The sequence below is a fragment of the Petromyzon marinus genome, chromosome 33 (assembly GCF_048934315.1).
Source record: "Petromyzon marinus isolate PM22_M1 ecotype Great Lakes invasive population chromosome 33, UKy_Petmar_22M1.pri1.0, whole genome shotgun sequence".
Taxonomy (NCBI): domain Eukaryota; kingdom Metazoa; phylum Chordata; class Hyperoartia; order Petromyzontiformes; family Petromyzontidae; genus Petromyzon; species Petromyzon marinus.
Window position 1 is genome coordinate 11,453,116 of NC_133699.1, and position 55,160 is coordinate 11,508,275.

Genomic DNA, 55,160 nt, shown 5'->3' on the forward strand with positions numbered 1-55,160 from the left:
CACCGTCAAACATGGAGGTGGAAACATTATGCTTTGGGGGTGTTTTTCTGCTAAGGGGACAGGACAACTTCACCGCATCAAAGGGACGATGGACGGGGCTGTGTACCGTCAAACCTTGGGTGATAACCTCCTTCCCTCATCCAGGGCATTGAAAATGGGTCGTGGATGGATATTCCAGCATGACAATGACCCAAAATACACGGCCAAGGCAACAAAGGAGTGGCTCGAGAAGAAGCACATTAAGGTCCTGGAGTGGCCTAGCCAGTCTCCAGACCTTAATCCCATCGAAAATCTGTGGAGGGAGCTGAAGGTTCGAGTTGCCAAACGTCAGCCTCGAAACCTTAATGACTTGGTGAAGATCTGCAAAGCGGCGTGGGACAAAATCCCTCCTGAGATGTGTGCAAACCTGGTGGCCAACTACAAGAAACGCCTGACATCTGTGATTGCCAACAAGGGTTTTGCCACCAAGTACTAAGTCATGTTTTGCAGAGGGGTCAAATACTTATTTCCCTCATTTAAATGCAAATCAATTTATTTTCTGCATTTTGTTGTTGTTATTCTGTCTCTCACTGTTCAAATAAACCGACCATTAAAATTATTGACTGATCATTTCTTTGTCAGTGGGCAAACGTACAAAATCAGCAGGGGATCAAATACTTTTTTCCCTCACTGTATAGTGTGAGGGTACACTAAGAGTGAGGACGTATCCTCTAGGCTATCGGGTGGGAGAGGCCGTTACCTCTCTGTGTTAGCGACGTTCTGTCGTTAGAGTAAATAAACGGTGTTGCCTACAAAGAGAAGACTGCCTACTTTGTCAACACTACACACGTTTGAAAAGTAGAGGGCGCTGTCGTGAAAGGATGTTTAAACTTTAAATTCACACTGCTGCAAACACCCCCAGGCTGGCGGGGAGTAGAATTCTATGCATCAAGTGCCTCAAAATATTGTTTATCCCACACCACTTTCGAGCTTGCTCAATCTTCGTGGCACACCAAGCCAACATATCACCGTGGGCCCTTCTTCCAGCAGTGGATTGATCATGGCCTACGATGGTGTGCGCGTATGTTGCTATTTCTCAAGTGGTACTCCATCTATGAACTTGGCCTCGCCATAGAAACGTGTAATTCTCCAAATAGCGTGTCGCACTCTACAGACCTTTAGCAGACTCGGTTAGAACCGCAAACGCGCGAGGCTCAGGTATGGGGGGCTGGATTTCTAACGGTGTTCATTTCAACACCAACTTGTTTCACGTTGGCGCGTGTTGGCGTTTGCTATATTATTGATCAATTTGAAAATACCGCAGCACACCTGGTTGACTCTTGCTGCTGTTTCGGCACAACGGTTGCATAGTGGCAAAAAAAAATCTGTTCTTGTGGCACGGCTTTCCAGGCAGGCAGCACAAATCCACGTGGTATGCATACGTAAAAGTAATTTAAAAAAAAAAACTCGCAATTATCACAAAAATACAAAATCAAAGAATGTCAACTTTATCTCTTTATTGTATTTAAAAGGAAGAATTTCGTATGCACATGCAATTTGTTTACAATACATTACATGAAAACCAATAAATGTTGTTATTGCATATGTCTGAGAAAAGACTGAGCTAGCGCATGTATTTCATACAATATTAAACACACTCCGATTACTGCATGTAGGTAGAGCTCAAAAGAATGTACAAAGCCCTTAACGAAGTCATTATCTCCTCGAGTAAAGCTTATGCTCGTACGCATAATTGCACCAATTGTTTGACCAAGTCACTTTCAAACAGTATAAAACTGGCCGTGTTGGAACGACCCCCAGTCAAGGGCACGGGAGACCATCCGAGTGGGATTAACACATCCCTTGCAATTTCAAAAAATACTTCACGATCAGTTATCATCTACAGTCATCACCATTTTCACAAGTGAGCGACGGCATGATATGCTGACATGGCTACGTGTCTTCGTAGGCTTGAGGCTTTTTTTCCGAAATACGTTTTATTTATTCATTCACTTTGGGGGGGGGGGGGGGTGGTGGGCTGTGTTGGGTTGGGAGTGAATTTGAATGCGGAGGGGAGGGAAAGGGGAGGCACGCTTGTGAACATTCTCATTAAAATACAAGAATGAGGCCAAAATGAGTGTGCCCAGTCAACACGGGCCGTGGAGTATGGATGGCTTTGGCAAGGGTGGGGGGCACGGCGAGGAGGCGCCCTCTTCCTCCTCCACCTCCTCTTCCTCCTCCTCCCCCTCGCTATTCGTCGGCCGCACGGTCGCACCCCTCGGCGTCGCGGCTCTGCCCGTCGCCGGTCCCTCGCGGCTGCTCCTCTGCAGAGTCGGCTCCCCTCGTCTCCAGCTGCCTCAACTGCAGCGCCAACGTTCACGGTTGGCGGCGGCGGCGGCGGGCACGAGAGACGGCGAAACGTGCGAGCGACACGGACGCAGGATGATGCACGCCACCGGCACAAAACACACACGTGACAACACAAAATCGTGACCGAGATGAACATCCATCACCGGGCAGAATTCAAAAACCACACACACACACACACGACCAACGCAAATGTGTGATCAACTACTTAAAACGCATGAGGAACGCAAACGCATGACCAACAGAAGCACAGCCACGGCAAAAACACCACCAACGCACAAAGCATCAGTCTGTCCTGGAGTACGTCTCATGAGGTTAGCATTGCAGAGTTTGTATTCGTACATCTATAGTCTATGCCTGAATAAATTGTGCAAAAGTGGAGCAACAAATTCCATTTTAATGACCATTGGCTGCTCGGTTCTGTTTGAATTGCACCGTGAAATATCACCAATGTGGCAAAGTACGACACAAATACCAAAGAGACTAAATATTTCTAAATAATGGGGGACGTTGTTATGTGCGGGTGTGGCGCTGGGCAGCAGACAGCAGTGCAGCAAAATCCACTTTTGTTGCTTCTAAACCGCTAGGCTCCCTGCCTTCACAAAACCGAACGGTGAAGAATGCACAGATAACCCCCCATAACCTGAATGGCCTGCATCCAGCAGTGAATTGACAAGAGGCCTCAGTGTACATATACGGTGGAGAACGAATCTAAACCTTTCGAAAATATATTAACCTAGATTTGTTTTTTTTTATATATATCAGAATCTCTATTTAGACTGAAGGAATCCGATGAGTTATGAAGCTCATTTTCACAGAGGTCCAGTAGGGGTGGGTCAGCAAGTTATAACAAAAAAAACAATACAAAAACCTACAAAATCGAGAAAAAGTTAAAATGAATAACAATAAGCATGATATGGTGATATTGTGCAAAATGGACGATACAATTACCATGGATATTGGAAAGACAATGAGAAACGATAAATCGCCGAATTGCCATACTGCGGCAATCCTCATGATGCCGCAAAGGGGCATTGTTAGGATTAATAATTACGCTGTGATATCGATTGGTTCATTGCACAAAGCCAATGTGACCAGTGTACTTGCCCCCGGGGTCTGCCGTGCAGTCACTTACGCTTCACTCACTTTCGTCTGAAGATTCTTGACGTCGGTCTCGAGGCGGCCGACGGTAGCCCGCAGCGCGCCCTGCTCGTCCCTCAACTCCTGCACCTCAGCGGCGAGGCGTGGATCGAACAGCGACGCCGGCGACGCCGACGCCGCCGACGCCGACGCCGCCGACGCCGCCGCCGCCTGCAGGTTGGCGACCTCGGCCCGCAGGCTCCGCACCTCGCCGCCCGCGGACGGCACTCGCAGCCGCGCCACCTCGGAGCGCAGGGCGTGCACCTCCTCGCGAAGCTGCCCGCTTTCTGCGCGTGCCTTCTGCGCCTCGGCCAGCAGCTGCCGCACCGTGTCGCGCAGGTGCGCCACCTCCCCGGCCGGCGCCGCCGCCGCCGCCGCCGCCGCCGCCGCCGCCGCCTCGGCGCCCGCGCCACCGGCGCCGCCGCCGCCGCCGCCGAGGCCCTGGGAGACACGACGCGCCGGGGCGGCAGCGGCGTACGAGGTACGGCGATCATGCGCACCGCCCCGCTCCTGCGAAGGGGATGCAGGAAACCGGAGGGGACGTGTGGATTTAAGAATAATACGTTTTGTTTTATGCAGTCATTCGTGTAAATCGAATTTGAACAACAACAAAAAACCACTGTGGAATGCGTAACGCGCGCACTTTTCGAAGGCACAGTCAAGCGAGAAGCTGCAGAATAGCGGGGAAGGCAGCTGGAACGGACGCTGACAAATTCCTGAAGCTCTGTGGTTACGTTGGGCTGTTTGGCCAACTCCATAAACGAGCGTTTACACATGTAGGAGAAAACAGGAGCACCCGGAGAAAACCCGCGAATGCAATCCCCGTACAGATGGAAATTAACCCACTTGCTGTATTCCGATTAGCACTGTTGGCTATGTACAGTGCAAAATAAGTTCAACATACATATATACCGCTATCATACTCTGGCAAGCTAGGAGATGACAACCTCCACGCCCACCAGGTACGGAGGGAGAATTTCACAAATGTGTGCGATCCCTCAACCTCCCCCTGCCACCACAGTGCTGCACTGTGGGCATGCAAAGGCACTAGCGATTAGCCCTGGGGACATTAACTGTGCTAGTCACACCACTTAAATACACCGCGGGTTCTAATATCTGCTCCTTGCTCATTGTGGGGACTTGACAGTGCCCACGTGACCATAAACATGAGAAAGAAAACTGTTTACTTTAAGACACAAAAAGAGATCGTGTTCTTCACCGCCATTACTTCTACGTAGGCAATAAGTAAAAGTTTCCCACCCAATTTACATGCTTTGCATCATGTGTTTTGATTTAATCAAGCCATCCTTTATGTTGAATTAAAACTTTCGTGACTGCAGGAATTCATATTCTATGGTTCTTTAGGTAAAGTCACGTAGATAGAAAAAATAATAACAATAAAATAATACAAATACAAATAAAGTGAATACAATTATTTTAAAAACATCACAATGTTTCCATCGCAACACAAGCAATCGTCATCAGGAGAAAAAAAGAGGGGGAAAGCTGCTGAGGCAGGCTGTTTATAAAGGTTTAGAGATGGGCGGGGCAGCTCATGTTAATGTAGGAGAGGTTTCGACACCGGCAGTAGGTCTACACTAATCAAAGAGTTGTTTATAAAGGTTTAGAGATGGGCGGGGCAGCTAATGTTAATGTAGGAGAGGGCCCCGACACCAGCAGTAGGTCTCCATCAATCAAAGCATTGCACCTCGCTCCACACACCCACACTGCTGACGGTGGAGGTGGACAAGAAAACACAAATCAAGTCATGACCCAAAGTGGTTGATGACATCGTTCCAATGATTGCCGGGTTTAAAACCGTCGTCTCGGTTGAAAGTGGGTCTGTATATATGGATGGCTTCGTGAACGAATCTTTGTTGATAGCCAGTCGGCTTGTAAAGTACCATCGTCTTAGAGAAATCAATTTCACGTGAGCAAGCCGCATTAAAGTAATGATCAGTCACGGCAGAAGTAATGGTCCTGCCGTGTTTCAGATCTGCCTTATGTTCACGAAGACAGTCCGAGACACGTCGTTTGGTTTCCCCAATGTAACTGCTGCCGCAGATACAGCTTAGTTTGTAGGCGTCGGGATATTGCATGTCAGGAATCTTGTCCTTCACAGATGGGATCAGGTCACAAATTTTATGCCCTGTGTTTAATCAAACCTGGATCTTGTGTTTGTTCAAGATTTTTAAAATATTTTGGTGACCCCTGCTATGTAAGGTACGGTGATGGTTTTGATTGGATCTTCAGATGGTTCCTTCCTCACGGTTGGGGTGATGGCTTTGCGGATTGTGTAGTCAGAATATCCATTCGCCTTGAGAGCCTGGTGTACGTGTTTGAGTTCACTGGTCAGGTGTTCATGGTCGCAAATACATTGCCCTCTATGGTGTAGAGTTTTGATGAGGGAATTCTTCTGGGATGGTGGTGGGAATCAGGTTTTAGGTAGGCGTCAGTATGGGTTACTTTCCTGTAGACAGAGTGGCTCATTAAGCCATCTGGTCTCTTTTTGATTAGGACATCCAAGAAGGGTGGCGGCATGCCATCCTTTTCTACCTCCATGGTGAATTTGATTGCTGGGTGTATGGAATTGATGTGGTTGAGGAATTGGTTTAGAGCCGGTCGGCCATGTGGCCAGATGACAAACGTATCATCCACGTACCTCTTCCACAAGGACGGGTGTAGAGTGGATGCCTGGATGGCGTCCGTCTCGAATTTTTTCCAGGAAAATGTTGGCCACAACCAGAGATAAGGGAGAACCCATTGGGGTTCAATTTGTTTGTAGAATGTTCCATTGCAAGTGAAGGCAGTGTCTCACCAGGGCTGGTACATCAGAATTCAGTCCTTGTTGGACCAAATCTTCAATTATTGCAAAGGTATCAGGCACAGGACTTTGGTGAACAGAGAAACTACATCAAAACAAATGAGCAAATCACCTGGGGACAGTGAGATGTCTTTAATTGACGATACCAGGTGAGCTGAGTTAAGAACAGAGAGGTGGTCTTACCAGTGAATGGCTGCAAGGACTCAGATAGATATTGGGCCAGTTTGTAGGTGGGCAAGCCAATAGTGGAGACGATGGGACAAAGGGGTGTACATTCTTTATGGATTTTTGGTAAGCCATATTAGTCTGGGTGGTCTAGCAGCAGAAAGTTGTAAGGAAAACCGTTTGGTCTGGTCAATTAATGAAGCTAAATCAGTGATGATACTGTTCGTTTTTGTAACAAGCCAGTTGGTGAGATCTCTTTTAATTTGTGTGTAGCTGCCATCATTAAGTAGCTCCTGAATTTTGTTATTGTACACGTTTTTGTCCATGATGACCGTGGCATTGCCCTTGTCGGCTGAGAGTATGACAATATGTTCATCCCTTATTATTGACAATAGAGCCGACTAGTTACGTTATCTTGTTATCTAAAAACTTCTAGCGATACACGACTGGGTCATCTATTTACAAGCAAGATAATACAACTGCCAGACACGCCGCATAACTACATCATATCTATTTTACGCATATAGCTATAGACTGACGGATATGGAGTGCACATTACAGACGGACGAGAGCCCTTGATTTTAACTTCCCAGTCTCTTCAGCGGCCGTCAACTCAAAAACGCCCAATGTGACCGATGCGTCTTAAGTGCCATGTTCCTTACCATGCCCCCCGAGTCTCCCAGCGATCCGAGCTCCAGGCTGGGCACTTTGGGGACCCCGGCGAGGGAAGGGGGCACGTTGGGCGGCAGACCCCGGCGAGACGCGCTGCCCTGCGACTCCCCAGCCATTGGGATGAATTCTGCTTCTTCCAGTTCCTGACGGCATCACAAGCAATAATCATCACTAAATCGCCCCGTGCAGGAACAAATATAAACACAGTGCACCTCAACCTTTGTGTTATGGTGGCCCTCCAAATCATGACCACCGATTCCCCAAGCCCACCTCCCTCCCCACCATACACAACTAAACTTATGACTAACATGCAACCAAAGCTAAAGCTAGAAAAAGGCCACGCATCAGAAAGCTCACATGTCCATGCCTCTAGTCAACGCCATGGTCGTAAGTCATATGCTGTGTATGTTTTTCTGGTTTTGCCACAACGTGGCACCGAATTTCCCCATGCACATTCAACATTACTCCAGTAAGGTATACATGCCACAGCCTGCAGCCCGCGTAAAAGCATTTCAGAGGGGGGCACGGCCAATGGGCCGAGATCCACGGGCGTAAGACTAAGTGGGACATCCAAGGACATAAATCAACTTCAGAAGCGCATTACTTACAACACCGCCTAGAGGAGGTAGCATTATTGCATAGACGTATACTTTGACACTTAAGACTAACATCGCGATTAAAACTAAAACTGGGAAACGCCCTCGTGAATTCAAACGAGTCTCGAGACAGAGCGGGAAAAAGAGCTCTCACCCTTCGCAACCACTCGGGACAGGAGCTGCCAGCCGTGCTGCTTTCAGACTCCTCGTAAGTGGGAGGGTCGAATTGGCTCTTGGCGCTGTCCTCATCGTACCCGGACTCATCCTCCGTCTCGCCCAGGGAACTCCGTGGGACTGCACGCAGAGGGGACAAACGCGGCGCGGCTCATTGAACGTGCGGTCAGGAAGACGGGTGACATTCATTGCACAAATGAGACATTTTCCCAGTATTAAAGTATTAAAAAATAAGAATGTTTTACCCTTTCTGGCAATAGAACAGGTGTTAAAGATGTTCAAACACCGAATAGAAACCTTTTTGCAAGCAATCAAGTACTGTATTAACCACACGTACTTGTGGTGAACATGCAAACAAACACGCTCTGATAATATATGATGCATTGTCTTTGAAACTGATTGGTCTACACCAGAGAGTCTTCTTTAGGGCCTAGTCACACCAGTGTCAAACCAGAGAACGCTAAAAGGAATAAGTACAAAGACAATGCCACTATCGGAGCACTTATAGCCCCGGGTGAGCAGCTACAAAATGTTTTATTGTTAGAAAGGATAAAACCTATTCTGATGTTCATTACGTTGTAGAACGCGTGTCGCTGCAAATTCACGCTTCTCTTGGTGAACTCACTTGATCTGGCTGAAAAGTTCCCCCCTGATCGGATGGTCTTCGAAGTCAACACTTTTTCTGGAATACAAAGTGTAAATGTAATTAGCAACAACATTGCAACAAAAAAAAACAAATGATAAATCAATGTAAAAGTATTTATTTTCATGTATTGACAACAAGATGCAGAGTTTTCATTTAACTACAACAAAAACTAACAAAACATGCCAATATTTTTTTCCAAGCCATGACTTAACTGCATTCTCAATAAAAAATAATAATCAGACATCCCTCCACCTCTCCACGTAAATAATTAAAGTATTTCTTACGCAATCCATCAGCCAAATTGGATTTTCTAGGAGTTCATAATTTCAGCAGCATTGTTTCAAGACAAGCAAACTCTGGACCTGTTTCGACATAGTGATTTGGTGTCCTGCTGACTCTACATGCAGGGACCCTCTCTTAACGATACGGGGTCCTAGTTCAACGCAAAATGATATAATACACGACTCCAACTCATCTTTAGCATAATTGTGGAGAATATAAATACCAAAATAAATAAGCAGTTGCGTAGGATTTTTTTTTTTTACTTTTCATGTGGAGAAAGGCACATGAAAGACTTTTTCAATCTACTTATTTTTTTTTCCCCGCACTAAATTGGATGAGTTATGGCCCTCGGCAACAATAGATCAACGGCGTGGTTGCCCCAGGATGTAGCACTGCACAACATTACAGCACAGGCTGCCCGGCTGCCGAGGCACAGCGAGTGATGTAGGGATTTCGATTTAAAGCTTTCGTGACTGCAATGATTCATCTTCTTTGGTTCTTTCGGTAAAGTCACGTAGAATGAGAATAAAATAATAAATTGATAAAATAAAATAACACAATAATATTCTCACGACGTTTCGGCCACAACACAAGCGGCCTTCATCAGGTGAAGGGGGCGAGACTGTCTGGTAGGACAGCGCTGGAGTGAGAGAGCCACGTTCAGATCACGGCTTTTAAGCTGTGCGAGAGGAACAAAAAGCCGTGATCTGAACGTGGCTCTCTCACTCCAGCGCTGTCCTACCAGACAGTCTCGCCCCCTTCACCTGATGAAGGCCGCTTGTGTTGTGGCCGAAACGTCGTGAGAATATTATTGTGTTATTTTATTTTATCAATTTATTATTTTATTCTCATTCTACATGACTTTACCGAAAGAACCAAAGAAGATGATGTAGGGATGTCAGCGAGCTAGCCGGGTGGCCGTGCTTGTCCCATCACCGCCCATCCAAGTGGCAAAGGTGACACAACTTCCTTCCCATCTATTTTCGCGTTGTCCAATTGGTCCAGTAAACGAGCCGACGATCGGTCAAGTCGTCGATTCGGAAATAATGAATCTCCCAGCCGTGCCCGTGAGCGTGCTGCCCTGCTCGCACCTGCGATGAGGATGGTGTGCCACCCGCGGCACGACAGGTCGGAGACGACGTGCAGCGAGCCGAAGATGGGCCGTGGCAATGCCAGCGGGCTGTTCCCTGGCTTCTCCGAGGGCATCACCCCCAGCCGGCCGTTGTCCGTGTTTCCCCACGCGTAGATGTGGTTGTCTGCTCAGAGGAAACGTACAAAGCAGGTGCACGTTTTGTCAATCCATTGTTTGGATTAGCGCCTCCATCAGGCCGTGCGGGCGGTATGAGGTTTATTTGGTCATGCTGCACATTGATCACTGCGGAATTTGTAACAAGGTGGGGGAGCAGAGTAGTCCAAAATACAACAATAGATTTTTTTTTTCCCGCACTGCCATCTGTGGCCCACCGTGTCATCCTGCGGCCGACAAATGTTCGTTTGTACATGACACCATCCAGACTCAACCCTGCTTAGCCTCGGAGATTTGACAATTTCAGCCACATTCGAGGTTTGGGTCATAATATCGGAGAAACAGTGGAATTAAGTAATGTACGAGATCACCAATTCGACTACACTTAATCTTTGTACATGGGAGACACCGTAAAAAAAGTACTTAAAAGTCTGTCCATGAGCTACATTATAAATATGAAACAAGATGTGGCACAACACAAACACCATCCGACAGAACATATTAGAATTCCATCTGGGTCATTCAATAATCATATCAAACCCAAGGCCAATGTAATCGTAACCAATGGGTGGCACGATGAGGCATTGCTTTGGGATTTCTGCGGCACAGATAGCCAGCTCTCAGAGTGATTTTCATACAAGCATTGTGAACACGTGGACAAACATTAAAAAGAGGGTATGGTTACATGGGCTCCCCTGATGCAGGGCCTGCAATGAGCGAACAAGATGAGAAGGCCTGGGGGACAGGGACCGCTGGAACGGGATAATCAGACCCTCGGGGCCTCAACGGGAGTGATAGACGGCCTTATAGCAGGGAAACTTGGTCGAGCACCAGCCGCACTTGTGTTTTGTTGATTATGGGCAGACCCCTGGCTTACTCTTTACCTCCCTCCCCCATCACTTCCTCTGCCATACAAGCCGGGGACAACCCACCAGTATGTTAAACATCCCCCCCCCCACCTTTTCCCTTTTACTTTCTTATATACACCCCCCCCCCTCCCCTATGTTCTACCAGCACGATTTTTCCATGTAAATGAGACAATATTTTTTTTTCCCCCCCTCCGCTCCTTCCCGGGGTTGTCTGCTCCCACCCTCCCCGTCAACCAGGACACGTCGAGTACATGGACCTGGTGGATAATCGCGTGTAGGTTTGTTTTTTTTTGTCGCCGAACGTTCTGCAGCGGGCCTTTGTACTTGCGTACAACAAAAATCCAAAGAAATATATTTTTAAAAAGGGGGCATGGTGAAGCGCTCGGGGATCGAGGGGGTACTGGGTTTAAGGTTAGAGCTATTGCTGGTGGCAAAGCCCCATAAGCCGATGGAGAAAATATGTTTTACCTTGTTAATCATAAGTGTGCAGGTACAAGGTGGACTGTCACACGATTGTGACAAGTGGAAGTGGCTTAGAGTGGCCTTCATCCAGCAGTGAGTTGACGATGGCTGATGTTGAACTCGATTTGTATGGTTTAGAGCAGTGGCTTGACTATTGATCAAGCAGGTAGTGCAACTACACCGGAGGCCTACAGGGCAGAGGGGGCCAAAGGCGCTGGGCCACAACGTGGGAGGAAATTGTACAGGCGGTCTCCCCCCCATTCAATCCTCGCACCAGGGGGCCCATACCGACAACATTCTGCCACCGGGTTAGAGATTGGGAGTTCGTTTGGTTGACTTGCGTGCTTCACCACCTAACAAACTGCCTTCTCCTGCCACACTGCCAAGACCCCATTTTTCACTTTCTTCTTTGCTTTTCTGGCTTTTCCCCCGTACAGCCCCGACTGGCCCGAGGGACCCACCTTCCGTGGCGGCAATTGTGAAGCCATCCCCGCAGGACACCATGGTGATGAGCTTGCCGACGAGGGGCCCCTTGTGCAGAACGATGCCCAGGTGCTTCTTGAAGTCGCCCGTGCCCAGCTGCCCGTGCTTATTGTGCCCGAACGTAAGCAGACGTCCGCACACTGGCGGGACAGCACACAACAGCGGCTCGTCACACTGGCCACGTGGGGGCGCCACGGTAACACAACGGCAATGGGCAGCGCCCACATTTTAACTTGTAATACTTGTTCCATCGCAAAGACGACTCGGATGAAAGCCTCCCCGAGCCGTTATTTCTCAATCAGTGGAACGATAATGCCCGATTATGACGACGATGGTTGTTTATCAGTCAATGTGCAAAGAAACAATTCACCGCCATCAAAAGGCTGCACGGTGTGGTGTGTGCACACGCATGGGTGTGCAGGCACTGTATTCGTACGGTTAAGGTGGGCTCACATTTATCACATCCTAATTATTGGATAACACCAAGGTGCGCGTGTTAGTGTGTTTGCTCACTTAACAAAAAAGTATTCGAGAGTCCTATTCAGCTCCCTTTAGGGAAAATATTCCCTGCCCCTGATTGAGTGGGTAATGATTGCAGCTGGCACCTTTCCTACTGCCATTACAAGAGCGGGTAAAATCATGCCAAGGCTGCTGTGCCCACACACCGTCAATAACGGCGCTGTGCGTCTTGCCGCCGGAGATGCTACGGATCTTGTAGATAGACAGCTGCTTCACCAGTGTTGGCATCAACTTCATTATCACCTCGTGGAAGACCTGTGGAGGCAGTGCAGTAAATCTTGTCAACATTAAAACTCGGCTGTCCAACAAGGTGACATAAAGGGAATTAATGTTACAAACCCCCACTTAATTTAACCAATTAGAAGTAATGTATTGGCACAAAGGGACACGTGATCACCTCAATAGTTCAGTTGGTTCAATGGCTCCCAATCCAGTCCCAGATCAATTTCAAGTTCACCGTCACCTACTGTACTCCTCCAATCCACATTTTCTATCCTCCAGCAACAAAGGCTTTCTGTTGAAGGTCCAAGAACAACCCATAATCTCTGCAGAAGGTCGCTTACTACCCCCCCCCCCCCTCTGCTGCCCCCATAATTTGGAACACCATTATTGCCAGCCATCTGTGTATCTCCCCATTCCTGCACCCTCTGATCAAGCATACATGGCCTCCCAAAAACCCCCGAGACAAGCGCCACTCAGTGGTAGGTTGCACCTTTTCCACTGCTGCCTACACTGTCTGGAAATCCCTCCCCTTGTCATCTCCGTTCCCCTGTTCAGGCCCAGACTTGAGGCCTTCCTCTTCTCCTTTGTCTATAATTGGCCTTTCTATCAATCCTGGTACCTTTGTCATTCATGGCACAGAAGTGTTCTTTCCTCATATGATCATGTCCCTAAACCTCATTCTTCAATAAAAAAACGAAATCCTCACAATCTTATCACACACACACACACGCCTTCCTTCCGAATGACGTCCACAATTTGGTGCTTTATAAATCTGCACTGGGGTGGAGCAGTGGCACAGTGTTCAGAGCAATGTACCAGGATCCCAGTGACCGGAATTTAATTCCCGGCCACGGTGAACGTCAGCAGCGACCAAATTATATCCAACTGGTCCTGGGCTGCCCATCTCCCTTGTCGACAGATTCACTAACTCGCACCGACGAGTGTGGTAAAGTAGGGTCAATCAACCCCCAGGGGGACTGACAGCGGTGCAGGCGAAACATTCATGCACCCGGTTGATGGACAATCGTAATAAAGCTACATGGCACTGCAATGTAATCGTGTTATAGATATACTGCTGCGAAGCTCCCGAGGAGCTGCCGCGCGGCGCCGACCAACTCACGGAGGTCTCGCGGTTGCGAAGGCCCGACGTGCACTGGTTGAGGCCCAGCTTGTTAAACTCGTTGTTGCCGCACGCCAACACCTTGCCCTGCGCTGTCAGGAAGAACGTGCCATCCGTGCCGCAGCACACCTCCGTGATCTTCCACCGGTTCGACAGCGGCACCTGCCAAGGGAGGCACGAGCAAACGCGCAAGCACGGTGAATTGGAGGCGAGGATTTAAATCACAGATGTAGACAATTGAGAATTTGTTCCATCTTTACTCATACCATTACCCTAACGAAGCGGTTCTCAAACCGCGAGGGCGCACACCCCTAAAAGCATTTCAGGGAGGAACAGGCTGCAAATGGATACTGTGCAGATAGAAATGCAATGCCAGTGGAGACCCTTAGCACCATGTTGCGGAGAAAATATTTTTGGTTACAATGAATTGCTAAATCATTACAAGCCTATTCAAATATACAGCTCACCATATCATGGACTTACTCGTTTAGGGTAGAACTCCGTGGCATCAGTCTCCAATCCCAATCGGCCTAAAACAGAAGCAAATCAAACAGATCTGCGGTGAGACAACTCACGCCACAAGCGTCTGCTCACCAAATTGCGTTATCAGTGTCATGACATAAGATGTATAATCCATCCAGATCTCCCAGAGAGCAGTGCAAAGCAGATGGAGCTCCCTCCGAGCTCCCTTCACGTGATGTCTGGTCAACAAAGTAAGTGGCAACACTTCCCCACCCGCCCTGCCACAGGAAGTAATGTTTGTCGCATGACGTACAAACAAAACGTACAATTCTCAGGCGCTAGAATCTTGCCAAATTAAGCACCGTCAAAATGTAACACGATGGGTTTTTTTTTCTCATGTATCGTCGTCGTTGGCTGCCCAAACTCAAACTAAAGGCTGCCGACGCTCTCCGCCACAGCTGGGCCAAGCCTCACCATACTCGCCGCAGCCCCACGCGTAAACGGCGCCCGACCGCGTGAGCGCCATGACGTGGCAGTCTCCACACGAGATCTGCGTCACAGGGTTGATGTTGAAGAACTGCACGGGCATCGGCTCGAGCACCTCCACACCCAGCTCCCCGTTGCAGCCCATGCAGCCGTAGTAGTCGGAGCCGAAGCTGAACACTTCGCCCTGCTCTGTACGACAGACACAAGACATACACGCACGACAAATCCTGTGTATAAGCAATACACACTGGTCAGGTGAGTGCTGTTAAGCGAGCGCCCATTAATAAAGGATGGCATGGAAAATGACACATTCCAAAATAAACACGCAGGCAACACAGACACCAAGACCTCCTGCAAACAATACAGACTGTCGTGGGAAACGCTGTCCCGCTGATGTTAGCCATGGCCAGGATTCAAACCAACGTCGCCGGGTTCTTAGCGCAATGCGCTAACCATCACACACACACACAAACACAGGTGACTACGTTAAAAGCAGTGTCCTAACCGCTGCATGTGAACATGCATGCACACAAGAGCCAGTGACATTCTTGCAGACAAGCGTGACACTGACTGCGAGTAGCACATTCACGAACGATTTATTTTATCTTCAGACACCGACTTTGTAATTACATTTACCAGCGTAGCGAACGTGTGAGCACTACATTACGTTGCTGGGTTTACATCTCTTGTTGAGATTTACTTCACATATTTTGTTTAACTAAAATCAATAGTGTATTTGGATCAGAATATATTGTATTAGACTATAGTAATTGAACACAATCACCAACATTACATTCAAATAGAATATTTAATTTAGTAGTAATTTATTTCACTTCTAATTGTCTAACACGTGGGTATAAAGGCTACGCTTATTTCACCCAACTATTCTCATGCTGTGTAACAGTCGAGCAATCGAACCGATAACCAGTCGAGCAATCAAAATTGAGCAAGTCCTCATTTAACGTGGAAGGAGTTCCTGAAAAGCGCTGTGGAGCGAAAAAACACATTACGCAAAAACAATTTTCCAATAAATAATGTAACGATAAAAGTGTGGCAAGATACGACGCAGGCACACGATGTACAAACACACAGTAAAGATGGCGGGACGAATAACCGAGGGTACGCCGCAGCATGAATTGTATCATTCTGCGTACGTTATTGTACCGCTTCGCCACGCAGCTCAAGAAGTTCGTCGTCGACCGCTCAGAAACTGCATCATAACGGTGCACGTTACACATTGCGCGAAAAGTGTTACCTCGTGGTAGAACCGTGTTGCAGTGAAAACGCTTTTTGGGAACACGCATTAAGCGAGGACTTAGCATGTTTCATTAATCAGTGACATCAGCTCCATATGCAAGTGTTTGCAAGAGGGCGGGAGAGCAGTACCTGTGAGACAGACTGTGAATTCATCCCCGCACGCCACCTGTCGCACAGCGAGGCCCAACAGCTTGTCGACGCGCTTGGGCTGCCGGTACGATGCCTTGTCCTTGTGTCCCAGCTGCCCCACCATCTTGGTGCCGCCCTGCACATTCTGCCAAGGGCGAAGGGACCCAAAACAAATTATATAAAGCAAATGACTCGCCGCCCTCTCTGGCTCTTCACAACTCGTCCCGCGATCACGCAAGCTCTTGTTTTTACATTGCTGCAGCTCTTGTTTTTACATTTTATCCGAATTGTACCATCAGCGTACATATTTACAAGATGAAAAACTCCATTAGGATCTCACCAAGATATACAAAACACACCCCAAGATAGAGAATGGCCCATGGAAGAGAATATTACAGAGCTAGGTCTGAGATCCCTTCGAGTGCAGCCACATACACATTCTGACGGAGCTCTGTTCCGTACAAAAATGTATCCTTCACATATCCATCTCTGCACGTAAAAAATAAAAATATTTCTTTCACAACCAATCAGCTGGGAGAGCATAAGTTCAGCAGCACTGTTTCAAAACACGTAAACTCTGGATCGGTTTCAACATAGAGTCTCATCAGCAGTTAGGTTTGCATCAATCAACGCTGGTGAACTGCCAGCGTAAGAAGCATGTACCCTCCCCTTAGAATATGGGGTCCCAGTTCCAGGATGAAGCACTTTCCCACCTGCTCTACCATTGGGGAATAATTTTTGGTACTCAGTCAAACCACTTTTTTCTCAGACCAGGATATTAGACAAATTAAGGACCAAACTAAATGTAATACAAAAAATGTGTAATAATTGGCAACCAGGCTGAGACTATCACTTTACTATATTTGAGAATCTGATTTAATCATATATACCACTCCACAGGAACACACACAGACACACACTCCACAAGAACACACACACATAGCACTCTAAAGACAAAAACCCCCCCAACCATATAGCCTTAACAGACTGTTGGAGCAAGTGGTTTTAGAGCATCTATAAAGGTCGGCACAGCACACGACGGTGGTGGGTTGCCAGCAACACGCTCGGCCACCTTTGTATCACTGCACCAGCTAGTGGAGGCCCAGGTCTAGTCCAGATAATTGTCACCGATGTATGGCCACGAGCGGGAATCGAATAATCGGATCGCCGCTTTTGTAGCGCAGTGCCCCAACTACTACACTACCCATAATATTGGTCGCGAAAGCCTACGTGTTAAACTACGACACCACCATTCCCCACAAAGACAAACACCACGCCACACACCACCACCACCACCACTGCAGACGAAGGAGAGGCAGTGACAGACATACCGCCCAGGTGTACAGCTCCTTCTCAACGGTGACTGCTGCAAAGTGGGTGTTGCTGGCGCACACCCGCAGTGCGCTGTACCCGCCACGAAACTGGTCCAGCATCTGCGGCGTGCGCTTGCCACCGCCCCAGTAGTAGACATCGCTCGACCGAGCAGTCACCACCGGCACCGCCTCCGCATTATCGCTCCTGGCTCACGCACTCCGGCTCGTTAGCGTGCGCACCTTCACGCTTCCCGTGCCCATGGGGTCCTCACAAAGTGACGTGCACGCACGGGCCACCCCTCGCCCCGTTGTAGGGATTTTTTTTTCCGCGTCCTTAAATGCCAGTGATGGTAGTCTGTCCTAGTATAGCATGTAATCACATGCATTAATTTTAGAAGGATTAACGAGTTAAATTTGACATGTAGGCTTTAGCGAGCAATAGAATCCATGCTGGTTTTTTTTGGGTTAGATCGCGTAAATACATACGTGTCGTTAAACCCGCCACCACCCAACACAGCCAATTGATAAGGTTTGTCACGTAAACAGAACATTGCCAATTTCTAACTAGTGTGTTGGAGAGCCAAGCCATGGGTTTAACGACAAATGTATACATGTAAGTAATCTAACCCAAAAAAAACTGTATTATGGCGTTACATTTTGTGCAATTAATTTAATGAATAGAAATGAAGTATGGTTTACAATTCTTGTTCAGGATTTATTGGGCACTGCCCACTCCTACCCCCCTCCCTTGGACTCATTTTTGGATTTTTCCCCAGGTCACTCGTCCCAGCAATTGGGCCAAATCACCTCATCCATCCAGCACAGTTCATTCCATATTACACTTACAACGGCCCACCACATGACACAAGCCCTATTTAGAAGTCATTTAATAGACAGGCATAACCCACACTTCCCACTACTTCATTAATATGTAGTGTAGATGTGCTTAGAATATAGTGTACTCATCTGACCTTATGCAGCAGTGTTAAATACAGTTGCCATTGCATAGTGTGCTCTTTCATGACACAAATTAATATGTTTATGCAAAGGGCAGAGAATAATACCATGAGGAATCTTCAGCTGTAGAATGCAGCGATTGCTGACGATTTATGCTCCAACACTATTAATAATGACAGAGAAAAAAACCTAGCCATTTGAATGCATCACGTTAACACCTCACTCTTCACCGATGAAAAGGAATGCAAGCGATTCAAGTCAAGCTCATTTAAAACATGACTGAGTAGCTATCCGTACCAAATTTTTTTGTTTTAATTAATCAGAGTGCGTTTGCACTCAAGTGGATGTGTCGACACTGATAATTACCTTATGCGTCTTGCAGGCTCGTTTAGCCGCCAAACATTTTTCTCCATTTCCCTGGTGGTGGAATGGACAGGGAGTTGAGCATCAGGTATCAATGAAAAACAACAACAGCTACACCTCACCATATCACAGACCATCGGGTAATTTCTTAAGCGTTAAGTTTTACTTAAATTAATTTATTTCGTAATACATCTTTTGAAAGCCAGTGTATGTGCACAGCGCCGTATTAATAAATCAAGAGCTTTAGAGAATTAGAACAAGAGTGTTAGATGGTTAAGTGTGGCTTGGCTGGGACTTCAGCATTGTTAGATATAAACATGAATAAAAGTCATTATACTTTCTAAACGTTATATAGGCCATAATAATTTTATAACATTAAATAATTTACAGCCATTTGTCAATCCAATTTTGGATAGCCTCCCCACAACGTATTGGCCATGGGGGTTGTTTTGGCCATACTTCGCCAAGCTGGTCAGTACCAGTTGGAGATTTGGGAAACTGGGGGGGGCCCAGGTGGTTGATGGGACACAGGCCCAGCTCCGATATCACTCGCCAATTATGGTAGTCATGGCCAGGAATAGAATTTTAGTCGCCAAATTCATAGCAGTGCCCTAAGCACTGCTCCTCCACGCCACCCACTATGATCTATAAAGCAGTGGTTCCCAACATGTGGTCCTGTTAGCCTGGGGGAAGTGATCCACGGAACCGAGGGATACAATTATTTTCACTGCATGGCAATCCGAAAATATCTTGAAGTGTTCATAGGTGATCCACAGATCGAGAAACGTTGGGAACCATCGATCGATACGCACAAGGTAATTTAAAGAGAAGCAAAGTGTTTGCCATCAAAACAACACTAAACCCCAGGCCAAGCCAACAATACCATGGTGTAATAACTACCGGACTCGCAGGCAGAGAAACTACGCCAAGGTTCCAGCAGCCAAGCCAGCCCAAAGACAGGCCAGTGCAGGTAGGCAGGTGAAAGCAAGGAGAGGCAAACAAGCCGAGGGGACAGCATGCAAGCTGGCAGCAGGAGAGGGCCGTGTCAGAGGTGGCCTGAGGGGAGGAACAAGCACAGCCGTTCTCTTTAGCTGTGCACAGCAGTCGCCAGCCGCCTCACCGACAACAGACGGCCGCCAGCTGGGTTACGTTCAAATTCGTAGGGTTACCGCAATATTGGCGTTTCACGATAGGACGATTATCGACAATATTAGTTTCCTATAACTTCGCAATTTTATTTAGCACGGTTATTGTATTGTTTTGAAGCTGCACTTCTGGTAAGCTGCACTTCTGGTATGAATATAGGATTTTTAAGTGCAGTTCACGGAATGCAAGCCTGCCAAAAGTCTCACAAAATTTTCGTTGCCAGATTACAATCTGAATTGCTTCTAATATACATACCGTTAATTAAATGTTCACATATTACTGCTATGCCATGGATAACAGCACTCTAATGGAAAGCACCGTTTATTTATAACTTTAATTATTGCGTTATTTTAATCAGGGAAACACATTTAAAATAAATAAAATCAATCATAAATGACAAGAAAAATTAATCGGTATGACGGGCAATATAATAGCGGACCTTGTATTGTACGATATATATTGTGGTTTCACCGAATCACGGCAAACCCAAGTAATTCATGTCCGAAAGTAGAATTGTGAGCATAAAGCCAAACGCAGATGAGTGGACTGGCTAAACATCCCACTACAGATCCCTCCTGAAAGTAGTCTTAAGTAAATTGCTTTAAAACTGCCCTGTATACAGAGTGGGAGTTGGTATACAAGCATTTGCAAGTTGTTTAATAACAGACGGAACGTTATCCCAATGTAAAAAGAAAGTAAAATGGATCAAGCATTGGAAGACAAGCAGGGCATTTCTCTCGTATGATGCTACCTTTCTAAAGCAACCACCTCATCTATTTAACATCTGCATTAAATATTAAAAGTATTTGTTGTGTTAACTACAACATGAATTTCCAAAGAAATACGAATTTAATTGGATTACACTTCACAAAGGGAACAAAGGCAGTTATGTAACAGACTAGCAGGAAGTACCCGGCTTTTCCCAGAGAAAAATACATACATATTTCAAACGTTTCTTCACTTAAAAAACATAACATATACATACACTAAGCTATTATAAAAGCCCGGCGTTCCGTTTGTCTGTCCCTTTGTCCATTAAGAAAATTATAAGGGCCTTATAGAAGGCCTGAATCAAAACGTTATAGAAAGTGGGGGGGGGGGAGTAAATAGTTGATCTAAAAAGTTTCCAAAAATCGCGACAATCCCCCCGCCCCAAAATGTTTTTACCCCCCCCCCATCCAATTTTTATGTTGTAGGCATATATGCCTACACACCCTACATGCAATACAGCAGTAACGACAGACTCTACAGTAGCATCTACCTACTCTAAGTAGATATATAGTCGATAATACTATAGAGGGGCAACCGCGAGTTGGCGTTCCGCGCATGCGCAGATGCGTGCTTTGCCACGCCCAAAGTTATAATTATGTTCAGCGTACATTATTACAAAGTGTGATTTTCTTAGTTTAGATTGGACCAAGGGCAAAAACAAATAGCAAGTGTTCATCAGGGGGCTTAGTTTGTTGTATGTGTGTACTTTGTTACAACGTAAACAAAATAGTTTGTCAGTTAAGAGCGTTAGAAGGACATGCATACACAGAGATAGAAAGACAAAAAAATACTTTTATAGGTAAGATAAGCACAATGTAGTCAGAGTACTAAACCCGTCCCTAGTCAGTTCAGAGTTAATGAATCATGTTCCAATTCAGATCATGAACCAACTGTGAATTATATTGCTTTTGGGAAGATTCTTTTTTTAGAAAACATGGTATGAACACTCATAAAAATTACCATAGGGTTTTCTTCGTCACATTAAATTCCTTTTAACACTGTTCATTATCAAGCATTACTCAATAGCAAGTCAGTTACTATCAGTGGTAAGGGACTGTGGCTTCACTGCAAAGAAAATCTAATCTATGAAATGTACTGCGATGCTAATTATAGTACTTCTCCAAAATGTAAAAAGTCAGTGGTTTCCTGCTTAAATGCACATGGGGCAATGTTGATTTTGTTGTTTTTGTTTACAACCCCAAGCCCAAAGCGTAAATTCCACATTTCTATGGCGGTGACTCATTCATATCAAAAAAGCCACTGTTGACTTTCCACAAAATGCGACAGATGTATCCAATCCACACCCCCTGAACGGAAATACAAATTAAATTTGTGAACCACTAAAATCTGTCCACCACACACAAGATGTTGGGGGGAGCCAAGTGGGTCGGTCCACTCTCAATGCTTTCTGGCGAGCATGTAGCCAGCTCTCCTCCTCAGCACCAAACCTCCTGATGCCAGTTCCAAAACATTTAAACCAGTTTTGCCATCCCTATAAATAGGGGGGAATAGCAGGGGGGGGGGGGGGGGGCTTCAATGATGCAGTGGTTCAAGCACTTCGCTATGAATGTAGCAACCTAAGTTCCATTCCTGGCCATGACTAACACCAGTGGCAAGTGATATCCCAACTGGTCCTGGACTCTGACCCTTCTCACCAAGCAGCTGACCAGTATGGTGAAATATGGTCAAACAGCTTCCCATAACGAACACAACATGGGGATGCCTTCATTAAGAAGTAGAATGACAACATTGTTATATCAAGCTAATCATTATTCTTAACCCGCTTTATATAACGTTTCCCCTCATCATCAGCCATGGTGAATCCAATGCCGTAGAAATTCCTCTCCAAGCCACCTCCACAATCCTGCAATGTAGCAATCCACCTAACCATTCATATATGATCGGATTTCATCACTCCACTTCCTCGGATGCGTTTCATTGCTTAGCTACCACTATTATTCTTGACCATCGTCCATTTATAATAAAGCAACGTCTTCAACCCAAGTCTGCTTACTTTACTGAATAGTATGTACATGTCATTAAGCTGCATACGATCTGTAACATTTTAACATGCCAAAGCTAAGGCACTGTTATAGCCCACTGCGCACAACACGCTTAACATGGTGCCATGTGGGAATGTTTTCCGATGATTTTCAGACCTCCTACGCGTCTTGATGGGCGACAGCTCCAGCAGATCCTCAGCCGTAGGCCTCTGCTCCGCGTCCTATGGAACGATAAGGCCCCGCTGTCATGACAAGCTGGCGACATTGCCGGGCGGCGCACGTTCGTCGCTTCTCGCAGGGGGTTCACGGTACGAGTCCAGTAGGCCGCCCTCATTAATACTGCCAGTGTAATGACCACAACAAATACACACCAGTCTGCTTCGCAGTGCATGCAAAGAATCATGTGACGTCATTCGAAAAGAGTGTGCCATTGTGTGCCTGCATGTTTGTCCAAATTTACCAAATTTTAACATTAACCAGCAAAATACTCATTTGGGATTGCACATAGCAGCGACATCGTCCCCTAAAGCAAAACTAATGAAAACCGTTCCATAATTTTGAGTTCGGCTCAATGATTCTGTTCACAAGATCCTCCGCGACACATCGTAGCCAAACAAATTAAACTGTGACATGTACAAGCGTTTAACACGCCAATTACTTTTGTTCCGGCTCATGCACCAGTGAGTTGCAGGACTCTCAACCAAATTTACAGATAAAAACAAAATCTAGGAAGTAATCTTGACTTCCAGATTCCTGGATTTTCCCCAAAGATACTTAAATCAGTCTCAAGTGAATTGTCAATTGCAAGTGCTAGGATTTGGCTGCGCGAATTTGTTTCCCAACTCATCGGTGAGCTAAAACAATAAAAATTGGTGCATTAAATGGTTTCATACACGTTTGGCTATGACAGGTGGTGGCTGGGTCTTATGACAGAAATTTTGCCAGATTACTACAATGCACAACCCAAGAATCGATTACAATTCATAGTTTACAGTCGTTTCACAGTAGGGGGCTATGAAAAAAATGTGTTACGCTTACTGGAAACGAGTAGTTAAACAGTGTTGTGCAATAAATAATGGTGTGAATAACAAATGTACGAACGATGACAATAATATTGAGCTAAGATAAGGGATTTTTTTTTTTTTACCACAGCCATCAGAACCTCAAGCAATGAGGCGCAGTCAGATTAACCGGCATGTGACTTCAATGCCAATGTCCGTCTTGTGTCCAGGTGCTGGTGTGATTATTATGGATAATGGAAAAAAAGTGTTGAGTGAGAGAGCATGAATACAAGCAAACATTTGAGAGGTCGTATGGGAACATTTACAAAAGGTAAACTGCAAGAGAAAAGGGGGGAAACGGAGGAGACGAATCAGTTGTTGCGACAACTTGTACATTTGGACTAAGGGAGGTCCCCCAAGAGTTATCTTATTGTGGAAAATTGTTAAGAGCACCAAGTCACTGGCACCAACTGTGAATTAAGAGGGTGGCGTAAAACACGGACGTACACACAAGAGTGCAGATGCTGAATCAATATCTACTCAGGTGGTGAGAAGAATTCTAAAATATTTGGGAGGCGTTGTCGTTAAGCCCACACTGGACGATGAGAAACCACCGTAGACACACTTGAGCAGCAGGTGATCCATGCCTCGTGCGCTGTTCACGGTTTCACACCAGCTGGCTGAACAGCGAGCTCTGATTTCCAGCAAGACCAAATGTACCCAAATATGTCACACACTAAAAATATTAAAAAACGCCACTGAAACTAACGCATATCCCAAGACAATTCTTACAATAGTGAATGCAGAAGACGGTACTTTACTGGGACTGTCTGGCACGAGACATTTCCATGCAGTGAAAATGTCTCGTGGACAGCTGGACAAGCCACAGCATGGCTTTGCACACCGTTACATTTGAGCTTTGAAAATGGGATTTTTATTATTTTTCTATTTTATAGGTCCCCCCCCTCCAAAAAAACCCTCATCATATGCAAGACATGAAACATTTGCCCATTGTATTGCAGACACATGGTGCAAATGATTCCAGGGCTGAAGACGAGAGTGGGCAGGGAGCATGGTGTCCCACAGACAGCACAGACAGCACAGACCTGTTGCAGACACTTCTGTACAACTTCCTTGATCTCCTTCGAGTACTGGTCATCGATTTCCACCTGTTTCTTGCCGTGAATGATCTCATAGCACAGCTTCAGCGGGTTCTAAAAACGGAAAGAACGTCCACATTTCATACCTTTACTTTGCAGCAGGTTTCACACCCATACAAATACATAATTAAAAATCAAAAATGACATAACTTTTTCAAACTGCTGGATGAAGGCCTCCCCATGCCATGTCAGAATCGGTTCAGATATCGCTCACCACTAATGGTAGCCGTGGCTGGGTATTGAACTCCGCGTCGCCAGGGTCATAGCATAACAACAAACAGTACCACCACTCCACCACACATATACCAGGTAATAAGTGTTAACACACACACACACATTACAATGATACCCTATTTTAACCACCTCTTGGCTACCATGTTGCCCTAGCCTTCAACCCATGGCATTGCAAGGCACTCACTCAACTAAGTACGAACTAGGCTTAAACCCTGCTTTGCTTCCGAGATCCTGCACAATGCAAGTTGGTGGTATAGTTAACTCTTGATTATCCTGGTTGAAATTTCACATGCTTAAGAAAAAAAAAGTATAATTGGGCATGCACTGGGTTAATAGCTGCTCTCAGTCTATGCAAGTAAACAATGGTTTTTATAGCCCAAGTTACACCTTTTCATTATCTGCATTTTCGTCTTACTCAGGCCGCCCCTCACCTCTATTAACGCAACTTCAATTAGCATGGTTGGCTACGTACGGTGTGAAAGAACTTCAACATACATAACCCCGGAAAACAGAATAAAATATATATACAATAGCAACAGCAGAATCCTCATCTCCTCCTCACAGTGGCATCGAAGGTGCGGGTGAGCGTGAGCAGCTCATAGAGCACACAGCCCATGGCCCAGATGTCCGACTTGGTGTTGTATTTGTCTCCACGGATCAGCTCCGGAGACATGTAGTAGGGGGTCCCCACGTACTGCAGAAGCACACAATTACATACGCACGCACACCGATTAACCCCCACGGTGACACGATGGCTTGAGACAATCTCAGGGCATTATTAAAAAGGGAAATTTGTGAATGTGTGTCGGTTCGAAATGTTTAGCATACTTCCCGACATGCAACAAACTTGAAATTTGGCATTTGGCATGTGGGTAGCTCCCAGACTGTACACAAAAAATATAAAAATAGACTTTTGTATTTTGGGGGGGGGGGGGCGCAATAATGCATATATTTTGCACGCAAGTGAGCGGTGACGTCACATCTGTGATGTCACCCGCATGCGGCAACGTTACGCAGTGTGCCTGCTGACGTCACACATCCCCCCCCCACCCTCCGCGTAGGCAGTGTATTAATCCAAGACAAGAATCCAAGTCCCGGGCGAAGCCGGGTAGTAAAGCTAGTAGCATATAATTTGCATTGTGCATGACACGATACATTGACAGTGTAGGAGTTCAATCGATGTACCGAAGAATCGGTTACAGAGCCCCAGGTAAACAGCATTGGGCAATTTACTATATCAAGAAAATATTATTACTTATGTTCAACGTTCAATTCTAACGTGTAATAAACACAAAATGTTCAGCACAGCTCTTGTTCACATGCAAAAAAAATATGCGCAGTATATAAGAATGACAAAATGGGAGTATGAATTATAGGATCGTATTTTTTAAAGAGAGTATACCATGGAGACAAGGACAAACTCACAGGTGTGAATTTAATAACAAACCCTGGCTGTGTTAGTAAAACACCGTCAACTTAAATCTAACAAGCCATTCGCGGTAGAATAATGAACCAACAGACTTCGCGCACCTCTTCACCTCTTCATCTCGAGCGAGTGGAAACTAAGGTGCGTTGCTCGAAACCACACGGGTGGAGATACCGCATCTCACAGAGCACGGGGATAACAAAAATTTAGAAAAGAGGGATAAGAAATAAAATCGCACTCTAAGCTCAAAAATTGAACAGCATGCAAAGCCAAGCTGACGCATTTGCCAGCCGAGTTTCTACGCTGCACACAAACACCGTGCGCCAACCAGTCCAAGTCTAGTAGCGTACTGTCGCCGTACCTGGTGGCGCATTGGATTGAGCAGTCCAAGATTAGGTTGGCAGGTTTTGTTTTTAAAGGTTTAAATGGTGTTCGTTATCATTATTTTACATTACTTTTATAATACAAATATACAAGCCCGTATCTTTGTTACTACATAAAATAAATAATATTAGAAGCTGTAATTGGGCTAAATTTGGGCTTCATTTTATTAAGAATATGAACATAGCAGGGAAGAGAAACCCCTGAAATAGCCCAGTAAAATCGAGCATTCACTTTGGCTCAAGGTGGCATTAAATTTGAAACAAGCATTACACTCGATGGTGATGAACAATTTTAAACGGTATCCAGGACACGACAACTGGTATGAACTGTCATGGACTACACGACAGACACCAGAAATAATGTGACAATGCCACATGTATGTATGTAGAACTTATTTCGCACCGTATGTAGCCAACCGTGTTAACATGTATGTGAAGGCTTTGCTTTAAACATCAAAGATACACGTTTTGTCATTACTAGAACATAAAAGGCCACAGATGTCCACACTTTTCTGTGAACCAATGGTACACTTTTCAAGATCACTCCACTTCAATAAGCTCCTCAAGTCAGACAATATACACCATAATCATGTCAGCTGTATTCGAGGATAACAGCTGGCCACAAACAGGGCTCCTCGAATTCATCCCTTCGGCTACTATGTGCGCGTCTGCCTATGGGTTGTAGGCACCCTAACATTGGAGTACGTTGCCAAAGAGGGTAGGTGTACTTACGCTCTCTGCCATTTGACTCCTTGAGTCCAGAATCTTTGAAATGCCAAAGTCGCCGACCTTGATCAGGTCCGATTTGGTAAGGAAAATGTTCAGTGTCTTTATGTCCCTGAAATTAAACAAAGACAATTAAAATTGTTGCCAAGAGTTTATTTCCATATATGCCTTTAACTTGGGGGGGTGGGGGGGGGGAAATGACAACAACCACAAAAATACAAACACTTTCATTAACCAAATCAAGATTATGAAAATTTCAAAAAGGCAAGGGAGGAGGAGTCAAGAGAGGTACTCATTTCAGACATGCTGAAAGAAAATCGACTCCGATGGCCAGGACAAGATGATAAAAAAGCAACATCAGAAGATGGGAGGTGAGCATGAAAGCAACAAGGCTGAGACAGAGAGAGGTGGTTCCAAGCAGAGAGCCAAGATATGAAGGAATGTGGAGGAGGAGGAGACATGGAGAGGACCCAGAACAAGGATGAGTGTAGAAAGAAGAGCGTGAAGGAAGACCCCAAATGGGTGGATACAATTCAAGGAAAAAGATGCAAGTTCTGATTTCACCTGGTTAGACGGAGCAAGGAACTCTCACCTGTGAAGAATTTTGAAGTTGTGGATCTGCTCCACTGCAGACACAAGTTGGTAAAAATACCACACGATGTCCTACAAAAGAACATTTGAGAACCATTTCATTTTCTGAATTTTCAAATGAGATGCATGAATAATCATTTACATTCCTTTGTAAATCCACTGCTGGATGAAGGCTTGTCCAAGCAATGTTGGCCAAGGTGGTTACTTTAACAGCTGGTCAGTGAAGGTTGGCTAAGGGGGGGGGGGGCACAAGACCAGTTGAGATAGTACTCGCCACTGCTAACCATGGCCACAAAAGGTTACAGAGTTTGCCAGGATCATAGCACAATGCATAAAACTCTGCCACAGTCCTGCCCCCACTGAGATATCGCCGGTAATAACCGCTTTAGCATTTGCAGAACTGCCATCTGTGTATGTATATAAGCCATTGTGTATCACCATGTGTGGGTTTTCAATTCATTTTTCACTTAAGAGAGATGTGGAATTTACCTTTTCTGGGAAAAATGCTCCATGTTGCTTTATGATTTTCTCATACAATGTGCCACCTGTGGAGCAAATATTAAGACCTTTCAAAAACAAAACAATGCAACATTCACTCTACATACATCACATCCATGAAATACATTTCACAATTCATTTACGCACATTATAACCATTTACACACAATGTATACACAGAAATACTTCACATTAATAATAATATTGAGTTTATAAACAGTGTCTTATATGTAACTGCATCACACAATGCTGCACAATGGGCAAACACGGAGGCGCATTGATCAAGATGTTTTCAGCCAATGAATGACCGTTTGTGGGAGAAAAGCCACACGTGTGGAGGGGCCAACTCTACAAATAAAGAAGCAAGTTCAGAGATTAGTCAGCACTTTATTGTACCGCCTTCGCGTAGCGAGCCAGGGCATGGCACCTCAACGCTCAAAGGGGGGGGAAAGTTTCACAACACGTGCTTTGTATACAGCACAAGTAAATGCACGTGCATTTACCACATACACACGGTTGTTTCAATTACAAAGACATTTCATAATTTCTATAATTTGACAGTGTAATTTTGGACAATATTACATGGCGATTTGTGCATTGCGCTGGAACCCATGTGCAACATTTCTTTTTCGGATTTTGCTGCAAGATGTCAGTGGGATCATGCAAAGATGGAGGCAGCGTTACACAAATGGACATGAGAATGGTGTTTGACGTTATTATTTTTTGTTCTCCCGATAATGTAAAGAGAAGTGATATCTTAATGAAGCTGCAAACAGGCGAATTGTGGCAACATGATGATGCACACCCACACTCTGTACATGCAATATTTGTAACTGATGATAAAGCCTGAATGGGAAGCCCACATACAGCCCAGACATAGCCCTCTTCAGAATACCATCTGTTCGGACCTCTGAATGAAGCTCGAGGTGAAAGATTGTGGCATGGTAATTAATCTGTGAAAGCAGTGGTGCATATTCTTGGCTCTTTCGGTAAAGTCACGTAGAAGTGGTGCAGTCACTACTTAAGGACCAACCACAAGACCTCGGATGCTGGCATTAGGAGCCTAATGGTCTTGGGATAGGTGTGTTTCAGTAGAGGGTGACAATTTACAGAAATGTTCTATATGTCATCTCAGTGGTATCCAATATTGCTTCAAGATTAACTTTCGTCTCTTCACTTAATGAAGCACTCTTGTGTATGCTTCAAAGTAATTCCCCACAATGGGAACACAGTTGAAAAAAGTCATGAAAAAAGACTTGATAGCCCACATACATATGTTAATGTAACCCAGGCTAGGCCTATTAGGAACACTTCACAATCCAGTTTCAATGGTTTTCATTGTATCATCTCCCCTGCAAATGTACCAATTAATGAACTTAATAATGCAATTCTCAGTCCACTCTAAATCAAAAATCATACTTTCTTCAGAGTGAGAATGTGTGTTGTCAAGTTTTTTTTTTCCCCAGGATACCACGCCACAACTGGGGCCCCGAGGGCACGTCACAAACCGTTGCAATACTCCAGCTCGATGAGTAGGACATTGCCGTCGAGGAAATGGTTGTAGTAGGAGATGATGTTGGCATGCTCCAGCAGGGACAGAATATCGATCTCGTTCTGGGAGTCGCGCCGCTCCTTGTCACTCAGTCGTGTGAGGTCAATCTCCTTCCACACCACCAGCGAGTTGTCCTGGAGCACACAAAGACAAAAGACACTAGTGTAATCTTAAGACTGTTTGGGGCAAGTGCTATTAACGAGCACCAGTCAAGTGCTGGCAGAGTGCACGAGGGGCATGGTGTGGCAAGCGCCATGCCCAGCCATCTTTGTCTCTCTAGTGCTGATGTTTATAGACTCCATGTCAAGTGTACATTTAAGGCTGTGTCGACCTAGGGGAGGGAAGGTCACATTCAGATACAACTGGCAAAAGGCTTTATCTGGGGCTGCGTATCGAACTCTGGTCGATGGGCTCACAGGGCAGGGCGTGTACCACTGTGCATTTGCGGCCCACGCCTCGCTTCAGTACACACAACACAAAGAGAGCACTGTCAGAACAAACACTGCAAGTTTCTACAGCTAAAAAAAGGTCCACGTGTTATCAAAAACACCCATCTTGATCAGCAGCAATGATCAATCCACTGCCCATAAAAAGCCTCCAAACCGCCGCCATCTGTCATGGTCTAGCGATGCAAGATTCCATCACGCCATTTCCACGGAGGACGGACGTACTCGGGCATATTCATGATTTTGGCTGCTACTCGGTAGTTTGATTACCAGACATCATCCCTTCTAGCGATGTGTTTGTTCAAGTGCAACTACAAACGTGCACCTCCCCATGTTTCTTTGTGCAATTTTCAGACTTTGTTCTATGTTAGCACTCCCCCTGTCCACATTTTCAAAATGTCATAGAAAGTAACATGTACTATTGTCATTTACATTGCGACGTCTTGACATCCTGGTGCTTTGAATATTTCTCCCTTTAAAGTAAATTGTAAAAAAATATATTTCTACATGGCATTGGTGCGAATTGGGTTTACAAACTAGTATAAAACAAGTTGCTCGTGGTTGTGCGCCTTCTAAATCGAACACTAATACAAGTCGAGTCATAATTAGACAGGCATCACTTGCCATTGTTGCAACCAGTCTAAAAATAACAGGGAACATTCGCTTTTTTTTTAAACTTACGTAACGTGTATTAAGTGTACCTTGGTCAAATACACCCTTGGACGCAGCAAAACTGGTGCTGCGTGGGCTCAAGAACATTGTGCTAACTGGAGCAGTGCTGATGTGTATTCCTAATAAGCCTCCACAAAAGCAAAGGCTTCGTACACCCACTTTCTCCTATTAAAACATTGCTTAAGTGAATGCACAAAGCAATCATATAATCCACATTTTTTTTTTAAAAACTCATTTTAGATACTGGTTATCATAATGGACGTAACAAATCATTTTTTTTAATGCAATATCATAAAACACGCATTTATTTCACTTGATCCATTTCATTTCTGCCGGAGAGTTTAAACTGCGTAACATCATTTTGGTTATTTTCACTTTCTACGTAACTCGGTTACGCTGGTTTTAAATCTCGAATCTTTAATTCTAACTTAGCACCTGCACTTGAAGTAAAACATTCTAATTTCCATCAGTTTGGTATACTTATAACTATCTTGCTTGTTCTTTAATTCGGGAAAAGGCTTGTACTGTGCAAGTAAACTTCAGATGTAACTTGAAGTTTACCAACCGCGCCAATCGGTGGCGATTCAGGAGTTTAAGCGGCGTTCAAGTCGACTTTGAGCCCTCTGTACCAAACATTTATGAAGTTTACAATGTTTCAATCACGAAAACTTACTTCATTCGAAGTATTAGTTATTTTGTGGGAAATACATTTTCAACATTAACTGGAAAAATATTAATGTTGAAATGTCACTGACAATGTAAAATTAACTACCAATAAGTAGAATTTAAATAACTTTAGATTCTGTTTGGTCTGTCATTTTCACTACATTTACTCACAATAAATGTTCCTTTATATTTATTTACACAAAGCAATAACGATCAAATGCTTTCATTTATTCCAATTTTGCGAGCGTAAGGTCCTATGGACAAAACTATTAAGGCACAATAATACAAAGCATTAGGGCACGCTAAAATAATGCATATTAACGAAACGATGGATTAAAGTACGACTAAAATGGAAATGACGTAGATTGGGAAAGCTCACTAATGTATACCCGAGACATGATGAACAAATATTGGTGTCACGGTGCCCTCTTAACCATGCGCCCACGTAAGAATAACTATTAAAAGACACAACAAGGTAAATTGATTAAATTCCAAGTTGAGTCTTTATACCCTAGACTATTTGACATTTTTCAGAGTGAGTTTACAAAAAAAATATTAAAACCTTGTGCTGTAACAGAGCCAATGTAATTATGAACATGCATACCTTGGCCTTCGGCTCCCATCAAACAGACCACACTTCCAATGAACCCAAAACACACAATAGGTGTGTAAAGAGCATCCAGAAGGTTACGTGCTTGCATTTGCTATCAACGAGCAATGGATAGCTACACCATTACTCACGCTTTTATTAAAGTAGAATTTGACCAGATATTGCCCAAAAAATTCCCAAAATTTTGTATCCGAATTACATTTTTTATGAGGTCATGCAAAGTTTTAAGGCCATCATCAATGAATAAATCAGATGCCCATCATATCAAACATTTGATTCATCCACTCACAATTCTAAATTTTCTGTGGAGAGTCTCATAATAACGGCATGGGAAAACACGATTGAAACACAGAGCTGCCAAGGGAAAAACACTTAAATGGAGGTCCCTTTCAGAAAAGACTGAAATACGACATTTATTTACATTGACATATTTATAGCTGCAACAATAAGCTTCAATTGCTGGTCATTACCCAAACGGGCATGACAAGATGCGTGCTTGGAAGTAAAACAGAGGCAGGAAGAAGAACGCATTCATTCGCACAGTTAGCTAGTTATGGTGCGAATTAAGTAAAAAATACATACGTACATCGAGAACATACACAAGTCAGACATCATGTTGACTTGAAAGAAGTAATTGGGTTTTGAGGACACACACCGCTTGATGGACGATGGCTCATGGCAGAGCATAACGACAGAGTGGCAGGCAAAGGAGAGAACACCCCTGAGATGGAGTGAAATAATCTCTTTTTCAGCAGGTAGAAGCATTATTGCATTACAAGACTGGGAGAGATGGCGACAGAAGTGAATGGGTCATGGCTGATAACCATAACAGACATTTACCAAATACCTGTAGCCATATAAATGTCTGCACTCCAAACTGCCTAGGATGCCTAGCACAACACCAGCACATCTTTGTTGGAAATGGGGACTAGGAGCAATGGACAATGAAAATGAAGTAAAAATTGATTAAAGTTTCCAAATTAATTACAATGATTGCATGAAGCCATCTGAAATGTTACCCAAGCATGAAATTTGATTTACAAACTGCAGATGATACCTTTCAAATGTCAAACATATGTAGAACTTATTTCACACTGTACATAGCCAACCGTGCCAATCCAGATCCATGTACATGAACTTGCTTTCATTCCTATTATCGTTGCTTAAACGTAATTCGGTAAAATCACTCAGAATGTGCCAGTGTAAAAATGTACTCCGTTCACATTTTTATTTAATTCATAGTGTGTGGTTTAAATTTGCATGTGGCTTCAATCTGCCAGACTTTGTGTGTTCTCCATTGAAATGTGGGTTTTCTCCAGGTATCTCACAGACTCTCACACACCTGAAGCTAAAACACCAATGTCTGAAACGGAACAAACAATCCCATTTAAGACAAGAGTGGAGTAGTCTCCTGACGCATGGAGGCTTTCCTGGATAAAAAATTGGCCTTGTTGAAATCCCACAAATCGACATATTTTTTTATTGTTAGTAAATTGCTGATCCACCCCCTACTGGAAATCTGTGAAAAAGAGCTTCATAGCCCATCAGATTCCTCCAGGATAAATAAATACTCGGATTAAAAATCGGAAAATGGGAGTGAACAATTTTTTAAAAATTTTGGAAGCTTTTTCGTTGACAAATGTCTAACTACATTGTTAATAAACAGTATTTTTCCACACAGAAGTAACGGTGCTAACCATTGCACCATAGCATCTCAGTACACAGCAGTAAGAGTTAGAAAAATACTTAACAATTCACACATCAAAAATTAGCAGTAACGATATTACACTGTCAGGCACCTATTATAAAACAGTGACAATGCATCTGTTGCATCGCGGGACAATGAAGGATGGCGGGCTCTTGGAGATGCCTTCATGTAGAAGTCAATTGATCATGGCTAATGATGGTGAACTAGTTGTAACGTTTGCAGAGAGTTTGGGAATGACTGACACGAGGATGAATATGGTAGTTTAGTCCTCTCACAGCCAACCGTGTGAACAGCTAAGACTATGACCAGACCTAGCTTCTCAAATTGCAGACTGTAAGAGTGGCAGCAGCATGGTTGCATGGAAGAAGGGTCTTGCGAAGACTCCATCAACGGCCACTATTCTACACAGCGCGTCCAGCTGGCAGCCGGACCACAGGCCACGGTAAAGCTCCGTGATTTAAAGACCCTTAATTTAGACTCAATTAACATTTTTTCTGTGTTGAGCAGCGAGCTGATTTTAACATCGCAATTGCTTGGCCGTTTTAGACTGCTACCTCTTCCCCCCCCCTCCCTCCCCACACTAATCCCCACCCCAATGTCCCCTCATCACTCCACCCTCCCACCAAGTTCCACTTACAACCCCATCGACTACAAGGAGTTAATAGTGACGGGTTAAGATTAACACAACAATGACATGTCATGTGCAGGAACAGAGATTACATCTGCCCGTGGCTTTATTGGATTGTACAAGACTGCAGTCCCCATTACCCGAGACTTCGCTCCATAATCGCCCACTTGTATGTAATTAGCTCAGAAATGCCACGATCACGATTGTGTACAAATGTGGGACTGTACATTTTATGTCCATTATTTGAGTTGGGTTGTTTTCATAGCCATGTTGCAAGCAGCACATAATGCTCCCTTAATAGTTATACATTATTTCAAACGATGTTTTTTTCCAATGTTTTCCCATAACTTTATATTGTTGTGTTTACACGAAGGCATTATTTGCTTATCCCATTTGTTTTATCCCAAGGAATTGTTTGTACACTGCAACCTGTTGCTGTGAAATGTAGTTTTATACAGGTCTGCATTGAAAAGGCATCTAGTCTCAAATTGGCTATTGCCTGGTTATAAAGGCCACATTTAATACGGAGAAGAATGGATATGGCATGGTGGTGCCTTCCTCCAACAGTAGATAGATAATTACATAATTAGACATGATATAATGTTGAATGAAGGCCTCCCCAAGCCATCGCCACCTCTCACGGTCTCGCGCCATGCAAAACCATCTAGCTCCTGCACACAAGCTAATTTACCACTCCATCTCCACAGAGAACAGCCTGTTGGGGCTTGTCCCTCCTTTGACTACCACTCTACTTCGTCTCGGCCACTAGCCATCTATTATAATAAACATTACAAATGTGTATTTTTTGCCTTTTTGAGCCAAATATCTGCATGGAGCCTTACTGTAATCTTAAACTGCCACTGACCTTTATTACCAGAACCTAGGTGTCCTTTCACTCTGGCAAGTGTGTCAGTTCTCTGCAAAATTACAACTTTCCAACCAGCATGCAACTATTTATTGTCACCCTTAGTGAAAACCGTTACCTTCCTTCTCTGAAAAGTGCTTTAAACTTAAAAATCACTTATCTGCAGAATCTATTGGATTTATTTGTTATCAAAAAGTATCTTTAGAAAATACAACTGAAGGAAATTACCAAAGCGAACACAAAACTTGAAAACCCTTGAACAATTGACACCTGAAAATCAAATACTTTGCACTTATATTTATGAAGCAAATTCCCATCTGTATTGTACAGCCCCATTGCTTTCTTATGGCATTTTTAGGGATAGAAACGGATTACAAATTGATGTCGAGATTTGATATCCGACTGCTTCAAGAGTAGCCATGTGGATTTGTTTTAGATCGCCGTTACAAAAATAATCCGATTGGGCAGTCGTTCACGATATGTTGCATGGTCTGAGATGTCACACCACAGCCCCACTGCTGACCAAATATATTCCCACACTATCGATCATTGGGGGTTGTTTGACTTTGTTTCACTACACTGGTCATTGCAAATTAGGGGGTGGGGCCCACAACCAAACCTCAGATATTAAATCACCACTAATGTCAGACTTGGCCAGGAATCGAACTCAGGTCTCCGGTTTTCGAAGTGCGTAAACCACTGGACCTCCAATCGCAGGCCCACGTCCATGTCAAGCTTTGTCAACCGAATTCAGGTGACTTGTATGTAGAACTTATTTTGCACCGTACGCAGCCAACCATGAGTTTGGTTATCCAACATTTTTTTTTATTATATTATACACATTACACTCACACTCATTTGTGACCTCAAAAGGATTACCGTACACTAATCATTTAGAAATTTACACAGACGGAAGAAAAATATTTGCAAACAATATTTTAAAATAGGATATCCGCTATTGTTAACTGATGCAGAGCAATAATAATGGTTCTACATTTAATATGTATTTAATATTTACTGGTTTACGTTTAAAAGTAGGTAGAATTTATTTGAATCAAAATTGCCCCGATTTTACTCAAATCACTTGAGTAAGTTGTGAGTGGAGCATGATCGCTACTCCAGGATTGCAAATGAAAACTTTTATTTTTCTATCTACGTGAATGTACCAGAAAGACCCAAAGAAAATGAAAACTAATTTCTTCAAAACTGCTTTTGCGTTTAGATTGTTGTCCTTCCCCCACGCCTCCAATTAGCATGGATGGCTACGTACACAAGTTCAACGTACATATATGACGTCCGATGTTTCACTCCACGTGCTGGGAGCTTCTAAAAAAACTGAATTAAATTCCTTGCAAGCAAGCACCTCACTTGAGCACCAAGTTTTCAATGTTAACAGCTGTAGATTAAGTAAAAAATGGGCAAGCATTTGTAAGAAATGGCTATTCTAACACAATTGATTGCATATCTTGAAAGTAATTCTACTAGTTTGTATTTACGTTTTACTCAGGCAGAGCTCCTGAAATGTAATTTTCTAAATATTAACTCGGCACTCCAGATAAAGGTTTTATATCCGAGTAATTTATACTCAAATTTTGACATGATGCAAGTGAAATGTATTTTCAGGGCAATTATGGAATTCGCATTAACTTGAGCCTACATTTTATCTGCCATGTTATTTGTAAACTAAACTCTAAACTAATAAATGTTTATTTCAACAGGTAGGGCCCACTGAGCATTATAGCTCTTTTTCAGAAGTGACCTGGCCACAAATGAAAGCTCAACGAAGTGGCTTATCATGTGGAAATGTCTAGCAGCCAGTCTAAAACACATGAGTATAAATGTAAAGGGAAAACCGGGAGGACCTGGAGAAAAATCCACGCGATCACGAGGACATGCAAACTCCAAATATACAGACATTAAGGGTCACGATAAAAACCCACGGCCTCCTGCATACCAAGCGAGGTAGTTAACATATAGCTACCATGGCGCCCTACTGCACAAACTATTTAACTAATGTATAAAAACTTGGTAATGTATAAACATTGTTGACTCACTTCAGGTACATTGCTCAAGAAGACTTGAATTAAAAGTGTTTTTATTATAAAAAAAATAAAACTACATGATGTAGTTTAGCGGCACACAATACCAAATTTCCCCTAATAGGCTGAGGATAATGCAACTGCTCCTTCACCGCACGTGTCAGTTTTTACTATCACGTGAACTCAACCTGTGCAGAAGAGATTATATACGTACAGTATAACCACTAATTAAAAACAATAAACCATTGGCAATTCCGTATTTTGTGCGTAAATTTCCCAGCAAGTGGCCTATTTGAGTGCCGAGTAAGCCAATGTTCGAGATGTCGCCCAAATGCCGCACTTGTAAATACGCGATGGTAACTTCCTGTTCCTGTCAGACTAGAATATCCTCATCCTAAACAAAGTACCGTATTACAGATATACAGTACTCATACATTGCCCCAAGGAGATCACGTGCATTTTAGGTGAGGAGCAAATTCATGTTTACAGATACAGTCAATTGTATCAGCGGCTTTTAAGCACACATTAAGTGTCATGCCAGAGTAAAACCAGTGATGGCAGCCAGGTCAGTAACGTCAAAACTCTTTAAGTACCAGCGAGTGAAAAGTCAAAACAACCCTGAAGGTGACATGAACAGAGCAACATTTCCTGTTCATCCTTGCTCATGTATTAGATGGCATTTTTAATTGATCCAAGCTTCACGCGGTGGTCAATATTGCATGGGAGTATGGCCGCAAATGCCCTTGTATTAGAGAGATGCAGACAGCTACTGTATGCTGACAGATCACGTGCTGTTAATAATACATGTGGATATAAAGTGCCGCAGTCAAAAGACGTTGGAAAGCAAATTTTGAAATGTTTACACGTTAAAACACGCGATTGAACAGTTTTATCCATGATTTAAAGCTTTCGTGACTGCTGGGATTCATATTCTTGGTTCTTTCGGTAAAGTCACGTAGAAGGGAAACAATAAAATTATAAATTGTTTTATATTTTTATTATTTTATTGTTTCCCTTCAAAGTGACTTTACCGAAAGAACCAAGAATATAGTTTTATCCATGATAGAGGTTTTTGGGTTAGATCGTGTAAATATGTCGTTAAAACCCGCCACCACCCGATACAGCCAACTAGTAAGAGTTGTCACGAAAACAGAGCATGCCAATTCGTCACTAGTAAAGCACACCGGTGTGTTGGAGAGCCAAGCCACTACATTTACAAACTGAGTACGACGTTTCGCCAGTAATTACAACTATCTTCATCAGGCGACAGCCAGATTTGTGGAGAAGTCTTACAGTTTCGTTCCTTATATAGAGGCATAGATGTGTTGACCACCCTTCTGCGCTTTTGCACAATGTGTGGGGGGGGGGGGGTTACTGAGGCAATGTACATTATGCATGTGCAAATATTAACTTCAGTGAAGCAAAATCCTTAAGAGAATTGAGAGCAAATAAAGATATCCAAATTCTTGCTGCTGATAAGAGCCGATCGAGTGTTGTGATGCCCCGTGAGGACTATGATAATAAAATCAAAGATTTACTCGATTAAGGTACCGACCTTAAAATTAAACGAGACCCAACCAGCACCTTGGAACGTAAAACAACGGCAATCATTGCCAAGTCATCAATTCCCAAGGAAGAGCAATACCTGATCAAACCAAGGGCATCAAAACCATCAAGACTTTATGGGCTACCAAAAAAACACAAACCTGATGTCCCATTAAGACCCATCGTTAGTACAATAGGCTCTGCCACGTACAAATAAGCACAATACGTAACAAAACAAATACAGCCCTACATCGGTAGGACCTCTTCGTTCATCAAAAACTCTGAACATCTCGTAAATATAATTAAAGACATTAAGCTTAATCCTAATGATATTCTCGTAAGTTTTGATGTGACCTCTCTGTTCACGAGGGTTCCAGTCAACGAGTCAATTAAATTACTCGACACTCTGGTAGCGAACAAAGGTTTAGCCAAAGATATCCCAAGACTCGCTGAACACTGTCTAAAGAACACCTACTTCTTGCGGCAAGGTGACTTCTATAAACAAAAGTAAGGAGCAACAATGGTCTCTCCTTTGTCTCCTGTGATAGTGAATTTGTACATGGAAGATTTTGAAACAAAAGCAATAGCTTCAATCACAGTAAAACCATCTGCTTGGTTTAGATATGTGGATGACACATTGGTGGTCTGGCCACACGGCAAAGATCCACTGAACGCATTTCTAAATCATCGCAACTCGCAAAACCCATCCATCCAGTTCACCATGGAAGTGCAAGCTGACAAAACTCTACCATTTCTGGATATTCTGCTCGGACGTGGTAGAAATGGTAAATTAACAGTGTTTACCGAAAGAAAAACGCATACGGACGCCTATCTGAATGCAGAGTCACACCATCAACTCGCACATAAATCTGCTCTTATCAAGACGCTCATTCATCGAGCTAAGAAAGTGTCAGATGGTAACAGTCTGAGAAGTTAAATTCAACATGTTAAAGAAGCGCTGCAAATGAACGGTTACAATGGTGCACAAAGCAACAGAGCATTGAATACCAAAACCAAATAACAAGAGCATTGAAACTGCCCAAGCAATTAAAACGATCAAAATACCGTACATTGCGGTAGTAACTTATAAACTAGCCCGATGTTTGGAAATACAAAACATCAGAGTCAGATTTGGCACGGTACATAAAATACAGAATTTAATATCTGGTACAGAAGATGTATTACCGAAGCTATCAACAGAAGGTGTGTACAGGATTAACTGCACGTGTGGTAAATGTTATGTTGGACAAACAGAAAAATATTTAATTCTCCCAAATACAAATGTCAGCAGTAGCAGAACATGCGTGCCAACAAGGACACTCCATTTATTTTGATCATGTTGAAGTTTTGTACAAAACTAGCTACTACTGGCCAAGACTAATTATAGAATCTATCGAAATTGAAAGAAATCAAGATAACTTTAACCGTTCGGATAGCTACCGTCTTCGTGCTGCGTGGAAGCGAATCATCAAATAATAAATTATTTAAATGAATGCCTACAAAGGGCAGCGTACTTCAATAGAGATTACCGTTGGTGGGGCTATTTTAATAAACACAATAGACAGGAAGGACAAGTTCAAAGGGCTCACATAATGCACATGCATAATGTACGCAGACTCAGTCATCTCCCCCCCCCCATCATTGTGCATGAGCACAGAAGCGTGGTCACCACATCTACAACTCTATATAAGGAACGAAACAGTAAGACTTCTCTCCAAATCTGGCTGTCGCCTGATGAAGCTGGTTGTAATTACTGGCGAAACGTCGTACTCAGATTGTAAATGTTGTGGCTTGGCTCTCCAACACACCGGTTAGTGCTGTACTAGTATACTACACTACACACTACTACACACTACACACTAGTGCTGTACTAATGACGAATTGGCCATGTTCTGTTAACGTGACAACCCTTACTATTTTGCTGTGTCGGGTGGTGGCGGGTTATAATAAAACACATTTAGATATTTACGCGATCTAACCTAAAAACCTATATTATGGATGATATTGGTGGCGAAAGCCAACTACGTGTTCAACTGAACAGTTTTAGTTACCAGTACAGGCCAGTTATGGTGCTTAAATGATGAAGTGGGATTCAAAGGAGCGAACACCCTCAAGAATACATCGGCCATGGAGATAAAGCAATACAATCAGCTCATGAACAGGTGCGAGATTATTGTTGCAGAGCTGTGAGATCAAGACAGCTTGAGGATGGCCCCGACGAATGACGACCAACCCAAAAACAAGTCCACGAGGCTTTTTTGTTACAGGCTTGATTGCCGATAAGAACCTTGAAAGTTAAAATCAGTCCAGAGTTTACTTACCTACATAAATGCAGCTGGAAAAAAAGTGTGTCTATAACACCTATTTGACTTGAAAATGTCTTGTTTTTTTTTGGTAATGTTTTGGTTTTGGCACGTGTAATTAAACATACAAGGGGAGTAGAAATATCGTGCAATGGTTCGCAAACCGTAACACGAACCCAGCCTCCGAGTTTGACTCTGGTCCATGGCTAACAGTGGTGAGTGACATCTGAACATGTCCTGATTGCACCCTTCACCAACTCGCAATGCCCAGCTTGGTGAAGTATGGTCAAACAACCCCCATGACCAATATGCAAATTGGGAGGTCTTTATTCCAGTCGATTGACCAAGAGCTGTATACAGTATTACTATAATTTGTATATACATAATAAACCCACATTGTATTTTCCAAACTTATGCGAAAGCGAACGAACCCATTAATCAAAAAAATTACATTAATGATTATCTGTAATATTCCACGTTTAAGTGGTCCTACCAGTGGATGTTGAATGCTGTCCCTAAGTAACAATCGATATTAGGTCTTGTTCAGTGTCTTTTCTTGGGAAGGAATGCCCACGTTTCAGAGCTGAATACGGGGCGTCGCTGTTGGCGAGATGTTAACTACCTCGCCTAATATACAATGGGTCGTGGGTCCGATCTCAACCCTGACGCCTGTATATTGAGTTTGCATGTTTTCTTCGGGTCCCCTGGTGTTTCACCCTCCACATTCAGAAACACGAGTTTAGAATATTTGGCTGCTATGCATTTCCACATAAGCCAATTCATTGGGCCGTAATGTGGCCATGGTCCCTTCTGAAACAAGAGCTATAGAGCTCAGCGGGTGCTTGGCCTGGTAAAATAAATAAATTTAAAAAGTGTCGTTTTATGTGCGCGCATCATTATTGTCATCCTCATCAGCCATCATCAATCCACTGCTGGATGAAGGCCTCCACAAGCTGTTGAAGTCATTCATGGTTTGATGGAGGCAACAATTTTGTGTAGCTCCTGCACGGGAGCAGATTTCATTGCTCCATCTCTCTGCGACTGACGTCGACTTGGGCGTGTTCCTTCATTTGGCTGCAAACCACCGGCACTCGTCATCATGACGATCGCTTGTGTTTAGTGATCGAAACGTCGTAGTTTTTTGTCATTTTCTTTGAATCATCTACGTGACTTTACCGAAGGACCCAAAGAATATGAATTATTGTAAGTCACAAAAGTCAAGATTTCACCGGCTATCGTCTCTGAATAGCGACGTGTCCCCTTACCCACGTCCACTTGCTTTTCTTAACATGCAATATAATTATTCTCATGCACGTACTTCGCCCCCCATCCACCCCCATTATAACCCTGAGCACACACACACGCACGCCACACATCTCTCCACGCTGCTTTGCCCCCGACCCCACTACCGTCACTGTCGAGCTTTTTTCCACTTTTTCAGTTGTCATTAGTCAGATCCAGAGAGAACGCGTTTTAAAAAAATAAAAATAAATCACGATTATCTGCCATTGGTACAATGGGTACAGTAACGTTGTTTTTCATCAAGGTTCAAAAAGAACTCCTTCCAGACTGCTCTCGTTCGCCCACTTCATCATTTTGATCGTGGTTCGCCTTCAATAAACTGCCCCTCGTTATACGAACACCAAGTTATATTTGCCGAGCAAACTTGATGCACACGACTTTTTGTTTTGCCCCATACTAAACGACAATTTTTGCCCAACTTTGCAGCCTTCTTTTCAAAGTTTCCTGTAATTTAAAACTTCGAGATGCGTGGTTATAATGACTGTGCAAATCAGCAAATTATATTGGACAGTGTAATATAACTAAGCAAAGAACAACAGAGCTACTCTATGGAAGTTCACGGTTTTGTAAAATACGTGCGTGGCAACAGAAACCACATCCTCCTACGCAACCCGCTGACACAATCGCGTTAAAAATACCAAAAACATATATATATACACACGCCACAAGACTCGATCATTAAAAATAAATGCTTGACACTTAGCGGAACGCTGCGACAACTTTATACCGCATTTAGCCGCGACAAAAAAAGAAACCGCCGCGAAACGTAGTGAGGGCGAGGAGGAGGGGGGGTGACAGCGCCATTCTAAGACGGATTCTTGGTCGCCCTTCTCCGGCAGCCAATCTATCCGAGCACCGGTACCCCCGGGAGTTCCCGGGAGCGCGGCCTAGCGCACCGCGGAGCCTCGGGCCTAACGCCGCACTTTCCTGACCTCGTTGCGGCGGTAGAGCGCGGCCTCTCCGAAGGCGCCCCGACCCAGCACCCGCACGGGGATGTAGTGGCGCTCCTCGGGCTCGCACACCACGCTCCCCGGCCTCCCGCTGTCCATGAACGTCTCCCCGTCCGCCTCGGCGTCGCGGTGATGGCTCATCGCGGCATTTGACGGCCACGGGGGCGGGGTGCGAACGGGCACGGAAGGCGACGGCGCTTGGTTGTAACGACTCGCTTTAAAGATGCCTCAACGACTCGCTTTAAAGACGCTTCAACGACTCGCTTTAAAGATGCCTCAACGACTCGCTTTAAAGACGCTTCAACGACTCGCTTTAAAGATGCCTCAACGACTCGCTTTAAAGATGCCTCAACGACTCGCTTTAAAGATGCCTCAACGACTCGCTTTAAAGATGCCTCAACGACTCGCTTTAAAGATGCCTCAACGACTCGCTTTAAAGATGCCTCAACGACTCGCTTTAAAGATGCCTCAACGACTCGCTTTAAAGATGCTTCAACGACTCGCTTTAAAGATGCTTCAACGACTCGCTTTAAAGATGCTTCAACGACTCGCTTTAAAGATGCCTCAACGACTCGCTTTAAAGATGCCTCAACGACTCGCTTTAAAGATGCCTCAACGACTCGCTTTAAAGATGCCTCAACGACTCGCTTTAAAGATGCCTCAACGACTCGCTTTAAAGATGCCTCAACGACTCGCTTTAAAGATGCGTCAACGACTCGCTTTAAAGATGCCTCAACGACTCGCTTTAAAGATGCCTCAACGACTCGCTTTAAAGACGCTTCAACGACTCGCTTTAAAGATGCTTCAACGACTCGCTTTAAAGATGCTTCAACGACTCGCTTTAAAGATGCTTCAACGACTCGCTTTAAAGATGCCTCAACGACTCGCTTTAAAGATGCCTCAACGACTCGCTTTAAAGATGCCTCAACGACTCGCTTTAAAGATGCTTCAACGACTCGCTTTAAAGACGCTTTAACGACTCGCTTTAAAGATGCCTCAACGACTCGCTTTAAAGATGCCTCAACGACTCGCTTTAAAGATGCCTCAACGACTCGCTTTAAAGATGCTTAAACGCGGAGCGTGATACTCCCGACTACTCCAAAAAGGTGCTCCCGCTCAACTTCGGAAGAGGACAGCTACCTCAAATCGGGAGACACTTGGATACTTTCGACACGGCGGGGGTGGGATTCCGTCTCTTTTCCCCCTCGGCCACGCAATTACCTAATCAGTTTTATATATATACACACGCACGCTCTCTCATTTTTTAGGTTGGTCACTCAAAACGCTGAAGTCACTTAGAATAACTTAAGAGTTACTCACACCATGCACTCAATTAGTGGATGGGGGGGGGGGTGGGGTACTCTATTACGGAGGTATTGACTCAAGTTGCTCGATATAATTTAGACACTCGCTCATTTTAGGCATTCGAACACTTCAGGGTACTCGCTAAAGTCGCGCTGCCAACTCAAATCCAAGTTCTCGCTCAAATCACGCAGCAGCCGCTGGTCTGGAGTGCGTTGGTCCAACAAGGGAAAGCACGGCTACAGCGGTCACTGTTACTTGCAGGCGCTTTTCTTATGGCTGCCCTTCTCTTCTCGCCGTCGGGAGTTGTGGCTAGATGTTTATTTCTGCCGATGTGTTGATGTTGGCGATGATGGTGCAACGTCCGTGTCGATGATGATGACGATGTCGTCGTCGTCGCTGAAAGTGAATGTTGATGACGTCCGCGTTGAAGTGGCCGCCGCCGCCGCCGTTGATGTTTCACGTCGCTGTTCAAGTTGTTGTGTTGACGTTAAAGTTGTGTTGATGTTAAAGTTGTGTTGATGTCGCCCACCGGCTGTAGCAGCACGCCAGACCCGCACGAAACCTCCCGAGCAGCACAGACCCCGCCCCTAGCCGTGCCCACGGGGCAATTCACGCACGCAGGCAATGGATTGGTGGTGGCGTGGCGGGCGCAATTTATACACGTGAGCAATATACACAGGCGGTGAATGCCCTGAGGGCAATTTACACACGTTGCCGATAAACATACAGCGCGTTGTGAATGTGCTGGGGTTAGTTCACACGAATGGGCAATGTTCAAGGAGTTGATGAATGTCCTGAGAGCAATTCACACGCGGCGAATTATGTACGCAGCTGTGAATGCCATGCGGGAAATTCACACGCGTGAGCAATATTGAATAGAGGAATACCCCTGGGGGGCAATTCACACGAGAAAATATCTGTAGAGGTGGGGAATGCCCAGGAGCAACTTACCCGCGTGGCAAATATAGACATCTGGTGAATACCCCAGGAGTAATTGGAACACGTTGCGGGGGATCAATAGCAATCGGTAATTTTCCTTGGGTGGCAACTAATAGAGAGTAAATGTGAGACACTCAGAAATTTCGAGGCGAAATGCTTTAATGCGCTAGGGGAATGTATTCGCATTGCCCTTGGGACAATGTAAACACGATCGAGCAAAACGTCAACAAGAAAATGACCGAACCCCTTTTACAGGTGATTTTACTGCCACCTGAAATAAAAGCAGACGAAATTTAATTGCCCGCAAGCGCTCATTTAAAGGATGCGTGGTGCGCAACATAGGGGCAATACATCATAATCCACTGTTGTACTGTACAGTCCTTCTATTCATCAACCCGTACTGACCAGCGTGGTGAAGTATGGTCAATCAACCCCCAAGATCGACACAGCGTGGAGGAGGCCACCACTCTGCTGTGGATTGACATGTAGGCCCATATGTACCGCTTGATTAAAGTGTTGTGGGTCTGCAGGGGGCAGGGTAATGAATTGGGTGATTAGGTACGAAAAAGAAAAACAATTTCCAGCATCTCCGTTGCCCTTGAAATAATAACTGCAAGGCAAAGGCATTGGCGATTGGCCAGTGCCGAAAGAAGCCGGCATTTACTGACCAGGGTCTTGGCAGAGAAATATTGATTAGCTGACACCATCGATGAGCGTAGATTCTAGTCTTGGCCGCGGCAAATAGCGGCGGCGAGGTAACATCAGAAACCGGTCCTGGGTTGCCCCCTCCACCAATCCACATGACAAGGTTGAAGTGGGTTAAAACAATCCCCATGACCGGCACAGCATGTTGGGGGGGGGGGGGGGGGGGTGGCTCTGTCTAGCAGCAGTGGTTTGGCGTTACAATGAACGTGTAGTGGGTTCTAGTGACGTCGTAGACGGATCTTTGGAGGCGACACTTTTATTCAATACAAATACTCGGCAATACAGTCCCAGTCTCACACAGGGCAACGGCCCCTCTGGGGAGGTACTGCCTCTGGGCTAACGTGCCCTGGCACGGGGCTACAGCTCTGGGTCCTCCGGCTACGGGTGCCCTCAGAGAGGCCGCACTAACCCGACCCAGCCAAGGTGCGGGTTCCCACCACTGGCCCACTCGGACCCGGCCCTTACAAGGACGTCAGGCCTGGGGTTCCCAGGGTCTCACCACTGGGCCACACAGAGTCCCGGCCCTTACAAGGGCAGCAGGGCTAGGGGTCCCAGGGTGCTATCTAGCTGGTCTTCTGGCTTCTGTCTTGGACTGGCCCCGGACCCTCCCTGGGGTCCGGCTTTTATACCCCGCACCGGTGCGTCAGTCATGGCTCCGCCCACCTTCCAGAGAGTTCCAGAGGGGGCTCCGGGGGATCCCAGGACACCCCGCAGCCCCCTCCTGCTTTCGGGCCAGGGATATAACGACTGCCCCTGCTGGACCCTGACTGCCCCTGCAGGTAAGTGTACACAGCCCATCGACATCGCAACAAATGTTTATCAAAAAACCTTCAAGTGCCGAATGCAAACCGCTTATAATGTGACCCTGGAACCAGATGTCACCCTGCTTGTGGTGATGGGGTCACCACTGCATCGATAATTTCAGTAATGTGACTCGCACGTCGTGCACAATCTTAAACACGAAACATCATTGCTAATCCCAAAATAAAAGCATTTAATCTGGTATCAGGATGGAGGGTACAGTTCAGATATCCTTCACGATATGTTTGCCTAGGACAGAAATCAAATTCCGTCAGGTTATCGTAGTGTTCTGACCACTGCACCACCACATTGCTCAACATAGATAAAGTGATGGAAAGACAAAGATCCCCCGTATAGCCTTAACAGACATTTGGGGCAAGTGCTGTTCGCGAACACCTATGAAGGCCGGCATCGCACAAAAGAGGTGGCCAACACCACGCTCAGCCGCCTTTGTCTCCCTAGGAGCGATGGTTTACACACCGCACCGGCTTTAAGAGCTGAGTCGACCTAGGGGAGGCCCAGAACTGGTTCAGATAATCATCACTGGTATTTGCCATGAGCGGGAATCTAACTTGGATTGCCGGGTTCATAGCGCAGGGTGCTGCTCACCGCTATGCTACCGCTCCCCACAGATAAAGTGACGTGCGGTGAGGTCAATGGCTGGGGAGGCACTGGCTAGTGTCAGAGCCAGATTCACACACTGAGGAGGGCGTGGCCTCACGGAGGGGGCGTGGCCTCACGGAGGGGGCGTGGCCTCACGGAGGGGCGTGGCCTCACTGAGGGGGGCGTGTTAGACACGTCCCCCTCAGTGAGGCAGATGTGATAGCTGCCTCCCCTGGTGCTTTTTCATTGCAGTTTCATGACGAGACCAGCGAGCCTAAATATCTTTATACACATACGTGAAATAAGTTACCTGGAGTATGGAAGGCGAGGACATGAAATGAAGGGGTCTACAAACATTACATTGGTGGCATACTGAGATAGTAACAGGCATGCGCTTATTGCACGCGCTCCATCCAGTTACTGACGGGTTGCACAATCAGAGGGGAGGCTGAGCTCGTCGCTGCCTCACCTCTTCCTGTATTTGCAGCGGAACTCCGCAAATCTGGCGATTTTGACTATAAAAATGATTGGAATCGTACAGAAATGACATTTATAACAGATCAGTGGAAAAATCTTAATATTTATTTTATTTGTTTATTCTTTTTTTACTTTTGTAACAGTTATTTTCATTAGAGTATGACAGGTGAGGCTCTGCCTCCCCATGCCTCCCCCGACCGCACGTCTCTGATAAAGTGATATGTACATAGTGGCTTGGAATTTGACTAAATATTGTATGATGCGCCCAGCCACTGTTAACACCAGTGGCTGTGAGGAAACCCCGACTTTCACCAATCCACACTGGCCAGTGTGGTGAAGTATGGTCGATAAACCACCCCATAATTTCAGGGAAGCCTTCATCCAACAGTGGGTTTATGAAGGCATGTGAATTATTATTATGATTATATATATTGGCAGAATATGCTGCCCTACATCATATAATGCAAGGCATGGTGTACATATAGTTGTTCATGTAGAAAATCGTTCATATTTCTGCTCCACCTATGTACGTGTTGCTAATTATGTTACCATATAATTCCCCATACGTCGACACATGATGCTGTACTCTAATAGTTTTCACGTCCAATAATAAATAGTTTTGACAGTCTTACAATTTAAAATTTTCATTAAAATTGACATTTACTGCCTCAACCAAATAGCTCCTCCTTGCAAGCACAGACCTGTCGTGAATGACGTTTCAGAGTCCTTGTGCGAGTAATGGATTTTTTTTAACCTGTGCGGAGCTTTGAGTGTTACCCCTTCGCGTGTGGCTAGGTTTGACCAAACTTCGCGATGCAACAGGACCTTGCTGAAAAATGTCTTGCAGAGATCAAGTAAGGCCTTCCTGGGCATTTAATTGACATTATTTATGTTGTTCAAAAACATTGTCCAGATCAAGCGACAAATCTCTCATCTTCACCTTGTCACTCTTTGCCAAAATTGCTCAACCCCTCTCACTCCTCAACTCAACCCCCCCACACATTCGCATTCCACAGGTCGTGGAACAAACACATTATGGACAAAGGGCCCTCGGCCCTACGTCACGCTTGTTACCAGTGACGCACGTCTCATGCAAATTGTTGGCTCCTTGGTATCCGCGACACTTCAACTACACATCGAGAGGAAATGAATACACGTGCATTTCCCCGCGCTTGCGCTCTGTGCAGCTGTGAACAACAATATCGGCGCATGGGACGGAGAGCGGTGTGCAGTGTGTGCCCTTTACAGAATGTTCAATGGAGCAGACATTCTGATTGGTGTCATCATCACCCGTGATGTAACGGGTGCTGTTGGAGGCCTCCCGAAACCACCGCCATTGCTCATGTTCTTGCGATGCAACGTTTCACCTAGCGCCTGCGATGATGTGATTTCATCACTCCATCTCCCCGGTGGGCATCCTCGCGGGCGTGTTCCTTCCTTTGTTTGCCATCCCTTCTAGCGACATGTTCTGTCCAAGCCCACTTACGTTTATTGACAGGTAAAGTGATGTCTTGTGTATGTTCTCCCTCTATCTCAGTACAATTCAAAACATGCACCTCTCCATGCATCTTTGTGCATTTTTCTGCTTTGGTTGCATATGTTTGTCTTTGTCCATACTTATATGTGTCCAAAGAAGAACGTGTTTTTTTAACCTTCTTGTGACACACGGATGGGATATCTGATGGGGATCAGAGGGCACAGCAGCACAATGAATTGGAGACTTATTTTATGCTCCCATCTTTGCTCCCGGCCTTAACCAACCCGCACTGAGCAACGTGGCGATGTATGGATAAATAATCCCCACGATCCACGCGGCGTGGGAAGGCCCTCAGCCAGCAGTGGATTCACAAAATAGATGCACGCGTACATTTCCACGCATTGTAACATCTACGTGAAAATTACTTCCCCACACTCGAATATTCTCTTGGTGATGCGCGCTTTCAGATGCGCTTCTGTGGCCGTCTGGAACGCTCTTCCTTCCGATATTAGGAAGCCAATGGAGCTACGCACTTTCAAATTTGGATTTAAAACTCATTTCTTTAGAACTGCTTTGTGTTTAAAATTGTTGTCATTCCCGATTAGCACGGGTGACTATGTACATACGATCCATATTGTCTATTGCTCCAGTCTGTCCACATGTTGTCGTATTTGTCTCGTCGCGAACTACGTACAGCACGCACGTTGAACCTTGGAGCGATTCAAAACGTCCTCTGCATGGCGCAGATCGACTCTATTCAATGCCCTCCAAGGCAGGTGTGAGATCAGCGAGATTCATTATCGCCTTTGCAAGCAACACCTGGGTGGCTGTCACTACGCACGAACACTGTGTGTTTTTTGCACTGGGGCTGTAGGCAATTTTCAAATTAGAATTTCGGCTACGGAGCCCCGTGGCACAAAATTTTCCGCTCTCTGCGGATGACGTCAGATAACCCTTAGTGGCGATTTGCATCGTACAAAGAGCGGTTCTGTAAATAATAAAAAGTTGCCTCTGTAGACATTATCGACCTGTCGGTGGCGGAAATCGAACCGTCGGTCCCTAATGAGTGGTTCAGAGCCGGGAGAGTGGTGAAATGTAATTTAGCGCACCCATTTAGGTACTCAAGACACGTTTTAGACTAATTCTGCAATTACTCACCGTTTAGATTTATCGAACTACAAGCATGTTATTTTCATTTTGTCACTCTCGCTACCACCACCACTCCCTGAGCTCATTTTTTTATTCGTGTAACTGCACTATACAGACTATTGAAATTCATACTCGCACCACAATTGTCTGAGCACACCGTTTAAATTCACCCTATCGCTCGCACACCTTTTAGAATCACAATGCCATCATCACAGCATTTGAATGAATTACAAGATCATCACATCCTTCATATTAAATCTACCACAGCTGCGTGAGCGCAGCCCCATCCTGAGATTCAACACTGCTACCACAAGTGTGAGCGCAGCCCCATCCTGAGATTCAACACTGCTACCACAACTGTGAGCGCAGCCCCATCCTGAGATTCAACACTGCTACCACAGCTGCGTGAGCGCAGCCCCATCCTGAGATTCAACACTGCTACCACAACTGTGAGCACAGCCCCATCCTGAGATTCAACACTGCTACCACAGCTGCCTGAGAGCAGCCCCATCCTGAGATTCAACACTGCTACCACAACTGTGAGCGCAGCCCCATCCTGAGATTCAACACTGCTACCACAGCTGTGTGAGCGCAGTCCCATCCTGAGATTCAACACTGCTACCACAGCTGTGTGAGCGCAGCCCCATCCTGGGATTCAACACTGCTACCACAACTGTGAGCGCAGTCCCATCCTGAGATTCAACACTGCTACTACAGCTGCGTGAGCGCAGCCCCATCCTGAGATTCAACACTGCTACCACAACTGCGTGAGCTTAGCCCCATCCTGAGATTCAACACTGCTACCACAACTGCGTGAGCTTAGCCCCATCCTGAGATTCAACACTGCTACCACAACTGCGTGAGCTTAGCCCCATCCTGAGATTCAACACTGCTACCACAGCTGTGTGAGCACAGCCCCATCCTGAGATTCAACACTGCTACCACAACTGTGTGAGCGCAGCCCCATCCTGAGATTCAATACTGCTACCACAGCTGCCTGAGCGCAGCCCCATCCTGAGATTCAACACTGCTACCACAGCTGTGAGCGCAGCCCCATCCTGAGATTCAACACTGCTACCACAACTGTGAGCGCAGCCCCATCCTGAGATTCAACACTGCTACCACAGCTGTGTGAGCGCAGCCCCATCCTGAGATTCAACACTGCTACCACAACTGTGAGCGCAGCCCCATCCTGAGATTCAACACTGCTACCACAGCTGCGAGCGCAGCCCCATCCTGAGATTCAACACTGCTACCACAACTGTGAGCGCAGCCCCATCCTGAGATTCAACACTGCTACCACAGCTGTGAGCACAGCCCCATCCTGAGATTCAACACTGCTACCACAGCTGTGAGCGCAGCCCCATCCTGAGATTCAACACTGCTACCACAGCTGCGAGCGCAGCCCCATCCTGAGATTCAACACTGCTACCACAGCTGTGAGCGCAGCCCCATCCTGAGATTCAACACTGCTACCACAGCTGTGAGCACAGCCCCATCCTGAGATTCAACACTGCTACCACAGCTGTGTGAGCGCAGCCCCATCCTGAGATTTAACACCGCTACCACAACTGTGAGCGCACCCCCATCCTGAGATTCAACACTGCTACCACAACTGTGAGCGCAGCCCCATCCTGAGATTCAACACTGCTACCACAGCTGTGAGCACAGCCCCATCCTGAGATTCAACACTGCTACCACAGCTGTGTGAGCGCAGCCCCATCCTGAGATTTAACACCGCTACCACAACTGTGAGCGTAGCCCCATCCTGAGATTCAACACTGCTACCACAACTGTGAGCGCAGTCCCATCCTGAGATTCAACACTGCTACCACAGCTGTGAGCGCAGCCCCATCCTGAGATTCAACACTGCTACCACAGCTGCGTGAGCGTAGCCCCATCCTGAGATTCAACACTGCTACCACAGCTGTGAGCGCAGCCCCATCCTGAGATTCAACACTGCTACCACAACTGTGAGCGCACCCCCATCCTGAGATTCAACACTGCTACCACAACTGTGAGCGCAGCCCCATCCTGAGATTCAACACTGCTACCACAGCTGCCTGAGCGCACCCTTTAGTTGCACGCTGCGATGTCCCGAAACCGGAAGGAATGGATGCTCCGTACCCGTGACGCACAGACGAACGAAGCAGCTCCAGTCTAAATATAGCATATTAGTGATTAAAGGCGAAAGGAGTCACCACCCACCCGCCAATCCTCCATTCTGCGGGAGGTCGTGGTCGTACCCAGGTTGCGATGGTGTCGCGCGATCTGTAGGCGTTGTTTTTATTCGAGCGCGTCATGGGCGTCGTGGGGGGGGGCGTAGAACCGAAAAACAAGGTAAATTATAAATAGATTTGGATTTTTTTCTTCGTATTCATTCGTTTCCGTGGGCAGTGAGAAATCGTGGGACGCGCGCAATGAATTAAATTAGAAATGTTAACGAGCTTTTTTTAAATGCAACTTAGGGGCCAAGGGACGCCACGTGCGGTTGTCTCTGGCGCCGACCCACGTCGCATTAAGAGGCCACTCGCTCACTCAAGAGGCGAGTCGGTGGGCGGTAATTGGCGAACATTGTTAATTGGCAAAATCCTCGTTTCCGTCAACACAGCCAATCCGATGTTTGAGGGTGGCTTTGAGTTGGTGTGGTCATCATGATCAACTCTGATCACGCCACTGCTGGATGAAGGCTTGCTCAAGCAAGTCAGCGACCGAGATTGTCAATAGCAACATTTGAAAAAGTGTACATAAAAACTAGGGCAATTGCCCTTCTTCATATGTGCTATGAACAAGGGCCTTTGCCCAAACACGTCGTGTTTTATGTTCTTCCTTTTAGGAAAGTGTAATTGAGGAATGTATTGAGTGTTTGTTGTTAGTGCTGATGCGCCACTCCCAACGCAGTATCGCCGAAATAGTGATAATTATTAGCAACATAAGGTCACACTGCAATCACGAATTCACATGCCCGTATAATAATTATGCCCTTTTCGCAGATAAGATTATCTGACTCTCAATACTTTCTCGGCATGGTCACGCCACATTAAAAAGATTGGCAAAATAGTGAATTTCAAGGTCGTGACGACCCGCGTGGATGTTTAGATGAATTGCTGTCTAATAAGTAGCTATCGAGGGGGGGGGGGGTGGCGCCGGTGGTTCGCGCAATGCTCTCGGGTACCTGAGTTCAATTCCCGTCGAGAGCTAACATGTGACGACTGATATCTGAAATGGCCCTGAGTGCCCCTTCACCAGCCCTAACTGGGAGTGGGGGTGACAAAAGCGCGGTGCGGCATTCTAACGATTTTTTTAAATTTCTGTAGTGACATCGCGGATGTCACTGTGTTATGCCGGCCCGAGAGAGGCACGGCGTGCGATGTATGAACGTCGCGAGCACCACGTACATGTGGGTGCAGTACCGGCCATAGAGGGGCTCGGTGAGTGCTGACTGGCAGTGCTGGATGGCACCACGCTCTGCGTGCAGTGTCGACCCCAACAGGATAGGGTGTGAGAGTGCCGGCCATGGGAATGGGGTTGACCCCGAAGGACACGTGACAGGTAAAGTCTACACAGAGGCCCCAAGTGGGGGCTAGGGGTGGTCACGTGTCAGGGTCGTGATCTTGCTCGAGGATTCTAGAAGGTGGTCGTGGCTCGGGGCGGAGCCAGCCACGCCACAGAGGATATAAGCCGGGTCCCCGAGAGGTCCCGGCTGCTGTTGTCATCCTGAATAAAACTACGTTCTACGCCCTACGT

At 45.3% G+C, this 55,160-nt stretch overlaps 1 protein-coding gene across 3 annotated transcripts; it reads right to left on the minus strand.

Moving 5' to 3' along the window:
• Nucleotides 1–1,476: 1,476 nt before the first annotated feature.
• On the minus strand, nt 1,477–53,651 carry NEK9 (NIMA related kinase 9). Of its 3 annotated transcripts, none has more exons than XM_032965140.2 (22): nt 53,622–53,651; nt 30,180–30,357; nt 28,664–28,719; nt 28,176–28,246; nt 27,590–27,695; nt 25,611–25,742; nt 24,761–24,868; nt 22,810–22,874; nt 18,737–18,787; nt 17,432–17,618; nt 16,101–16,245; nt 14,703–14,903; nt 14,250–14,296; nt 13,767–13,928; nt 12,571–12,679; nt 11,884–12,045; nt 9,937–10,101; nt 8,543–8,599; nt 7,898–8,037; nt 7,138–7,290; nt 3,493–3,996; nt 1,477–2,340 (listed from the first exon to the last, which is right to left on the minus strand). In XM_032965140.2, the coding sequence occupies exons 1-22, from the start codon at nt 53,634–53,636 to the stop codon at nt 2,230–2,232; spliced, it is 2,925 nt and encodes a 974-aa protein (XP_032821031.2). In that variant the 5' UTR covers nt 53,637–53,651; the 3' UTR covers nt 1,477–2,229. The 3 variants fall into 3 exon arrangements, with proteins under 3 accessions (XP_032821031.2, XP_032821028.2, XP_032821029.2); XM_032965137.2 differs by lacking the exon at nt 53,622–53,651 and adding an exon at nt 43,940–45,884; XM_032965138.2 differs by lacking the exon at nt 53,622–53,651 and adding an exon at nt 43,940–45,884 and having other exon boundaries at nt 2,228–2,340; nt 3,482–3,996.
• Nucleotides 53,652–55,160: the final 1,509 nt, after the last annotated feature.

What these genes read in the sequence shown, in the direction of transcription:
- NEK9 (XM_032965137.2), bottom strand. Translation starts at nt 44,098, where the DNA reads ATGAGCCATCACCGCGACGCCGAGGCGGACGGGGAGACGTTCATGGAC. An exon ending in CGCTCTACCGCCGCAACGAG is followed by an intron (nt 30,358 to 43,939) that starts GTCAGGAAAGTG and finishes TGTGTGCTCCAG; the next exon opens with GACAACTCGCTGGTGGTGTG. An exon ending in GCACACCATCCTCATCGCAG is followed by an intron (nt 8,600 to 9,936) that starts GTGCGAGCAGGG and finishes TTTGTATTCCAG; the next exon opens with AAAAAGTGTTGACTTCGAAG.